The 72,089-nt window shown below is 37.5% G+C and overlaps 2 protein-coding genes and 1 pseudogene across 2 annotated transcripts; 1 reads left to right on the top strand and 2 right to left on the bottom strand.

Annotated features, from left to right (window-relative positions):
- Positions 1 to 17,567: 17,567 nt before the first annotated feature.
- Positions 17,568 to 25,487, top strand: LOC132300655 (uncharacterized). Its single transcript, XM_059797836.1, has 3 exons — positions 17,568 to 17,998; positions 23,910 to 24,313; positions 24,882 to 25,487. Exons 1-3 carry the CDS (start codon positions 17,714 to 17,716, stop codon positions 25,126 to 25,128), a joined length of 936 nt encoding a protein of 311 aa, XP_059653819.1. The 5' UTR covers positions 17,568 to 17,713; the 3' UTR covers positions 25,129 to 25,487.
- A 1,355-nt stretch (positions 25,488 to 26,842) lies between these two features.
- Positions 26,843 to 34,204, bottom strand: LOC132301672 (disease resistance protein RUN1-like). The gene is made up of 7 exons (XM_059798910.1): positions 33,514 to 34,204; positions 30,064 to 31,099; positions 29,622 to 29,924; positions 29,374 to 29,520; positions 28,031 to 29,194; positions 27,551 to 27,751; positions 26,843 to 27,072 (listed from the first exon to the last, which is right to left on the bottom strand). The coding sequence occupies exons 1-5, from the start codon at positions 34,017 to 34,019 to the stop codon at positions 28,160 to 28,162; spliced, it is 3,027 nt and encodes a 1,008-aa protein (XP_059654893.1). The 5' UTR covers positions 34,020 to 34,204; the 3' UTR covers positions 26,843 to 27,072; positions 27,551 to 27,751; positions 28,031 to 28,159.
- Positions 34,205 to 40,376: 6,172 nt separating this feature from the next.
- Positions 40,377 to 40,474, bottom strand: LOC132301835 (small nucleolar RNA R71; annotated as a pseudogene).
- Between the last annotated feature and the right edge of the window lie 31,615 nt (positions 40,475 to 72,089).

Raw genomic sequence — 72,089 nt, 5'->3', positions numbered from 1 at the left:
TTTCGGGGCCGCATGGGGTCCATCGGGAGATATTTTCAGATTTCTATAAAAGTGAGAAGAGATAGAAAATATCACATAATTCCCCTTTCCCTTAGCTCATGACTGCTGTTATATTTTTTTTCCCCTTTTAATCTTCTTCCTTCTTTCATCCTTTAAGTCTTCTTCCACTTTAATTCACCCTTCACCATTAAAGGATTTTATGCCGGCTTTGGCAAGGCCTACGTTTCCATCCAATTGGATCTCGATTTTGACCATTTTTTAGTTTCAGTCTTGAGCTTGGGTTTGGATTTGGGTGTTGTCGCAAGAGGACTTTTCGTTCTCCTCGTTGTCCCCGTCATAACCCCTAAGTTTCGTCGCTTTCGGAACGAATCCGTTTTGGTGTTATTTGAGATTTTCATCTCAAATTAAGGTAGGGGGTGTAGTATGTTTGTAACCTTTGGATTTCATTGTATTTTGAGGTTTACCATTTATTATATGCATGTTGTGTGAGTTGTAAATATATATATATATATATATGTATGTATGAGATTACATTTTAACTTAGGCTTGCATGTTGTTTAAAGTGTGTATATGGTTGTTGTCTTGTAGAGCTTTTAATTCAATTGGTAGAAAACTATATTGTGTTTATTTCGTTGAAATACCGTTGTTGCAATATTGTATTCTTCTTGCCATTTTTATTACTAAGGGTTTGTTTAGTATTTGTGTTATGATCTAACTAAATGTTTAAGGCTTACAGTATTTATATGATTTAATTCTTTGTGTTGATATCACAATACTTGTGTAAGCTTATCCATATTATGGACTTGTTGATATCATGTCATATATGGCCTTGTGGACTTAGGACATGGATTGTGTGATTTTTGCATCTTATGTGTGCATGGAAGTTGAACAATGTGCATTATATATTTATAATTATGTTATGGACATAATTGATTATTTTTTAAAATACTTGGGGCACTGTTCCATTGATATTACTAGAGTTTGGCTCTAATTTGGCTCTAGTGCGAGAGGTATAAGTTCTCCCCAATATATAGCGCACTTAGGTAGTTCCTTGCAGGTTAGTAGCCCAAAACAACTATTTGTCTTGGTTTTATTCCAGGATTTGATGTCCAATATATTCCTATTATGTGATTTCGCATTTAATTCCAGAGTTGACAATCATGTGTAATTGTAGCTTGTGGTTTGGTATTGGATGTTCTAATTTGCTTATACTTATTCACTTGTAGTGATTTTGGTATTGGATGTTCCAATTTGGTCATATTTATTCACTTGTAGTGATTTTGGTATTGGATGTTCCAATTTGCCTAAGCATACTTTTATATTATAGATTTAGTTTATAATGCTTCAATGTTAGTTCCAGGATGATCCCTTAGTTTCACCTATGAACTAGACGTTCGGAGGCATGTTCCATATGTTGTGATCTATGTTAGGCTTGCAAAGCCACTGAAACCTCAGGTTATCCGGATGATGCACTTTCCTGCGGAGCAATTTAAATTATTCACACCCATTGATTATACATTTTTCAAGTGTTAATGCTCTTCTTATGGACGGAAGCTTATTTTTACTCTTTGTGGATGTGGTGTCATGGACACACTTATTTTATTTGCATACAAGGTGTTTAGCATGCCCATTTTGTAATAGTTTTGTAAACATGTATGTATAATGTATATTTTGAATCAAATAATGTAATTGAAGCCAGTTGGCCATTTTAAATGTTTAATGTATGTTTCACATGTCTTTTGATTTGATAAGCATGTTGTGAGTATTTATCTACGCATTTTGGCACAATCATAACATTTTATCATGCATTATACTTAGGAACTTCAGTTTTGAAGTCCATTGCATTTCTGATTTGCAGTAGAATTTGCTTCAGTTTCTCGGGTCATTTCGGTCAACCGGTACTCCATTTCGGTCGATTGTTTTCTTTTGAATTCAATTGAACAATGTTTTCAGTAGCCAAGTCCATTTTTGGGTCACAACTGGACGACCGAAGCACCAGGCTTCATTTCGGCTGATTCTCCCTCTCATTTCGGACGACTGAAGTGATTAGGTTCATTTCGGACGATCAAAATGCCTTCTTGTTGTCAGATTTGTCTTGGTCAGTTGTCATTGCATCCTTTGACCTTCGTGTTGCTTCCATTTTTCGCTTTTGACCCTAAATAAGCTATTTTATGGCGTTCATGATCTAGTTTGACTTAGTTCATGTTCTTTCAACCGTCATCAATGTTGAAAGGTACTGTTTGACCTTTTTGACCTTAGTTTCTGCATTTGGTTCCATTTTGAATATCGTTCCCTCATTTGAGGATCTTCTTTCGTCCTAGGGGTGGTATTCGCCTTTAGTGACTTTCTCTAATTTTTTGCTTCAGAAATCATTGATTTCTTTTGAGTTTGTGACTTCTTTGAAGGACTTTGTTGTCTTAGAGGTAAGGTCTACCTCTAGAGACTCTTATCCTTTCTTGCTTTTGCATTTCAAGCTCAATATCGGGTCAGGTTACAGGTTACTCGCTGACGCACTGGGTTCTTTGAAATTCGGGCCATCACAAGTGGTATCAGAGCATCTGGGTTCGAAAACCATGGACGACAGTTTTGGGTTCATTTCATACTTCTTGTTGACATGCGTTGATATGTTCACATGTTTACGTGCTTATGTGTATTGATGCATCTCTTATATGACATGTATACTTATGTACATTAGTATTTAAAGCTTTTATGACATCACTTGATATAATTTAAGTGCTTATATGCTTTTTCATGTGGGGTTGGTCGGTGCATTCATTTGGTGGGTTGTATGTGGTCACGAGTGCTTGGAAGTGACTGATTATCCTTCCTATTCACTCATCGTGTCTTGGACTTAGACGGTTAATAGGACGTTCGAGAAGTAGGGGGCTTCTCATTTCGAGTTTCATGCATTGTTAGGTGCATTTTATAATAAAGCATGCTAGTTGATACTTACATGTGCTATGTGTGCTTACAATTTGTCTAGAATGACGTATGATGTATGCTAACTGTTGAACATGATTAAGTGCTAAGTGTTTATGCTGACTTTGTGTTAGGTTGAAAGTGTGTTAGTCACTACTTGTGCCGTTTGTTTTAATTTTTGAATACTTGCTACGTGATAGAGCATGTTTTATGTGGATTGTTTACTACTTGTGTAAGTATGCAACCTTGGTGTCATGTCATATGCTAAGTGTTCAGTGTTCTTATGTGTGCAAATGAATGTATTCTATGTGCTTAGCATAATTGTAGTGACATTATGAGATGTGGTTTCTTAAAGTGTTTTATCTTGAGATTTTTCTACGTGACATGTATGACCTTGGTGGCTCCATGTTTATTTCGTATCTTTTTTTGACCTTGTGCACTGTTCATGCTTAGTTGGGTGAGATTAATGCTAAGGCATTGTCTCTTGGAGTCTATAGTATCCTTAGACACGTTTTTGTCCTTTAGGATTTCTTCCTTGTATAGGGGGCACTCGTTTTGCAAGGTCTCCACGGTGGGAGCCTTCTTATCTGTTTTGACGGTTTAGGAGTTTGAGACTTTGGGTTTGTGGTTGATGTTAGTGAGGCTTATGTGAGCGTAGGGTTATAGTCCTTGTTTGGTGGGATAAAACGTAGCCATGGGGGCACCGTTTCATCTCATTTTCTTTTACTGCTTCACGACATGGTTGTGGTTATGTTAGAGGTGTTGGTATCATCTCTTAGGATCTTGTGGTGATCTTGATGCGGTGACATCATTTGGGGTTTCATTTCTAGCGTCATTGGATGGTGAGTCAGGATAGACTTGAATTCTTCCTCGGGAATTGAAAGATTTGTTTTTATGAGCCTCAATGGCGAGGTTCTTATGTCTTGTCATCTTGGGGTGATGGTTTAGGGACTTGATAGGTGTGCTGACCTAGGATTTTTCTTGAGTTTAATTTGGACAGCTCTTGTGAGCTATAGTTGGGATGTGTGTGGTTTTGTGTGATTAATTATATTGGTGCGATTAATTACTCCCCCTCATCATTGGGGATTTGGGGTTGTGTGTTAGGGTTTTGATAGAATCCTATAGAGTTCACATTGGACTCATTGGCATCTTGAGGTGCGTTCTTCTTGTGGATGTCTTGTGATGGTTAGTGTTGGAACTATCTATTACATTTGTTGTTTTATGCTACTCTATTGTTCAATGGTCATTTTGGGAGACGATTCATTTTCTTGCAGTAAGAGATTGGACTCATTTGCATTTTGGGATACGCTTTCTGTGAGATTGTCCTTTTGAGAGACATTCCATTTTACCTATGATTATGTGGCATTTCTTATGTAGTCACTCTTCCATGTTTATATATTATATCATTTTCGAGCATGCCTTAGAGACATGTTTAGGATATATGACTTTGTGTTGGTTTATGTGATGATAGAAATGATGCATTTCTCACATGTTATAGTTGTTTATCATGCTAGTATCATTAGTAATGTATGGCATGCTGTCGTTTGTTTGGATCCCTATGGGATATATGATCTATTTAACTATCTTATATGGACTGTATGATATACTTGTAGAGTACTATTGGGATCTTATGTTATGCTTCATGAGTATGTGCTACATGGGTGTCGAGTATATACATTGGTGCATTGTACTGCATTGTAGTTGCATACATGGTGTGCATTCATTTCACGATTTGTGACATGGTCACTATATTTGTGGTTATTTCATGATGAGGGACATAGTCCTATTTTGACATTTTTATGTTGACATTTTGTTTTGATGTTTTATTGATAGGTTTCATCATGACATGGGTTCATGGCATTATGGTATGAGTTGTTATATGCAAGCATATGACTCGAAAATAACTATGTTGCATTTGGTTGTTACCTACGAGCATGTGACTCGAAAATAACTATCTTATATGGGTTGTTACCTGCGAAAATGTGACTCAAAAATAACTATTTATTCATGGTGTTCATACCATTTTGTCATTCATGTATTGACGCATGGGGTTTTGTGACCTTAGTTGTCGGGATTGTGATGTGTGAGCCATGTGGTGGACTTGTGTTTTAAGGATTGATTGTTCATGACATGGGTTTGACCCAGCATTATGATTTTAGTGTGTTGCCTTTTCGTAGACCTGTTTCAGGATGATGTTTTGCACAACTTTGTGATTATTGATGGTTCCTTTAGAGAGTTTGGTTTTTGAGCCATTTTGAGAGATTTGTTGGCACTTTTGTTTACTGATTCGTTTAGGATTGTTCACATTGATGATAGGTGACTGTCTTGCGGTGACATCTCTCTTTGGTTCTCTTGTATAGAGATTTTGTTTTAAAGGATAAGTTCGAGGTGTGATACTTGATTTGGAGACTTGTGTATTAATGAGACTTTATGTGTAGGATTTTCGATGTAATGTCCCGTGGTAAGGATCATTGTGACTTGGGAGATATTGTTGTTTTTATGATTTCGTGGAGTACGATCCATTATTGCTTGAGGGCACAGCCTTGTCAGGCTTTGGATTCGTGTTTGAGATTTATTTGATAGTAGAGTTTTGAGGAGTCCTTGATTGATTAAAGTGATTTGATTTAGAGGTTCTATGATTTTTAAGTTATCGGTTTTCTTCGTATTGAGAATTTAAGGCCTAAGCGTGACGGTGCATGTGACATTGTTGTCAAAGTTTTGGGATTAGCTGAGTTGGTCCGGCCGGACATCTTTGGACCATACCCCAACTCTCGCAGAATGTCTGGTTACCACAATGCTTTTGGCAATGATTGTTTTGTGACATTGATGTCATTTGTATCGAGAGATTTTACGGGTAGATTTTGTGGGGACATGTTATGAATAAAGGCTATATACTGTCGTGCTACCGTATGAAATTGTGTATTGTGGGGGGATGCTAGTTGTTGGTAATGCTACCTTATTGACGAGTTTGTGTGGGCGGGCTCTAGACACTATCATGCTACCATACATTTGAATACTTTATGGGTGGGTCCTAGTCGCTATTCATTTTTCCATGTTGCATTTAGTTAGGTACCTTGATTTGATGTGGTGTTGTTTTGGAGTCCTTTTGGTAACTATCTTTGGATTGTTTGCTGATTCGTTTGGAAACGTGTTTCACGGTTCGGTGGTTTCATGATCTTTCATTTTATCTTATGATTTTGGAGTTGTCCTTTGAGACTTGGAGATGTGTTTTTTGATGTGACCTTGTGCTTGGTCCTGGTTTGGCTCTCTTTAGAATGTGCCCTGATTTCGAGGACGAAATCTCTTTAAGGAGGGTAGGTTGTAGAGACTAGTTTCTTTTCCTTCATTTTTGTGGATTTTCTTTTTCCGTTATTTTATTTTATTTTCTATATTCGAGTTTTTGTCCATTCGGGTTGAGTTGAGTGCTTGGGAATGGTTTCCAACACTTCTTCCATTTAGTATTTGCCTTATCCTCGTTTTATTCCACTTCTTGTATTTTGGAGGATTTTTGTGCAGCTAAGTTCTGAGAACTTTCTCAATTGTTAGGGCCTTTTGAGGATATCTTTTGAAGATATTTCATTTCAGGGGTTTCTGAGAAAGTATCTTTTCGAAGATATTTTTCTTTTGGATTATTTGTGCGAAGGTCTTTTAAGATATTTTGTGGTGGGGCTTTTGTACAATTAACGAAAGTTAATGTCAAGTGTCCTGTTTTGAGTTTGGATCCTCGTGCGGGATTTATTTTCGCATTTCGTCGAGCCGTGTTTTCCCTCGTTTTAGGGTTTTTGACGCCGTTTCTTTCGTTGTTCATCATTTTTCATATTGGTGCTTTTTCGTTTACGGTCTTATTCCGTTTGAGCGCGTTTTGACGATTTTCACTTTTCGGGTCCGCATGGGGTATGTTCGGGAGATATTTCTGAATTTCTATAAAAGGGCGAGGAGAGAAAAAATATAAGATATTTCCCCTCTCCCCTAGCTCATGACTGCTGCTATTTTTTTCCCCTTTTGATCTTCTTCCTTCTCTCATCCTTTAAGTCTTCTTCCACTTTGATTCACCCATCACCATTGAAGGCGTTTATGTCGGCCTTGGTAAGGCCTACATTTTCATCCGAATGGATCTCGATTTTGACCATTTTTTAGTTTCAATCTTGAGATCGGGTTTGAATTTGGGTGTTGCCACAAGAGGACTTTTCGTTCTCCTCGTTGTTCCCTTCATAAGTGTAATACCCCCAAATTTTGGAACACGGGTTGATCAAATCTGTGCACAAAAACCAAGGGATATCAAAACAATTAAAGTATTTAAACAAACACATAATACAAAAATGAATAATAAAGAATAAATAAACTATTGAAGAAAACTAATAAATAAATAATTGTATTACTACTTCTCCAAAATTACAACTCGGGAATCCCGTAATGCAAGGACCACTAAAAATAGTATCCAATAATCCTATAAATAAAATAAGTCTATCATCCTAGTTTAGAATAAACTGAAAGAATAGATAAGTCCTCCAACTGCGAATTCTCATTCTTGAGACTAGCTTGAACCTCTAATAACCTGAAAGATAAAAAAAAAAAAAGTGGGTCAAAACCACAAGCAAGTTCTCTCTACTAGGCCTCTGAAAACCGATAAGTAGATCATCTTTGATCAAAACCAAACCTAGTAAAGTTTTTATCTTTAATAAATAATGATACACATATATATAAATAATTATATATAAATAAAACAGTCACATCTATTACTAGATTCATTAATTCCAAAACCATTATCAATGATTAAATAATAATTATACCTAGACCAATCCACCATTTCTTTTAAAGAAAAGTTCTTTAACCTCAATCCCATCATAGACAGTTAATTAATCATTTAAACAATAAACTATATTTAAAGGAATATTCCATTTAATCAAATACCTAATAATAATTTTAATTATTTAAATCACACTGCCAATATATAGGCTTTGACAAGTCATCCATAGCTCCACCAATATTATTTTATTAATATTTATAAAATAATACACTAACTTGTAAGTATTAGATTATTCTAATTTAAGAAAATCTAATCTTAATCCGACCTATAAATACAATAACCATAGATGTAATTTAAACATCTAATACACATAGCCATTAACTTATACTTTGGCAAATCAACCATGCCATTATAAATATATTTATTAATATATTAGTAACTCAACCATGCCTCCTTAGGTATATATATTTATACTTTTAATTAGTAACTCATTCATACTTCCTATGTATGTGTTTGATTCATATAAATATTTAGGCCATATATTTAAGCCTTTGGCAACTCATCCATGCCTTCAACCATGTACTAACTTTAAACTTAACGATGAACTAAATCATACATAGACATCTTATGCATTTTATAAGCATAACATTACTTTAACAACCATCCTATCCAGATATACCAAATAAGAATAATTAATATTAATTATCTTAAATGATATATATATATATATATATATATATACATATACATACACATATATTATATAATATATAAATATGTATAATACCATCCATAATAATCTTTAATTATTTAAATCATATATATATATATGCACATCACTCCATACTTATCCTAAACAATTAAACCATATATACATATATATAAATAATTATATAGATATATATATATATATATATATATACTTCCTTCCATAACAATATATTAATTTAATTATATTTACGGAATGTAAATGCTACTAAATATTGTCAGAAATAGTTTCCCATAAATACTCAATCTCGGTAAATAATTTTCCAACACCGTCTCACTAAAATGTAAATATCTCCTAGTATGATAGGAATTTGATAATGAAATTAATATCATTGGAAAGAGGACGAAAAATTCTTTAATTTGAGCTCAAGAATGACCCAATTTGGATTTAAGATGACTGAGTTATGACCATTTAAATTTCGAGTAATAAAACAGGCAGAATAATAGGTTGAGCTCAATCGCTATTGTGAGCGCGACCACACCAAATCATTCTATGTTGACCAGAACAAGTTAATGGTCCAAATGCATGCACGCACCAGATCTTCATGCGCCGCGATGCATTGGATCATCCGCCCCTCATCATTTAATCCAACAGCCATTATTTGAGTGCACACCATGTTTTTCATGTGCCGGGCCACACCAGATTATTATTTTGTTTACCAGACCTACTACATGGTCTAGATCTAATGCCCACCTAATTTCCATGCATCTCTACTACACTGGATCAACTCATTTATACTAAAATAAATCAAGGGCCAGATCTGCGTATGTACCCTATTCCTATGCACATGCAAACACGAAATCTTTCTCTGATAAATCAGAATGGTCCTAATGTGGGCGCACTGAAAGCTTGTATGCCGTACCACACAGGATCACGTCCCTTAATGAAGGCGCCGATTTCTACAGAAACATTATATATATATATATATATATATATATATATATATAATTACCAAATAAACATACGAAATTAAATCTAATAAATTCCTAAAAATTATAGAAAAATACCAGAAAATTCCCAGAAATTCTATAAACCCTAAATAACCTTCTTGGGTCATAAATCAAGCATAACAGTTGATTTAAATATGTACAACCTATATATATATATATAATTAAAATCCAACAATTCTAAAAAAATAAAATAATAATAAGTTATGCTTTTAGTACTACGATTTAATCTTAATTTAAATAAATAAAATTAACTTAATACTTTTGATTAAATTTGTTCTAACCATGATTTATATTAATAAATTAAATTTAAAGCATTGATACTCAAGGTGAAATCCTTATGAATTCTAAGAGAAAAGTTAGAGAAGAATTCTCCTGAAGGTTTCAAAACAAAACCGATGATTCAAGCCTTGATTGCCTCTTCCAAATCCGACGTCCTCTTTTTCAGATCCGGCCTCCTCCTTGTTAGCCTTCTCTTCTTCTCTCTCTCTACCTTTTTTATTTTCTAACATAGAAAACTTTTAACCCTAAAGCCTTATGTGTATATTTATACACACATTAAAATCCAAATCCTATTCCTAGTAGGACTACCAAACAAAAGAAATAATAATTATTAAATAATATATATACACATATATTATATAATATATATTTGTATATTTCCTTCCATGTTAATCCTTAACTAATTAAATCATAAACATATATACATATGTCAATAAAAATATATATATATTTTTTTTCTTCCATAATAATTATTAATTAATTATATTTATATACATATAATTATACATATATATATATATATATATATATATATAATTATGCAAGGATAATTATTTAAATATCTTTATAACCATGGGCCCTTATTAATTAACCCAACAAGGCTTTCTTCCAAGCCCAAGACCACATCTTTTGGTCCGACTTTTCTTAAGCCCAACCTAATTAATTTAAATAAATAAAATAATTAATTAAATACTGAAATTAAAATAACTAATTACATGAAGCACATAAACAAACAATAATTTACAACTACGTCACACCATACCAATAAAATCAAAATACCAATAATTCAATCAATAATCAAGCACACAAACAATCAATCATCACACATAATCACGAAGTATAATTTAATTAAAATAAGATAATTAATTTAGCACTCAATAAAATAAAATAAATCATTTAAAAATAAAATAAAATAATTAATCCCAATTAATAAATCCTTTAAAAATATCGGGGTATTACAATAGGCCGAAGTTTCATCACTTTTGGAATGAATCCGTTTTGATGTCATTTGAGATTTTCATCTCAAATTGAGGTAGGGGGTGTAGTATGTTTGTAACATTTGGATTTCATTATATTTTGGGGTTTAGCATATATTATATGCATGTTGTGTGAGTTGTAAGTATATATATATGTATGAGATTACATTTTGACTTAGGCTTGCATATTGTTTAAAGCATGTATATGGTTGTTGTCTTGTGTAACTTGTCATTTAATTGGTAGAAGACTATATTGTGTTTATTTTGTTGAAATAGTATTGTTGCAATATTATATTCTTATTACCATTTTTGTTGCTAAGGGCTTGTTTAATATTTGTGTTGTTGTCTAACTAAATGTTTAAGGCTTATAATATTTGTATGATTTAATTCTTTGTGTTGATATCATAATGCTTATGTAAGCTTATCCATATTGTGGACTTGTTGATATCATGTCATATATGGCCTTGTGGACTTAGGACATGGATTGTGTGATTTTTGTATCTTATGTACGCATGGAAGTTAAACAATGTGCATTATATATTTACAATTATATTGTGGACATAATTGATTATTTTTGGAAATACTTGGGGCATTGTTACGATAATATGGCTAGAGTTTGGCTCTAGTGCGGGAGGTATGAGTTTTCCCCAATATAGGTAGTTCCCTGTAGGTTAGTAGCCCAAAACAGCTATTTGTCTTGGTTTTATTCCAAGATTTGATGTCCAAGATATTCGTATTATATGATTTCACATTTCATTCCAAAGTTGACAATCATGTGTAATTGTTGCTTGTGGTTTGGTATCGGATGTTCCAATTTGGTCATATTTATTCACTTGTAGTGATTTTGGTATTGGATGTTCCAATTTGGTCATATTTATTCACTTGTAGTGATTTTGATATTAGATGTTCCAATTTGCCTACGCATACTTTTATATTGTGGATTTGATTTATAATACTTTAATGTTAGTTCTAGGATGATCCCATAGTTTCACCTATGAACTAGACGTAAGGAGGCATGTTCCACATGTTGTGATCTATGTTAGGCTTGCAAAGTCACTGAAACCTCAGGTTATCCGCGTAAAATTACTCACACCCGTTGATTATACATTTTTTAGGTGCTGATGCTCTTGTTACGGACGGAAGCTTACTTTTGCTCTTTGTGGATGTAGTGTCATTGATAGACTTATTTTATTTGCATGCAAGGTGTTTAGGATGCCCATTTTGTAATAGTTTTGTAAATATGTATGTATAATGTACATTTTGAATCAAAAGTTGTAATTGAAGCCAATTGGCCATTTTAAATGTTTAATGTATGTTTTATATATCTTTTGATTTGATAAGCATGTTGTGAGTATTAATCTACGCGTTAATTTTCGCACTATCATGACATTTCATCTTGCATTGCACTTAGGAACTTTAGTTTTGAAGTCCATTGCATTTCTGGTTTGCAGCAAAATTTGCTGCAGCTTTTCTGGTCATTTCAATCGACTGATACTCCATTTCGGTCGACTGGTCTCTTTTGAATTCAATTGAAGAGTGTTTCCAGTAGCCAAGTCCATTTTTGGGTCACAACTAGACAACTGGTTTCCCATTCCAGACGACCGAAACACCAGGCTTTATTTCGGCTGATTCTCTTTCTTATTTCAGACGACTGAAGTGATTGGGTTCATTTTAGACGACCGAAATGCCTTCTTATTGTCAGCTTTGTCTTAGTCTATTGTCATTTCATCCTTCGACCTTCGTGTTGCTTCTATTTTTCGCTTTTGACCCTGTATGAGCCATTTTATGGCATTCATGATCTAGTTTGACTTAGTTCATGTTCTTTCGACCGTCATCGGTGCCAAAAGGTACTGTTTGACATTTTTAACCTTAACTTTCGTATTTGGTTCCATTTTGAATATCGTTCCCTCATTTGGGGATCTTCCTTCGTCCTAGAGGTGCTATTCATCTCTAGTGACTTTCTCTGTTGTTTTGCTTTAGAAATCATTGATTTTTTTTTGAGTTCGTGACTTCTTTGAAGGTCATTCTATTATCTTAGAGGTAAGGTCTACCTTTGAAGACTCTTATCCTTTCTTTCTTTTGCATTTCGGACTCGATATCAGGTCAGGTTACAGATTACTCGCTGATGCACCAGGTTGTTTGAAATTCGGGCTGTCACAGTAAACCTGGTGTACCTAGTAGAAAAGGAAACATCTAAAGTGTGAAAAATGTGGGGAGACAGCCCACAACACTAGAACTTGCAAGGAAACTGAGGCAATACCTAAGACAAAAGGTCAAGCTAGAGGTAAATGAGGTAGACCTCATCTGTCTGTTGTTTCTGGTCTACCTGGTGTACTGCCAGACAATATAGATATACAAAATAAAAGGGATGATGCAAGAGGAAGAGGAGTTGGAGGTGGTGCAAGAGGAATAGGGGCTAGAGGTGGTACAAGAGGAAGAAGAGTTGGAGGTGGTGCAAGAGGAAGATGGGCTGGAAATGGAAGGGTTATAACTGCTACTGAAAGGCAACTACAAGAGGTATAGTGTTTAAATTACTGTATGTTCTTATAGTTTATTATGATTTCACCATTGTACTAATATTTATCTTTTTATTACTTAGGTGATTACAATACCGTCAAGGTATGGGAATATGTTGAACAATTTATCTAGAGTCCTCATCAGTTGATCTGAATGTTTTGTGGAGTAACCAAGTATCATCATCATTAGGAAGGTATATATTTTAAAATTGATGTCCATAGAAGAAAGAATCATTATCTTAGTGTAATTCCAATATTGCTAATCTTTTCTTTTGGCAGACCTACTATAATGGACCCAAGACTTTAGGCACCATTGGGATTAGAGTATGCAGCAGATGGATTTTATGGAAAGAAACACCTTTTGTTTTTTTGCTGTGTTTTGGATTATATGATAGCATATAGCCGTTGGTAAGTTTTGGATTAGATGGCAACATACAGCTTTTGGTGTGTTTATGGTACATAAACTATGTTATAGAAAGAAACACTTTTTATTTTTTTGGTATGTTTTGGTCTGTGATGGTACAATGGTTTTGGTTTGTGATGGTACAATGGTTTATGTTTCTTATGCTATAATGGTTTATTAATTATGACAGGGTGATGCATTTGCTTTTGTGTGGCTTTTCTTATTTTTATGAACTTGGTGCAGTTGTGTTCTTTTATTACAATTGTGTTACTACTATGTTGGTGCAGTGAGGACTTTATGATGCTGCTAGGTTGGTGTAGTAAGGATTTTATGATGTTGGTAGGTTGGTGTAGTAAGGATTTTGTGATGTTACTAGGTTGGTGCAGTGATAAAACTATTATATGGTGGTGTTTTTCTCAGGTTGGTGCAACTCTGTTATTGTTTTTTAGTGATGTTACTGAGCACTTAGTGTTACTGCTTATTTAATGGCATGAGATGAAATATAAAGTGTGTGGTCATGTGATTTAGTTGACAATGTGCATATATATTTTGTCTGTGTGTGTTAAAGTATCATACTATTAGCAATGTCTTAGTACGTGATGAAAAAAAAAAAAACTTCCAATTATATTTATTACATTACATTCTATTAACAAATCACACAATTAACATCATAATACCACATGATATAAATCCTAACATGAAAACATTGAAATTTGTAATTACAGTGTTTCTAGTCATTCTACTTGCTAAAGGTTGTGCACCCACAAAGTTGATACTATCATTAATTGGTAAAGGTTCCACTTCCAAGTTCATATCCAAATTTTTCATCGCAACTTTTTCCCTCAAACATGATATTGTCCTCATAGCTACCTCTCTTTCCATTTCTGCTCCAATTAAGTTCTCTTTCATCTTCATTATGTTAGGGATCTATCCATCTCAAGAACCCACAACAACGCATCGAATAGCTTCCACATCCATAGAACCTTCGCCTTAAATTCGCAACAGTTGTTGCTCTTCTCAAAGGAGATTTTACTTCACAGTAGCAATACAAATCTTCATGCATTCTACCACGATATGGTACATTATTTGAGCTTTTTGTGGTCATGGATGGCTCTATATGCCTACAAACAATTTATACAACTTCATAAATTCATATTCACTATCTAACTTAAAAAATAATAAATTAAAGAGTAAACAAACACACACACACACACACACACACACACACTTATATATAGACATATATGTGCCAGTAAATATGCTACATTAGATAAGATAATTTTAAAAAACTTAAAAAAATAAAATTAATAGTAAGCATATATAGAGAGACATGTATTATCCAGTAAAATATACTACATTATATATGATAATATATATATATATATAAAGTACAAAAATACACACATGCACACACACACATACATATATAAAATACAGAAATACACACACACATTATATATGATTATATATATATATATATAGATCTTACCTTAAGTTCTTTAACTTTGTTTGAGTGTTTGTGTAACGACTCTAAAATGATACCAATTATAAAATAAAAAAAATTCAGTATGACCTCTGCTAAAAAGGGTCCTACAACAACCTGCTTAAATGCATAAAAATGTAATGATCTTTCTTGGACCTTCAAAACTTATCTAACATGTCCCAACACACAATGCAAATAATACATTTCAACATTCCTTTCATCCATTCATTATGCCTCAACATAGTTCATCTCATGGTGGAACAACCACATACCATTCAATCTAAATATCATAATTAGAGTCCCAAAAATATGGTTAAGATCAAAAGTCCATGCCTTACAACGTTTAAACAACTTATATTAAAGTTACAGCCATGAATATAATTACAATAACAAGAGTCCATAAATCTCAGTACATAATACAATATGCTAAGTTTAACAAAAAAAATAGTGAGACTTAGATACAAAAACAACAAAATGATCTTGTGGTGGAACATCATCCGCCACTTTATTTCTATGACCTGAAAATGTTAAATATAAGGGGTGAGCAAATTGCTAAGCAGGTGGTGCTTAAGACACACCTCTTGTAACCCTGTGAATCCAAACAATGAATAGAAATAAATTAAGGCAACGGGATCATGCTATGTCGAGGAAACAATACAATACAAGTTCAAGTCATAAGAAAACAAATTCATGCCATGACATGCAATGCCACGTATGTCGCTCCCCATTTCTTTTCTTTTCTTTTCTTTTTTTTTTTTTTTTTTTTAAATCCAATCCATCATTTTTCAAACCGTTAACATAACTCATTCCTCGTTGACTCCTCGGCGACATGAGAGAAGGATTGACTATTATCCCTGAACCTTAGTAACCCCGCGGTGTCATTTGGGGTTCAGATAGCTCAACCACGCTAGGGTGATTTCCCTAGTTCCCTCTAGGTTACATTAATGCTACAAACCCTCGGTACCTCCTTGGAGTCTGGGTTTTTCACAAAAATCCTTTGTCAAAACTTTTTCCAAAATCCCCTTTTTCATTTCCTTCCAAAACATCATTCCCATTTCCTCCCAATGAAGTGCATGGATGCTTCATGCCGCAATTTATCATTTCACAACTAATTCAACTTAATCCACTAGCAAGCTTTACAAGAATTCCTACAAAAATACAACATACTTTCATTTAATAATAATCTAGCATGGCAAACATATAAAACATGAATTCTAGTCCACATAAACATGCTTGAATCACCACACATCTATCTACACATAATTAAATTTTCCATATACAACATTTAAACAATTTTGCAAGAATTTATACAAAATAGGCATGCTAGAATACAATTTATACAAGAATAATTCACTAAAATCCAAGAAATTATGAATTAAACACCCTTCAAGGAGGAAGAAAACCCCCAAAATGGGTCCAAAATTCAAAATTCCTATGATGCACCAAATGATGAATTACTTACATCAATGAGTAAATCTTGTCGTGCTTTTCGTTTTGCCGCAAACAACACCTAAAAATTCCAACAATTAAGGAAGAAATCAAATGTTGAAGTTTTGAGATAAAAAAAAGAGAAAAGAAAAAGAAGAGAAAAGTAAGGGAGAAGGAGGCTTACGGGGGAGAGAGAGAGAGAATTTTGAGACCAAAAATGGTCTCTTGACCATTACAACAATGTAAGTGGTGGGTCTCACCACTTTAACAAAAAAACCTTTGACTTTTATTTTAATTATTTTACCACACATATTTATATGTACACAAACTATATAAAATCCACATAAAACACATTGAATAAAATGAATGGTATGCAAATGGACCCAACTAAAATCCCTGTATGTAACAATTCTGGTAGTGGGCCCCATAAGAGACCGTTCGGCCCAAAATACGAAAAAAATACAAAATTGATAAACCTTACATTTCGAGGAGTCCTAACTCAATGAAACACCCCAACCAACTTTCGGACACAACCGCCACACTTCGCGGTGTTCGGTACACAAAACGAGAAAGACGAAAAATGTTCTTGCAAAAACAAAAAATGAAAAATGGTGAAAAATGAAAATATTACAGTTTGGTGTAGAGGTGGAGCAAATTAGAGGATGGAAGAAGCAACAAATGAACAAATGGGTTCATTTATAGGCAAAAGGGCTACAATGGTCATATTGCAGGGCAATTTAGATATTAAAAGAAAAGGACAGGTCACGTGCTGCACTTGTGGGCCGGAAAGTTGTCGGTGTTGACTTTCAGGGGTAAATTTGCACGAATTGGATAGTTTTTATTTATTTAGGATGTTAAAGCAAATAAGCACACACCATACCTCGGTGTACCTTTACCGAGATTCAAACTCTCAACCTCTCCTTTGACCATTTGACCCTTTGGTACGATTTGAATAGTTGTAGTACTGATTTGTTCACTCTTGTAGTTCAAGGCTGTTTTTTTTTTTTTTTTGCCAATAAAGTAATTAGATAAAAAGTTTAAAATAGTATTTAGATACGAAGTGTGACAAATAAGAGTTCAGTACGTGTGTGGAATAGGTAAATGGGGAAGACTAAACTCAAATGGGAATTCGTCTCTTTATAAGACATTACAAAATGCTCGGTGATCAAAACAAAGAGTCACCTACCTTCTAAAAACAAACATGCTGATCTTTTTCTCTCTCTCTATATATAATTGAATTGAATGGATCCAATACAGCACAAGTATGTCGACGTGAATGGTCTGAAGCTCCACGTTGCCGAGATCGGAACTGGGCAATCGGTGGTGGTGTTCCTGCACGGATTCCCGGAGATATGGTACTCTTGGCGCTACCAGATGATTGCCGTAGCCAATGCCGGCTTCAGAGCCCTCGCACCCGATTGCAGAGGCTACGGACTATCCGATCCACCGCCCGAACCCGAGAAGGCATCGATGTCTGACGTCACCACCGACTTACTTGCCATTATTGACGCTTTAGGCATTCCCAAGGTACCAAGTCCCAACTCTTCCCCACTTCTCAAATTTGCAGTTTAAATATTAGCTGGTGTTTTATCATTTTAAATTGGGATGCGATAAATGCACTCAAATTTTATTGTGGAATGACCGTATCGTCCATGATTTTTTCTTTCCCAAATATAAATAAATAAATAAATAAATATATATATATATATATTATTTGGGGTCCAAAATTGTAACCAATATAAGGTAGTCAGATTTTGTTGTTTCTTTTTTGATTGTTTTTTTGTTTGTTTCTTTTTTGTTTTGTTTTTGTTTTTATTTTTATTTTTTGTATTATATGTATTTATAAAACCTTGTGTAGGATTTAGTTTTATTTATTGTGGTGCACTTTTTGTTGATTATAGAGAATTTAAGCTGAATTTATCAATTAGATGCTTTAAATTTCTCTAGAAGAAAAAATCAAGTACAAAGTTTTGTTTTTTAATAGGGATGAAATATTAAGGGGTGTTTCAGATTTCTTTAATTTTTGAATTTTTGGTTCTATGAGGCTCAACTTTTCATTTAAAATCTATTAAAAAATTGGGGAAGAAAAAATATTCATTCATCTACAATTTTGTACAAGAGACATGAATAAGTACAGAGTTTCCTAAATAGAAAAGGAAAGAAAATCTCCTAAAATCTGCAAGAGAATTCTAAAAAGATATAATATGGTACAATAATTATAAAAGAAAACAAAATTTCTTCGGTGGAAATTCTTTCTTAGGACTCGGAGAAGATTAAGACTCAATACTCCCCCGCAAGTTGGAGCACGAATAACAATCATACCCAACTTGCAAAGAATACTTTGAAAATGTTCACTTTCTAACTGCTTGGTAAAGATATCAGCAAGCTGCTTCGATGAATGTAAATAAGCTGTTTGAATCAACCCACGTTGAATTTTTTCATGAATGAAATGGCAATCCAATTCAATATGCTTTGTGCGCTCATGAAAGACGGGGTTGGCAGCAATATGAAGAGCGGCTTGATTGTCACAAAATAAGGTAGATGTCGGTGAAGTGACCCCAAAATCAGCCAAAAGAAAAGTTAGCCTGGAGCTCAGATGTTGCTTGAGCCATGGCATGATATTCAGCTTCAGCAGATGAACGTGAAACAAGATGTTGTTTTTTAGTCCTCCAAGAGATTGGACTTGAACCAAGAAAAATGCAATATCCACTTGTAGACTGGTGTGTAATTGGGCAACTAGCCTAATCAGAGTCCGCATAAGCTATAAGTTGAAGAGAACTCATAGAAGACAATAAGATACCCTTACCCAGACAACCTTCCAGATAATGTAAAAGACGTAGAGAAGCATCGTAGTGAGGTTTCCGTGGAGCTTGCATAAATTGACTGAGGATATTTACAGCAAAAAGAATATCTGTATTTGGGTGTGTAATTGTCAAATAAATAAGGCAGCCTGTAAGCCGGCGATAAATGATTGGATCAGGCAAGGGATTTCCGTCAACATCACTCAACTTAGATTTTGTTCCATAGGTGTGCGAGCAGACCGACAACCCAACATACCCATGTCAGTCAAAATGTCCAAGGTGTACTTCCTTTGACAAAGAAAAATACCACGTGAGGAACGAACAATTTCAATACCAAGAAAATATTTTGGAAACCCAAGATCTTTGATACGGAACTGAGCATTCAACATAGCCTTTAGAGCTTTAATTTCATCTGTATTATCACCACCAATCAAAATATCATCAACAGAGACTAAAACAAATGTAGAACCGCGATAATCATCATGTTTAAAAACTAAGGAATAATCAGCTCTAGACTGAGAGTAGTCGGCAAAGCACAAATATTGAGAAAATTTAGCGAACCAATTGCGGCTCGCTTTTTTGAGCCCATATAAAGACTTGTTCAATCGACAAACTCGATTCTCCCCCTGCCTGTGATAACTTGGAGGAATTTTCATATATACTTCTTCATTTAAGTCTCCATGAAGCAAAACATTATTAACATCAAGTTGATGTGGAGACCACCCTTTGATGGAAGCAATGGCCAAAAAATACCGGTCAATGATCATTTTTGCCACAGGGGCAAATGTTTCATTATAATCAATGGCTTCAGTTTGTGTAAATCCTTTGGCTATGAGGCGAGCTTTATATCTCTCTATAGTCAGATGATACTTGATTTTGTAGACCCATTTGCTACCAACGGGTTTTTTTTTGTGAGGAGGCAAAGTTGTAACCTTTCAAGTGTCATTTTCCTCCAACGCTTTAATTTCTGCCTCTTTAGCCTTTCACCATTTTGGGATCTTAACAGCTTGTGAGAAAGATGTTGGCTCAATACATGAATCAAGAGAATTAAGAAAAGCTGAATGTGAAGAAGACAAACGATTATATGAAAGAACTTGTGAAAGAGGATAAAGTGTACCTGACCCATGAGAAGTTGATTGTTGCGGGCAATCTACTGAGGTCACATTGTTACAAATATAATCCCGCAAGTAGAGTGGGGTTCGGCGATCACGAATTGGTCGTGAAAAATCCCACGGGACTCAAAACTCGAAGATGAGACTACAAAGGATGTGCTCTTAGTAATACCTCGTGGAGTTTTTCCATTTAAAACTGACGAAGGAATAGATGTCGATGCTTTCGCTCCTCAACACCATTTTGTTGTAGAGTTGCAACACAACTATGCTAGTGAACAATCCCACGGGACTCAAAAAAACTCTGTAATTCATGTGATAAAAATTCTGTCCCGTTATCGGTTCGAATAGACTTAACAGAAAATATATTTTTTAACTCTTCCAATAAGAACCCTATAAGATTATTGGTCTGGCCTCTTTTAACCCGAGAATGATATTGATTGGCAACCATAGCAATGGAGGGCTTTAAATGTGATTGAGTTTCAGATTTGTGCTTTATTAAAACAACCAAGTGCAACAACTAAAATCATCAACAATAGTCAAAAAATAATGTGCACCTGAAATACTAGGAATAGCAAAAGCACCCCAAATATCACAATGAACCAATTCAAAAGGAAATTTTGTTTTTGTATTACTTAACGGAAAGGAATTCTTGTATGTTTTGCCAAAGGACATACATCACAGAGGGATTTGTTGGAAGCAGTGACAGAAGAGTCTAAAGCAGAAATTGAAACTAAACAATCATTTGAAGCATGTCCCAATCGCCAATGCCAAACATCAAGGTGGGTTTCACTGTTGCATAAAGACTACTAGGTTGGGATAGATAATAAAGACCATTCCAGCAGTTACTCACTCCAATCGTTCTCCTCGATGACAGGTCCTGCAAAATGCAATGGTCTGGAAGAAAAATAATAGCACAATTAAGAGATTTTGTTATTTGAGAAACGGACATCAAATTGAACTTAAATGAGGGAACAAGGAAAACATTAGCTAAATGAAAGGAAGGATTAACTGAAACACTACCAGTTTGCGTAACTGGCGCATTAGAGCCATCAGGTAATTGTACCCAAGACAAAGATGTATTTTTAGTAAAGGACTGAAAAAAATGTGGCGAGGAACACATGATTTGTAGCCCCACTGCCAATAATCCAAGAATTATCAAAAAGAGATGTGAGGGCAATACCTGCTAAATTTGTAGAATGGTCATGTCTACCTTGTTGCAAAATTGCTAAAATTTGATTGTATTGCTCCTGCGAAATTGATGGTGATGCTAAAAATGGAGAACTGTTACTTTGAGGCGCTGGTGTGTTGTTGCTTTGAGGCGCTAGTGTGATAACAGGAGCTGAAGATATAAAGAGAGGTTGGGATTGGTCGGATGAAGCAGCAAACCCATGTGCCAAAGGACGAGATGTCCCAGCAGGACCATCGTTAGAACGTTGTGGGAACCCATGTAATTTGTAGCAAGTTGCAATCGTATGACCGTCACAACCACAGTGGTCACAATGTGATCGTGCCCTTGACCCCCCACGATTTTTACCACAAACAGTACCTCCGCCACTGCCACGATTGTAGGTTGAGGTAGTGGGACGTGTAGTCTGATTTGGTGCAGGAGATGTGGCTAGAGCTGAAGCATCATGGAGATTGAGAGTGTGTAATGGAAGAGAGCGTTGCTTTTCTTGAATAAATCTTATTCACAGGCGGTAATGGTTCCCGTAATAGGATTTGACTCCAAAATTGTGCATATGAGTCATGGAGTCCCTACAAAAATTGCATCGCATGATCTTGAAGACGATGATCATTTATGGCTTTGGCTGCACCACATGAGCAAGTAGGAAGCATCACATATGATGCTAGTTCATCCTAGAGAGCCTTCAATCGAGTATAATAAGCAGTCGCAGAAAGATTATTTTGTTTGCATTCAGAAATACCCCGCTTGATTTATAAAATCTTAGAACTATTAGGTTGAGAAAAACGCTCCTTCAAATCGCTCCAAATTTCTTGAGCAGACTCGGAATAAATAATACTCGCAGCAAGTTCCGGCACCATCGAGTGAAGTATCTAGGAGATTACCATATCGTTCACTCGAACCCATTGCTCATAGGTTGAAGAAGATGGGTCTGGCATAGGAATTGTACCATCAACAAATCCAAGCTTATTTTTTGTGCGCAAGGCCATATGCATCGCGCGGAACCATGTATTGTAGTTATCTCCATTAAGGAGAGGAGAGACAAGAACAACAGTTGGATTGTCTGAATGGTGTAAAACATAAGGGTTTTGAAAAGGGTCACTAACCTGGGAAGAAGACATGGCCATAACTTGAGAAGAAGCTTGTTGCTGCTCCTCAAAATTTGAAGGAATCGTTGCCATGAGGGCAAACGTAATTTTGAAAAGAAAAAACACCTAATGCTCTGATACCATATTAGAAAATTGGGGAAGAAAAAATATTCATTTATCTACAATTTTGTACAAGAGACGTGAATAAATATAGAGTTCCCTAAATAGAAAAGGAAAGAAAATCTCCTAAAATCTTCAAGAGATTCTGGAAAGATAAAATATGGTACAATAATTAGAAAAGGAAACAAAATTTCTCGGTGGAAATTCAATATAATAAGGCACAATAAAATCAATATCTATATTGTAATTGTAGATTATTTAGATTCATCTTTGAAGATTTAATCAGCAAACAGCTGTTTTGATTTGGTACATCAATACATGATGTTCCTTCTGGTGTGCTATATGTGCTTCTTTGTGTCGTAGTTCATGCAAATAGAATGTTTATGAATCCAAGTTTTGTGGATTTTATTCCAGCATCATTTCGATCACCGGCTTTATTATGAGTTAGGTAATATGGATAGATATTTCTATGTTTTCATTTTGTAAAAATACATGAAGTACCTGTGTCTAAGACATGAAAATTTGACATGGGTATTCTATACATAACTAACACATATGGTTGGACATACACATAACAAGCATATTTGATAATCTAAATTTTTATATAATTTTACGTGAAACTCCTTCATTTTGTTCCTTTTACTCTAAGTAAGTGAGAGATAATATTTTACTCAGAAAATAAGAATGTTAAAAAATATGAAAATTTAACTTAGTACTCGTGTCCATGGTTTGAAGATTTGATAAATTCATTGCTTAGACATCTTGACGGTTTTGGGATTTATCAACCTTCCAGTTGCAAACCTTAATAGATGGTTTGTGGTAGTTTGTAGTGCCTTCATATTTGGGATGACTCTTACATTATCAATGAAATATTTCTAAATCACTCATCCCTAAACAATACTATTAATTTGGTCATTAACTCATTTTTCTTTATAAGCTTATATAGCCTTGACAAAAAATAAGTTGCCATTCTGCTTTTGCATTGCTACGGAAACATTGTGAAGAAAGAAATGATCCTTGGTTGTTTTTTATATATGGATGGTCTGTTATAGATGTAGTAAGCCTCATCAAGCACTCTTTACCTTGACCAAAAACTCAAAGGTTCTTTTTAAGGTCAAGTAGCATTCTATGCAGGTTTTTCTTATTGGTAAAGATTTTGGATCCGTGCCAGCTTATCAATTCGCAGTTCTCCATCCAAAGAGGGTCTTGGGAGTTGTGACATTGGGTGTGCCATTCGTGCCCCCAAATCCCCGTACGTTACATAAAGGACTCCCTGAAGGCTACTACGGTTTGAGATTCAAGGAACCTGGAAGAGCTGAAGCAGATTTTGGTCGCCTTGATGTTAAAACGGTTGTGCGGAACATCTACATCCTCTTCTCCAAAGATGAAATACCAATAGCCAGGGAAAACCAGGAGATCATGGATTTGGTTGAACCATCAACTCCTCTGCCCCCTTGGTTCACAGAGGAAGATCTTGCAATCTATGGAGCTTTGTATGAGAAATCTGGATTCCGAACCGCACTGCAAGTTCCATATAGGTAATGGGTTTGGTCCATTTCTTGGTGCTCGTCCTTCTTTGTATGAGGAAACTGTTATCTTCCTCTACTTTTCTTTTTGTGTACAATGATAACTACTACCAATCCAAATCCCATAAGTTTGTGATGCATCATGTTATGAATATATATTTTTTGGTTAGGCAAGTACTCACACATTGTCCACGCCAGGCTCGAACTCCTCTCCTAACCTTTTTGAGGGAAGGGAGGTTATACCATTGGGCTAATGGCCCATTGGTATCATGTTATAGAGTTGCAACCATTATTTCACCCAATAGCAGGGTGCATCTTAGTAGTCCACTTTTAGTATATTCAGTGTAAACCACAGCAACCTGTGCTTGATGCCGGTATTTCAGTTGTCGGTTGCATCAGACCAATGATCACCCATACCTTCTGTCCGGCACAATTAGAAATGAAGTTTCGAAGGAAATTAATCTGGTTTTGTAACTTTGTACAGCTGACTTCTGACTATCTGCTTTCTAATAAATAAGTTTGTTAATAATATTGCTTTCATTTTTTTTTTTTTTTTTTTATTATTTTTCTTTTTTGTTAGATCATCAAGTAAACCATTTGAAGTCCCAGATCCGAAAATTGAAGCCCCAGCCCTGCTGATCATGGGTGAGAAAGATTATGTCTTCAAAATTCCAGGAATTGGGGACTACATAAGGAGTGGACAGGTGAAAGTTTATGTTCCCAATTTGGAGATAACGTACTTGCCTGAAGGAACCCATTTTGTTCAGGAGCAATTCCCTGACCAGGTGAATCAGCTAATCCTCACTTTCCTCCGTAACCATAGTTGATCAAGAACCTTTAAGAAAGATTTGTCATTTTTGAATATGGTCAAAAGGTTGGCTTGGATTGTGAAAAACTTCAAAAGCATAAAAAGTCATATTTACCTGGCAGTAACTATATATAAGTGATTAACTGTACTGTGCCACTATCAAGCAAAGACCGGCTTTGCGGTTCCTTTCTGGCTTGAAATTATGTTTCAAGAAAATAAATTGTGTTTTTGCAACCAAATTCAAGAGAAAACTTCCTATCATGATCACTAGAGGTTTATATGCTTTTTGCTGGGTGATAATGAGATGGAGTTCACTAAAATATTACTTTTTTAGATGCAAGAATCACTATTTATTTATTTATTGTCTGTTTAGAAGTCTGTTCATGGAAGCCCTTTTAGTTCCTATATTTGTTTTCCTGTGAATTTGGCTTTGGTTGCTTGTTTCTCTAATGTGCAACTCTGTATATGTTAAACCAAATGTGACCCGAATCCTTTTTTCGGCGGTAATGCCTTGCCTGCGTAATCCATTTTTGGCCAAACAAAAAGCCCTAAAGAATGGTCCTCTTTGTTAGTGCTTCTTAAAAAACTCATACACCCTCCATTGTCCCGTAAGACTTGAATCCTCGATCATCTACTTTGGATGGTGAGAAAGTACCACTAGCCAATAGCCCTTGATAGTGGTTCATAACATGACAACAGAAGTATTATTGCACTTTCAAATAGGTAAGTCAGCTTATGATAAATACGCATAAACCAAGTTTGCTTTCTGAATAAATGTCTTCATTGAGGAGTGTTGTGCCATGAGAGATGTCTAGAAGGCTTTCATTATGCAATTACATTATGCATCCATCGCCGACAACTGTTGTTGATGTCTGAAAAGCCAGCAATTCTTCACGCGCGCGCGCGCTTCTCGGGTTTAAGCAGCAAGCCAAAAGCCATTTATAGCCTTTGTGAATGGTCATGCTGAAAATTCTCCCCTTTATTCCCAAGTCCCAAAATGCTTCCACCCTCTTTGATTACAGCCAATAGCCTACTGTAATACCATTTATATATGCATGACTAAAATTTTGGCTAATAGCCTCAAAGTTTTATGTTGGAAACTTAAGTATGATCAAGCATACTTTGGGTTAAAATTGGAATGGGTCCGGGTTTGAGGTGGGTGTATGTTGAAATCCATTCGACAGTAGATCAACGTAATATATTTACTTGCTCAAAACTGTTCTGGTGAATGAGAAATGGATCGAAAGTGAGACATTTGATCACGGTTTAAAGAGGAAAAATGGGTTGTCCCACGTATGAAGATTGAGAAAAACTTGGTGCGCAAATTTACATGCCAAGAATGGCATTTGGGTTTGGGTTCTTGGAGAATTAAAGTTTTTTCTCCATATACACCTGATCCAAGTGAGTGAGAGAGAGAGAGAGAGAGAGAGAGAGAGAGAGAGAGGGAGAAAGCCTAGCCCTTGAGAAATTGGAAGCTACTTAGATATCCTGATCAAGCAAACCTCACTTTTTAGACGTGTCGAATTCTTCCGAATGATTCAAATATAATACAACTGTGTTAGGCGGCATGGAACTGAAGTTTTGGAATTGGGCCTTGGAATTGGAAAAAATTTTGATTCAATTTTCTGAATTATTTTTTTCTAATTCCAATTCCAATTCCATGTTTGGCAGAGATACTGCACAATCTGTATGCTGGAATTGTTGGAACACAAGTAACCTAGATTGTACAACAGTGATATTAAGAAGGTATGCATGTTTAAGACAGGATTTAACCAAAACCAAGCTGAATTGAAATGGAACATTCCCAAATCTATCAATAGTTGGTTGAATTGAAATGGAACATTCCCAAAACTATCAATAGTTAGGTAACATGCCCCAAAGCTCATAAGTCACCAACCAAGCAGTAAATGAATGTCTCCTCATGACAACCTTGGAGTAGGAATTAACCTTCTCTAGTTGCAACCTGAAAAATAAAACAAGAACAAATTATAAACTAAACAATTTAAATATTCATTTTATTATAGAACATAATTCACACTATAATTACAAAACTAGAAGGCTAAGCAATGCTTGCTCCAACGGCATCTCCAATAGTTTTGAAACGTGCCGAAGGTATAGGCAATGATTCTTGCCTCGCTATTGGGACAGTAATACTTTATTATTTGAATTTTTGCTCAAAAACATTCCTCGAGCTACAATGACATCAGGCTTTCCAGGGCTTAACATAAGAACTTCCCTCATACACTATACAAATCAAATATATATAAAATATTAGAACAAAATTTGATAAAATAATGAAGATGAGAATTTTTTCTCTTTTTTTTTTTTATTATTATTTTTTTACCTTGACAAGAAATCCACACACTCATTTTATTCCTGTGGGACTTAAAACCCTCAACCTTAATATATTAAAACGGTGAGGAAATACAACTAAATCACACCTCTTGATGGTTTCTGTTTGTGTATATGTGTGTTGTAGTTCATGATTGATTCCGATAACGGCACAAACAGCAATGTCTTTGGGGTTCCTGCAATAATTTGAATCCACCCTTGAAGCATAGAGTAGTGTCCTCACCACTCTCACATTTATGGCTGAACCAACTCGGAATCTCACTTTCTGGAAGAATGATTTTACCAATTTCCTGCGACATAAAAAGCATAATAATGTTTTTTCTTGCAGCCTCCTCTACGGAAAAAGGCCATTAGATTAGAAGGGCTCCTGGTTAGGGGGAAAAAAAGGATGAGGAAAATGATAAATAGTAAGCCAGTCGGATACATCCGACTTTTTATGTGAGTGGGATGATGTCATTCTCCACTCACATAAATGTAGTCAAACTTACGTACTTTGTATCAGAACTCAAAAAAATTTGAGGGACTAGAGAGAGAGAGAGAGAGAGAGGGATATGCAGACGCACACATACCTGAAGTATATTTTCTGAAGAGTATATCTTTAGTTTGTTGTTCCCATGATTCTCAACCAATTTGCAGCTCTCTGTGAAAATCCATTGTCCATCATATGAACTGACTTCATCTTCATTTCTTGGAATGGACTACTGTTCTAATGATATGCAACCTTCTGCATTAACTGTACGTATAGACGACGGAAGTGACTCCAATGTTTGGAGTCTTAAGCAACCATTCAAATCAAGCTGTTCAAGCTTTGTAAGTTGAGTGAAGTTTGGTGGTAAGCTAGCAAAGTTGTTCCCGCTTAGATTTAAAATGCTCAACGACAAAGGAAGATTGAGAAGGGATTCTTCATCTAAATTGCAGTTATTCCAATGTAATCTTTCAAGGTTAGTCAACTGTGCAATGGATGATGGTAATTTTCTTATACCGCTACCTCCCAGTCTAAGATCCCATAAGCTCTCCATTTCGCCAATGTTGCTCGGTAAACTTCCAAGAGCTTTGCAGTCTGTCACATCTAAAAATTTTAGCTGTGTCAGATCTTTGAGCGATGGAGGTAAATATTTTATTGCAGTTCCATCCAAGTGAAGTGTCTCTAAGCTACCCTTCATTTCACCAATATCGTTCGGCAAACTCGTAAACATTTTGCATTGGGTCAGACTTAAATTCTTAAGCCCTTTCAGGTTCTTGACTAGCGATGGAGGTAAATCTTTTATACCACTTCCTTCCAACCACAAACCCTCTAAGCTCTTCATTTCACCGATATCGTTTGGCAAACTTTCCAACATTTTACAGTCCATTAGATATAAATCCTTGAGCCCTTTTAGATGCTTAATTGATGGAGGTAAATCTTTTATTGCAGTTCCATCCAAACGAAGCTGCTCTAAACATTCCATATTTTCCTGGATCTCTGGAAACTTATCAAGTTTTGAGCACCCATCAAGTAAAAAGGATTTGAGAGATTTCAGATAAATGTTTCCGGTGAGGCTCGTCAGATTTTCACATACACTAATGTACAAATAAACTAGCCTCTCGTGAAACTCAATGGATGGGTGAATCTCAACCAAACTTTTACAACCTCCAAAAGACAAACTCTCCAGACATGGCAACCCAGACAAATTAGGGGTTCTCTTCAAATTTTCACACTCATCGAGTTCGATGACTTTTAACCGATCCAGAAACTGCAAAACGAACAATTAAATAATGAAAAAGCTCAAAATAATTTCCAACAAAGGGAAATGTATGTAAAGTAACAGCCTCACCATGAGGTCCAAGAACTTTTAATCTCATTAAAAATGTGTGTGTATGAGAGAGAGATAGAGAACATAAAAGCCTAGGACAGAAACATATTGCACATTACCTTCATGTCGTCAAATTCAACCTCGACCAAACTTGTACATCCTACTAGATACAATTCCTCCATAAATGGGAACCCTGAAAAATTAGGATTTTTTTCGGGCAGATTTTCGCAGAAACTGAGATCAAGGACTTTTAACATATGTAGTAACTGTTAAAAAACAAAAATAAAAATAAAATAAGTAAGCTTCAATTGACTGGAGTAAATTATTAACAAAAAGAAACATATTATGTGTCGAATAATAATCTTACTTTTGTATTTGTCCAAATTCCTTTGATCAAGCTATGACGCAAATGTAGTCGGACAAGTTTTTTTGGATGAAAATTGGATGGCAAATAGTCTCCAGGGTAGCCATTCCAATCAAGATACCTTAACTCATTAGAAAGATTTGTAGGACAACCAAGAAGCTGCATCCCACTGACTTTGAGTATTCTTAGGTTTCTCATCTTTGTGAAGGCATCAGCGCTTACATGAAACTCCCCCAGGAAGAAGGCAATACCTTCTGAAGACAATTCTCTCTCATTCAGCATAATGGCTTCGATTTTTTTGGTAACCTATCAACCAAAAAAAAAATAAGTGTACCCCCACAAAACGAAAACCCCTGAAACAAACTAAAATATATTTAAGGCATACCGTATTTTCAGTTAATACTTTATGGATGTCCTCATAAGACCACAATCTGCTTCGCCTTCAAGGATCTTCGGATTCTAAACGAACAATTTGTTGACCCATTTCTTGTATCAAATCATGCATCGAGAGCTTATTATCTTCTGATATAGTAACAAGGGACTTCTCAGTGAGAACTTTTATTCCAATGACCGGGTAAAATCCACAGCTCTCAAAAAAATCTATTGCAAGTTTTCTATCACATCCTTTGAAGAAACAAGCAATATCAAGGAATATAGCCTTCTCTTTTGTATCAAGACCATCATAACTTATCCTAAGAACATCTTGAATTTCTTTGTGAGGGTCAGTTTTTAACTTATCCAATTCACTTTGCCACTCTGGTATGCTTCTTTCACATAAAAAAGATCCCAAAACTTGAAGAGCCAATGGAAGGCCTTTGGCATAATCCTTTATGCGACACGAAAGTTCACAATACTCTTCTACTGGATTATTCTGCTTGAATGCATGCCAACTGAAAAGTTCAAGTGCTTCATTCTCATCTAATAGCTCAACCTTGTATGTTTTTACATTGTACTTCATCAATAACCGTTCATCTCTAGTTGTTATGATGATCCTACTTCCTGATCCAAACCAATCATGTCCTATTCCAGCTAAACTCTTTACTTGTTTCTCATGACAAACATCATCAAGAATTATAAGAACCTTTTTATGTTGAAGTCTATCCTTTATCTCGTTGATTCCGATGTCAGAGTTGGATATCCTTAAATTATTATCCATTAGGGTCTCTCGGAGAAGTTTTTGTTGTAGTTTAGCTAGACCACCAAGTTTTGTTGACTCTTCTCTCACATTTTCAAGGAAACAACTTCTTTCAAATTTATGAGATATTCGGTTGAAAACGGCTTTGGCAAGAGTTGTCTTGCCTATTCCTCCAATTCCACAAATCCCCACAAAGAATTTATCCTTTAAACCATCATTTAACAACATGATTAGCTTGTTTGCCCGTGAATCAATACCCACTTCATACTCAGCAACTCTGAATATCATTTTTTGCAATTTTTCTGAAATCTCTAGAACAATTCGTTGGATAAACTTATCCTCGTACCTATTAAACACAAAGCACATTAAAATCTAAATCACAAAACACATTAAAATATAGTGCAGTAGACAGTACAAGAAAGAGAAATATATAAAGGTGTAAACAAGGTGTAGTGAATAGTTTTAATCATCGTAACTTGTATGTTATAAAAAATAACAATGAAACAACCATTTACTAATTACTTGCCCAAAAAAAAACCACCAGTTACTATTACTAGAGATAGAATAACAATTCAAAATGCTTTATACTCCACGGAGAGAAGAACTTTCACTATATATAAATTAAGAAGAGAAATATACAAGCAAATGATTAAATGATGGGTAGCGTGGAGCCTAATAAATATTGTACACCAAGGCCCAACTCTAACTTTCCCCCGACCTGAATATTTTGGCCGTATTTTGGTATATTATGTACTTTTTTTCCCGGTAAGTATTATGTACTTGTTATGTTGCCTTAGTTCGACAATATTTTTTTATGCTGAACTCTTATATCTTGTGCCAATATATATATATATATATTATCCTCCTAGTGAACCCTTTGACGCAACCCATTAAAATATAGTGCAGTAAACCGTACAAGAAAGAGAAATATATAAAGGTATAAAAAAGGTGTAGTGAATAGTTTTAATCATTATAACTTGTTTAATCGTCATAACGATGAAACAACCATTTACTAATTACTTGCCCCAAAAAAAACTACAATTTACTAATACTAGAGATAGAATAGCAGTTCCAAAATGCTGACATCCGTTTCATACTTTTAAAAATAAATAATAGTGAGTAAACATACTATTTGAAATATTAACTTCCCCCGACTAACTTTGATACTTGTTGAACATTAAATCCTTCTTCATTCAAGAACAAGCACTGGAAGCATACCATAATCACACATCAATCACACATATCTACGGAGGTATAATCATCCACGAATCAAGCACAACACACAATATTTAACCAGGTTCACCCAATCCTCTAGGCTACCTCCACAGAGAGAACTTTCACTGTATATGAATTAAGAAGAGAATATACAATCAGATACCTAACTGATAGATAGCGTGGAGCCTAATAAATAATGAACACCAAGGCCCAACTACAACTTGCCCCCGACCCAAATATTTTGGGGGTATTTTGATATATTATGTACTTGTTATGTTGCCCTAGTGTGAGGGTATTTTTTCATTCTGAATTCTTTGTATCTTGTGTCATTTTATTTTTATTTTTATCATCATAATGAAATCCTTACAACCCTTGACGCAACCCTAGTTCTTACGTGAACCAAGTAAAAATCTGCGGTGTTCTTGTATGTATGTGTGTTTGAGCTGTTTTTCCTTTAATTAATTAATTAATTAATTTTTTTGTGCTTAATTTCGCAACACTAACGTCAGTTACTCCTCATTTTTTGAGGTTACATCTATATACACATAAATTATATATACTCTTTCCTCTCCTCACAACACTCATCCTTTCTACCCATTTTCTTACCTTCTCCAACCAACTCCACCTCTATTTTTTGAGTCTCCAACCCATTTCTTGACCGGCACATATCATGCAAGTGTGACCGATTGAACTCAACAGCGTGCTACAACAAAACCAATTCGGACTAGTGGGACTTCTTCAACATTTATCAATCTTCAAGAATTTTAGTGACAAACCCATGCTATCCTTTATATAAAACCTTACTCCTCTGCTCAAATATTAGGTGTAATTGCCATATATAATAATGTAAGGAATTTGATTGTACTAGGTAGTTAAAATTGACAAACTTGTGCTACTACTATGAGTGTAATATAATAGTATATTCTCTACCTTCTAAAGTGAGAGGTCTCAACTCGTGCTACAACTATGAGTGTAATATGATAGTATATTCTCTACCTTCTAAAGTGGGAGGTGAGGGTTCAAACCACAAGACATATGAATGTTGAGTTTCTTGCTTATGCATAATAATAATATATATATATATATATATTTTGATAAATTTGTTAATGTGTTTATGGCGAAAGTAATGCTACACACAAGAATTGGTTTTTTGTGGGGTCTGCAATGAATATTGTCCAACAAGGACTCTTAGAGTGTTTTTTTATTTTTATTTTTTATTATTTTTTTATTGGAATGGTAAAGCATAGACACCTTTTTGGTCTTGCTCGGACTCGAACCTCTCCGTGTGGCTTCCTCTTTGAGGATTCATTCATTAGTAACTCTTGATAATGGATTAGAATAGAGTCTATTTTGTGGCAATGAATATTGTCAAACAAAATCTTAGTCAATAATTCTTAAGAGCAGAATCTCTCTCCTCTTAGGAGTTTTTCTCACATGGTTATCAAAAATCGATCAAGTTTCTATCAATTTTTTTACCACAAACCAACAAAAAAATAGCAATTAGTAACTCATATATAGAAGCAGTATATATATATAAATATATACCCATTTGCAGCATCTTCTAAATCCAACCCGCTTATACTTGCTGCTTCCTTCAAAGCAGCCCTCCATCTCTGCACCTTCTCCATCTCCTCCTTATGAACTTCTTCATGCTCTCTAAATGCTTCTGCGAAACTCCTCTTCTGTTTCCGAACTTCTGATGCTTTGACGTCGTAGAAGATTGGCAAAACTATCTGTCCCTTAGTCCTCCTGCACTCAAGGATCTCCACCAGTTCATCTAAGCACCAGGACGAAGAAGCATAGTTTCTGGAGAAGACAATCACAGCAATTCTGGATTCATTGATATTTTTCATGAGATCCCAATAAATTGTTTTCCCTCTCTCAAGCCTTTCATCATCTTTGAAGGTCCTAATTCCCCTCTGATTCAGAGCCGTGTAAATATGGCCGATGAAGTTTTTGCGAGTATCTTCACCTCTAAAACTCAAGAACACGTCATATTCACATCGAAGTGGTGAAAAAGAAGAAGAAGAAGAAGAAGAAGAAGAAGCCATGAAAGTTTGCTCATCTGTGAGCCAAATTACTTATAGCTAGAGACATGGAGAGCAATAAAGACTAGACACACCAAAACACACATATATATGAAACTACCTTCTGCTTGATATCAAAGCAATTTCAACTCTGCTTTAAAGGATGGGCATCCAGACTGACTTTTCACTAACCTTCAAACTCAATGGAAGGAATCTAGTGTGAGAAGTTATTCCATGGTCCTGAACCATTGGACACGTAAATAATTATATCAAAAATGTATAAATTTAATTCAGTTTTTTTTTTTACTAGTCCAATGATGATTGGCCAGGACAAATTTTGTCCTGAACTATCTAAAAATTTCTCATCTAAGTGATTACCTAAGTCACATAAAGTGAGAGCAAGGGTCATAGCGAATTCGAGATTCGAAGCGCGAAAGCAACAATATTAAGTCATAAGTAGTAAAAACAGAAGCAAGAAGGCACGTGGAGCTTGACAGCAGGAGTACACTTGAAGCGTTAGAGCAGCACCCATTGAGAATAATTACGTGACTAATGTGGTAACTGCTCAAATTATTAAGTTGAAACTGTGACAGTTGTAAGCTACTATGTGAGTATATATACGTATGAGATAACAAAATGTAATAAAATTCCTCAGTTTCTTGTTATTGGCTGCTTTTTTCCGACCACTTATGGCTCTTGTCTCTGTCACATTGACTATAGGTGATGGGCAAGAAATTTCCTAGGTCCTGCGTTTCAGAAATGTGTGGAGATGGATGGTTTTACAAAGGAAGTACAGGGCCACCACTTTTAAAGTTTTCATTCTTACACTCCTTTCATTCACATGAATAATTACAGGGTACGAACTACGAAAGAAACCCAGTCATTACTACTTGAAACCTTCCCTTGCTTGTCCTTTTTGTGAGATATAAATTAATTGAAAATTTTCAGTGTTAAAACGTGTCCGATCAATTTATAATTTTATATTTTGTTCTTGAGCCTCAACGTCAAAAGCGAAATGACAAGGCTGGACAAAGTGCGAGCTTATTTCAATTCGAAAAGAACATCGTATTAGTCAAAGCATGTGACTTCGGTTGGAAGAGAACGTTATAGAGTATTTGTCAAGGAATGAGGTAAGGACATTTCGTAGTTCATTTTTGGTGGAAAGACTTCGAAAAAAATGAGTTTTTAAACTTGTTTTCCAAGTATATTTAGGTCTCTCTAACATCACTATATACTCTTTTTTACTTCAAAAGTTTTACCATTCATACAATTAAGAGAGCCTTTAAAAGTTATTTTACTTCAGAAAATTCAAATCGGAGTTTATTTTTATTTGAGAGCACACTTGTGATGTCTCAGATTTTTTCAAAATTTTCGATATTTTTCTGATTTTTAATTTTCTTTTTTTTGGCACCTCAATTTGTGTGCAGTGCATCGGTTGGCACACCGTCTGATTTCCGAGAGATGTTTCGGTCATTTCTTTGAGTTTAGAACACTTAGAAATGTTCTCCGATTCATTTTGGTCATTTTTTGAGTTTTGGACTGGGGGCTTCCCGTGTGGGTCCGGGGTGCTCTAAGTGCACGGGAATAGCGAGGGCTAAGTGAAAGGCCGTTAGAGGACATTATTGTTATTTTTTTGGTGGGATATTGCCTTAGTGTAGTTTGATGAAAGTTGCTTGGAGGAAGGGAGTAATTAGTTATGAAAATTTGGGTTAAATGACGTAATTAGCAAGAAGTTGTGTGGGACTATATATATATGAAATGTTTGGCCTCTATTCATCATCTTCCTCCTCAAATTTTCTCTCTCTATATCTATTTATATATCACCCTCCATCCATGTATAAGTTTAGGAAAGCTTCATTTTGAGGGCTTTAGATTGTGATTTTGAGTGTGCACAAGAAGGCAAAGTTGTTCCTCTCCTTATCCTCTACACAACCATGATGAGAAATTAGAGATTTAACAACTTTGAAATTGTCGAAATTCCTAGGAGTTGGATTTGGAGTGAGGCCTAATTAGAGAAGTTGTAGAGTATTTCTTAATCTACAACATGAGGTGATTTTGGAGGCCATTGGAGCACTTTAGGATTTCAACCTAGGCTTGAGTTTGAGCTTTTGGGGTAGCTTTAAGAGGAAATGTTGTTCCTCTTCACTCCTTTTCATCTTGATGGCATAAGCTTTCAAATTGGAGGAGTTTCAAGGCTTGGAGCAAGTTAGGGTTTGGCATCCTTGAGGAAGGGGTTGTTTTACTTGTGTAATCCTAGGTTGTGGTAATCAATTTATTGTTTTCCCCTTAAAAAGCATAATTATTAAGGTGCAATTTGAGGAAATTGTGTTATAGGGTTCTCAAGCAAGCGCTTTGCAGTCTGTCACATCTAAAACTTTTAGTTGTGTTAGATCTTCAAGTGATGGAGGTAAATCTTTTATTGCGGTTCCATCCAAGTGAAGTGCCTCTAAGCTACCCTTCATTTCACCAATATTGTTCGGCAAACTTGTAAACATTTTGCATTATGTCAGCCTTAAATTCTTTAGCCCTTTCACGTTCCTGAATACCAATGGAGGTAAATCTTTTATACCACTTCCTTCCAACCACAAACCCTCTAAGCTCTTCATTTCACCGATATCGTTTGACAAACTTTCCAGCATTTTACAGTCCATTAGATATAAATCCTTAAGCCCTTTTAGATGCTTAATTAATGGAGGTAATTCTTTTATTGTAGTTCCATCCAAACGAAGTTGCTCTAAACATTCCCTATCTTCCTGGATCTCTGGAAACTTATCAAGTTTTGATCACCCATCAAGTAAAATGGAGTTGATAGATTTCACATAAATGTTTGTGGTGAGACTCATTAGATTTTCACATACACTAATGTGCAAATCAACTAGCCGGCCTCTTGTGATACTCAATGGATGGGTGAACCTCAACCAAACTTTTACAACATCTAAAAGACAAACTCTCCAAACATGGCAACCCAGACAAATTAGGGGTTCTTTTCAAATTTTCACACTCATCGAGTTCGATGATTCTTAACCTATCCAGAAACTGCAAAAAATGAACAACTAAATAATGAAAGAAATTAGCTTCAATCATGTCAAAATAATTTCCAACAAAGGGAAATGTATGTTTAATTGTATAATAATAGCCTCACCATGAGGTCCAAGAACTTTAAATCTCATTAAAAATGTGTGTGTGTATGAGAGAGACAGAGAACATAATAGCCAAAGATAGAAGTATATTGCACTCAAGATAATAACATTACCTTCATGTCGTCAAATTCAACTGATGAGCGCTGAAAAGTGCGCATTTAAACCCCTTAAGCTTAGGTATTCTAAGACATTTATCTATCTTACTTTCCCATTTTAGACTAATTTCGTGTTATTGCCCTTTTTAGGTGCTTATCCCCAAAATAAGCTAATTCAGCCAAATAAGAGCTTAAAAGAAGCTAACTCAAGCTGGATAGAAAAAAGGAGCAAAGTGGAAGCAGATTGAAGCAAAGTATGGAAATCAACATGTTCGATCGATCTCAAGAATACCTTGATCGATCGAAAGTTCATCGATCTAGACTCTTCAAGATGGATCCAAGCCCTATTGTCCTTATCCAAAGATCCCACAAAGTTCGATCGATCCAACAATTCTCAGATCGATCAAAAAGATTCCATCTTATCCTGTTGTACCACCCTACCTACCACTTTTGTCTCTTTCCCCAAAATATCTCAGATCTGTCTTTATCCAAAAAGGCGCCGCCATGGGAGGATCGATCCAACTAAAGTTTGATAGATCTCAGCCATGTTCGATCGATCACAGCACAGGTTCAATCAATCAAACCCTCTCAAATCCAAAAAAAATATATTTCCAGCTCATTAAAAGTTGTCTCATTGTGCAATCATTGGAGGAGCCCTTGTGTACTAGCCTAGACCATTGGGTGTGACATTTGAGCTACCTATATAAGGAATATGAGCCACTTTTACACATAGTCTTGGATAATCTTGATATGCATGGAGAGTAGAGAGAAACAATTCTTAGAGAGGAAGAAAAGAGAAGAGGAGGCTAGAGACACATTCTTGGGAGGTTTTTCATCTACCTCAAGAAGAAGAGCACTTCTACCATGAAGATAGCCCTTGAGGGTTGGAGGACACCATTCATGGGTGGCTAGACATCATCTTGGGGCTAGAGTTAGCCTTAAGCATGCTTTCTTTACCTTGATTTATGTATTTTTGAGGGGATTTGTGTTGTAATACATGTTTTGACATATTTATATACATAGATCTTGTTTATTCAATGATTTATGTGGTTTAATTCTTCCAATTGATCATTTTATTCTATCCATATGTCTATGTATGCTAGAATATATGTTCATGTGTTTATCTTTATCTCTTGTGTTATTGATGCATGTCTATGTGTGTTGATGCAATAGATCTAGAGATTGTCAAGTCATAATACTTAATAGAATGCTCTTGTGGTTTATTTGATGGTTCATACTTATTTCTTGATGGATTGTGCCCCTTCCTTAGTTTAATTAGATTAATTTCCATGTCATTAGCTTAGATGTAGTGTAGCCACCTTAGTTGTTAAATGGGAGGACAATCCATGTTTGTTGTTTGATGTTCTATACTTATGAATGCAAGTAGTATATTTCTCTAATTATGTGATATGTTTGGATTGTGAGCTTAAAGAAGGATTAATGACTTAGTTTGATGTATTGTGCTATTCATTGTGTTGTGTAGACAATATATACTTAATTGGTCATCCATGCTTGTTTAAACAACCACACACACTCACTATTGTTGCAATATATGTTTTCCCCCTCATTAAATGTGAATTGAGTGTATAGAAAGGTGATGCTTAGTGGTGATCTCTAAGTCTCAAGACCTCTCTCTCTTGTTTTCTCTATCCTTCAATTACTTGTTTTACATTGAGCTTGCTTAATCTTAATTGTAGTTTAATCAACCAAATAATCTACCTTTGATCACTTGACCTACTAACCTTAAACATTGTTTCCATTACTAGTAGCACTCTAATCCCTTGGGACGATCCCTATTCACTCTTGCTACGTTAGTAGTAGTGGTAGTAGTGATTTTTATAAATTTAAACTTGACCCAAAAAGGCTTTTCTTGAACCTACATTCACTACATTAGTTTGGCGTATAGGAATAGGCCTCGACACCGTCAAATTTTGGCGCCGTTGCTGGGGATTGAATTTGTAACGCTGTGTTTTGGAAACAATTAAGGATTAATACTCTTTTGATCGTGTCTTTACTTTATTTTTATTTTTGGTTACTTATTGTGTTTATTCTTATTTGGCTAGGTGAATTGAGCAAGGAAGTTGAGCAAAGGAGAATTCAAAGCAAGGAGCTAAGCAAAGCACAAAAAAGACTAAGAATCTAAAAAATACAAAGCATAGCAAAGCTTGGAAGTTGAAAATGAATTGAAGTTGCTTAAGGACCCTTTGTGAGATCTTTCTAACTCAAGCTCTAATTAAATTGTCGACCCGCGTAGAGGCTTGTTTTTCATTTCTTAGATAAATCGTGAGCCCGTGTGGAGGCAATTTACTTTTCTTTTCATGTTGTTTAAGCATGGGAGCATGGGATCATTGTATGTGGAGATTTGTTGATTGAATTGTTGCAGGGCCGAAGTGATTGTTACTTGCTTGTTATTTGCTTTGCTAGTGTATGCGTGGTCGTAGGTCATTAAATACTACTCTTGTCCCTCCTAATTTGCATCTTGAATTGGTTGTTCGTAATCCTAAGGGGAGAGGTAGTTCTCATCATTCCATTTCACCAATAAAGGATTTGAACGACGACCATGTGGAGGACCTTGGTTACATAGACCAACAAGGCAACCTCCACCCTAATGTGCATCATGAAAATGTTCAAGTACCATTAGGTATGCCTAGACCATTCATTCACCCACAACAACAACGCCAAGTTCCATTGGGAATGCCTCGGCCAATATTTGCTCCACAACCCCCCATAGTTCAAGCTAATCAAGGTATTCGTGTAGCACCACCAATTGTGAATCCTCTTATTGCATTAAGAGACCATTATGTGCCGAATGAATACAATGTGCCCACTTGCATTCAATTACCTCCATTTAGAGCACATTACTATGAAATTAAACCACAAACTATTCAAATGCTTCCAAACTATCATAAACTTCCTAGTGAAGAACCTTATAAGCATTTGGATAAATTTCTTGAAGTATGTTCCACCGTGAAATACACAGACATGCCGGAGGAAGTTTTAAGACTTAAACTTTTTCCTTTCACCTTTAAAGACAAGGCGAAATATTGGTTCAACAATCTTAGGCCTTTTTCGATAACTTCTTGGACGGAAATGCAACATGAGTTCTTGAAAAAGTACTATCCGGTTTCTAAGACCAATGCCATAAGAACTTCAATAGAGAATTTTCTCAAGGGGTTGGGGAAATGTTTCATGAGGCATGGGAAAGATTTAATGATTTGCTTAGAAAGTGCCCTCATCATGACATACCAAAGTGGCAACTAGTCCAATATTTCTTTGAAAGTTCACCGGATAATCACAAAGGTATGGTTGATGCATCCATGGGTGGTTATTATCTTGATAAGCATAAAAATGATGTGTGGCAATTGTATGAAAATATGAGTGAAAATTCCATGCATAGGTCCTTATCTTCTAAAAATGGTAGAAACGTAAGTGAAAGGAAGAATGTCGGCTTATATCAAGTTGACAACTCTAATGACATAGCCGCTGAGATAAAATCCTTGTCTCAAAGGTTTGATCAATTTTTGATCAACCAAAATTTGGCGAATCAAGTATCTTTCTCCCCTACTCATATTCATCATCGTGCATCTAATGAATCTTGCATAACTTGTTCAAGTGTCTTGCATTCTACTTCCAATTGTCCCCATGGACATGTGCAAAGTAATCCCCATGAGCAAGTCAATTCTACATTTATTAATCAAGGGAATAATCCCTATGGCACTTATTATAATTCAAGTTGGAGGAACCATCCAAATTTTTCTTGGAAAAACCAAGGGGAAGGCTCAAACCCTCCCCAAAGTGGTTTTCAAGGGAAGTATGTTCCGCCACCAATGCAAGGCCAAGGTTCCCAAGGTTTTAAATTATCATCATTTTAATTACATGGCAATCAATTTTCTAATTCTCATTTCCCTAATCAACCATCATATTCTCAAGGAAATTCTAGGAGTCCCGCCTTTGAAGAGAAAGTTTTGACCGCTCTAGGCATTCTAGAGGCGAACACTTAATTGCTTCATTCTCATTCTCAATCCATTGCTAAGCTAAAAACCTAAGTAGGGCAAATAGCTAGTACCTTAAATGCTAGAAAGAAGGGGAAGATGCCTTTGAATGCCCCACTAAAGCAATAATGTGTTGTGGAGACTCATTCCTCATCAGAAGGGCACACAATTGAGCATGTCAATGCGGTGACAACCTTGAGAAGTGGGAAGATTGTGGACAACAAAGTAAGTGTGTCCAATGAAGAGAGTGAACCAGTGAAACTAAAAGTTAACACCCGTCCCGTTTCTTATCATATTACTCCTTCATTGCATATGCATGATCATTCAAATGAGAAAGTGTTAGAAAGTAATTTGAAAAGTGAGTCCAAAATTGATTTGAAAGATGAATTGAACAAAGCTTTGAAAAAGGATTTTAAAAATTCTTGTGTTGATGATGTTTCAAAGAAAAGTTTTGAAAAAGTTTTTGAGCCAAGAGCTCTATTTCCGGATGCCTTGAAAGGATTTATATCTTGATAAACAAAAGACCAAGACCAATGAAATTATAGAAATGTTTAGGCAAGTGAAGATTAATCTCCCACTTTTGGATGCAATTAAGCAAATTCCGGCTTATGCCAAGTTCTTAAAAGATCTTTGCACCTAAAAGAGGAAGAACAAGAGCCAAGCACCTAGGAAAGTGGTCTTGACCGAGCAAGTGAGCTCAATCTTGCAACATAACACCCTTCCAAAGTTTAAGGACCCCGGTTCGCCTATTACTTCTTGCATCATTGGTGACCATGTCATTAATCGGGCTTTTTCAGACTTAGGAGCAAGTGTTAATCTTCTTCAAATTAGGCTTAGGAGACTTGAAACCGATGTCGGTGGTTTTACAACTTGCCGACCGATCCATCAAGAAGCCTAGGGGTATCATTGAGGATGTCTTGATTAAAATTAATAAATTTTTCTTCCCGGTCGATTTCGTTGTCATTGACACGGAACCAGTTCCAAATCCCAAGAGCCAAATTCCCGTTATCCTTGGACGTCCTTTCTTGGCAATCGCAAATGCCAACATCAATTCTAGGACGGGGGTAATGAAAATCTCATTTGGGCATATGAAAGTGAAGTTGAATATCTTCAATCTGACCCCAAATTCATTTGACAAGCATGAAGAAGTAAATGTTGTAGAAAAATGTCTAGACAATGAATGTGAAAGAATGGAGACTTTGCTTGAAACCAAAACTTCAAAAAGTTCATTTTCAACCTTGAAACTAAAGAATGATGTTTCAAAATCTTACTTTGAGAGGGCATAGAAGCCCAAAGCTCACATTGACAAAGGACCAACAAATTCCTTTGTACCTAATCCAACAAGTTCTTTAGGGAACCGTTTGTTGGGTGGAATTCAAAGTACTTATTAACCCATTAAGGAGGGAATGCATTACAAGATGTTTGATCCAGTCTAAAAGAGCCCAACGTATTGCTAGAGACGTTAACGACTAGTAAAGGATTCATATGGATTCCTCCCTCATTTCTATTTTATCTTTCATTTCTTGCGTTGTCTAGATATGTTTTGGAATTCATACACATGGCTAGGAATTTTGATTGAGTATGCATGCACTTTCATTCTGAAAATAGGCATTTTGTCCCTGTTCGATCGATCTCAAATGAGGTTCGATCGATTGAACACCCATCCTTGCATCTAATCATTGCTCTATTCCATCAATCTGAAATTTCTTGCATAAATCAGCCCTCTGTGTATCATTCGAGAATTCCTTTGGATCGATCTGAAAGTTCCTAGATCGATCCAACTTTTTCTTGGATCGATCTTCACTCCACACTTAGAAAATTTTTGAGATCCATAAAAAAAAAAGGCTTCTCTATGCATCGTTCTAATTTCTCTACAAGTTTTCACCTTTTTGATCAATCAAACCATCTTCTCGATTGATCTCACCTTGATCGATTTGCTACCCTTTATTGACCTTGACTTTGACTTTGACTGCAAGTTTAATTTTATTTTATTTTTATTTTTGTTTTTAGTGTTTATTTTATTTTATTTTATTTTCAAAAACTCCAAAAAGATTTTCATTCTATTTTTCATTTTTATTTTCAATTACTTATTTTATTTTTATTTTAAAATTTTCAAAAATCCCAAAAATAATTTTCTTTTGTTTTATTTCCAAAAATTCAAAAATAATAGTTTTAATTGTAATTTTAATTTTTAATTTCCAAAAATTTAAAATATTTCAAAAAAAAAAAAAAAAACTTGTCAAGGTGAGATCGATCTTGACATTTTTCAGATCGATCTATGTTCGATCGATCGAAAATTTTCCCTGATCGATCGAACTGGTCAGGAAATGTTTTTAAAAACTAAACCCTAGGGTCATTAGATTGATTCACAGATCGATCTAAAGACCTTCTTAGCCCTCGCCGCTGCAAACCATTTCTCTCCCATCTCCGGCGAACCCTCCGGCGATCATCCCGAGCCTCGAATCTCTATCCCCCATCTCAGATCTCATCCATCTCGCGATTTCCACTTCTCTCTCTCTCGGATTTGGTAAGTCTCGAGTTTTTCCTCTTGATTTTGAGTTCAATCTACATAATTGTGATGTTTACATGCTAGATCTAGGGTTGCCATGTTTGATTCCTTCCATTTTTGAAGTTTTGAAGCTTGTGTATATATATGTATATATATATATGTATAGTTTTGTATATATTTCATTTTTGAATCAATTTTTGAGGGTCACAGGCCAAACAAGTGACCCACATTGTGTTGTTGATGTGTGAGAGGGCCCCACAAGCTTGCTTGGGTGCCCCCGTGCCTTCCACGTCATAGATCTGTGACTCTTCGAATTGACCTTAGCAGCTCGATCGATCGAAGTTTTCTCAGATCGATCATTCAAATATCGATTGAACTTATCTCAGATTGATCTCACAGAGATCGATCTCACATTTTTGTGATCGATTGAACTTCACAGATTTGCATCCCATACTTCACACACTCTTTTGTGATTCCATGTTATCTCATACATGCCCAATGCCTGTGTTTTCCACATTGGATGCATTCCATACTTATATTGTTTAGCATGCTTCACTTACTGTCACTGTTTATTTAGCCCCATCATCACTTGCGTAGATTCATGTCTTGAGTTGTTTATCTTATTTGACAGACATGTTTCTATATACTGTGCTTCAATTCTTAATGCCAATACTAACTTATATTGTAAGTGTTTTTCTTTCTGTTTTGCAGGCCATGGCTAGGGTCAAGACTGTTGCCCGTGGACATTATCATTGCTGAGTCAGGCCCAGATTAGAGCGGCCAGGTGAGCCCTCTCATGTTCGGGAGCAGCCCGAGCATCAGGCAGGACCATCTCAGGTCCCAGATCTTGAGCAGCCTGAGCAGTTGGAGGATTATACAGAGGCCGGTCCAGCTCAGTCCTCGTCAGCCAATTCTAGACTATAGTCTTCTACTTCTGCATCTTCATCATCTCATGATGAGGCTGAGTATACACCATCACCTTCTTCATCTCCGCCTCATGCACAGCCAGACCAAGCCTTAGACAGACCTCTGCTTAGATACTCACGCCTTATAATGGCGCATGAGTCAGTTTTCGACATCTCTTTCTTCTCTCGGTATATCCTGACCTGGGCAGCCTACTAGGATATTGACCGTAGGGGCATTTCAGCCATTCTAGCCCCTGTTACATACCCAGTTTACCCAAGGCTTGTTCGGATGTTCTTCCAGAACCTCCGATCTGCCCTGAGTAATCTGGAGAAGCTGCGTACTACCGTGGATGGCCATCCTATCCATATCACAGTACCAGATCCTGCCGCTGACCGCATGCCTGCCCTCCTGAGCTTGAGCTCGATTATCCCATCTTGGAGAGTAGGCCTTCTTATGCATTTATAGTTGAGGCACTTACAAGCCACTACAGTGAGGGCGACACATTTGCTACTCGGACCTATCTGCCTGATGACCTGTGGTTCTTTGATTTGGTCCTCTACCGAAACGTGTTCATGGCCGGCCACAAGATCCAAAGGAGCGGTGATTATTTGACTACCCTGTATGCTTTCTACACAGGGTGCTAGCTTTCTATTCCAGCCTTATACTGGACCGTGATGACGAAGCTCTATGCAGACTACATCAGTAAGGCCAAGCCCAAGCGGGCTAAGTATCTTCCATTTGGCCATCTTATTACTCAGATCCTCTGAGATCAGCGCTATCCATTTTGTCCTGATGAGAGCTCAGAGACAAGAGCTTGCCATTTTGGCAAGAAGGACTGGAATAAGAGTTACAATGCTCTTATCAAGAGTCTTTTGGAGGACGCAGTGATAGTAGCAGAGGAGGCTGAGGAGGAGGAGATAGCAGCAGCAGCAGCGAACGACCCAGCAGTCGATCCAGCTGCCATACATATGGATATTGACTTGGAGCAAGACCCTCCAGCAAAGGAGATCCCACATCACTTTCCAGCTGGGTCACCATTACATTTCCCGGAGCAGGCTCAGGACGCACATCATTTTCCTGATCCAGTCATACCTGAGGCTCCAACACTGACACTCGACTTTGGAGAGCGTATCCAGGCCTTGGAGGACACAGTTGTCTCTCTTCGGTCAGATGTGGCATCTCTCCGCTCCGATATCTTAGCTGCGCTGCCGGGCATATCCAGAGATATCAAGGGATCACGCCCCACTCGCCCTACTTCATCTGCCTGATCTCTATTCCTATCTTTTATCATGTTATATATCTGTGCTACATTCCTGCTATTTTGATACTATTATATTACTTTTACGGCCAGTCTGTTGGCCCAGACATTGTAATGTACATTATTTTTATTTTTCTATACATGCTATAGTTTGGATGTCATATCATTGTATTGATATATCTGTATTTGATTGACTCCATCAAGTGCATCCCAGTGACTTCAGTGAGAGAGAGAGCTACCCAAATTTTTAGGACCACCCTTTTTACTTTCTTTTTACTTCAATTCATGTCCCATTTACACTTGCATGTCCACTGTACGCTGTTATTATTCCCCTTTGTTATCTAATGAGCTTTTATCCAGTGCCATCTTTTCAGGACCACAGTTAATCCCAAGTTTGGGGGGGTTAAACAACCCACTTTGGATACTTGTGTCCCAGCCATTCTTTGCTATAGCTATACTGGTATACTTTTTCCTTTGTTCTCTTTGCACATTGAGGACATTGTGCCATTTAAGTTTAGGGGTAATGGTGTTAATTGCAGTATTTGCTTTCAATTCAAATTTTAATCATGACTTATGTATTTGAGGGACTGTCTATGATTGGTCCAAAACTAGCGATGACTTTGGTTTTTTGAGGACTATATTGCTTAAAATTTAAAAATTGCTTGACTTGAGAGTTCAATAATCCTTGTATGCCTTGTGGCTGTCATTTAGGAGTAAATTTTTTTAAAGATTGATATCATGCTTGCACTTGTGGTCCACATCATCCTGATTTTGTGATTGTTTTGAGATTCACTCTAGGATTCAACAAGCTGATCGGTTGAGAATTCAATCTATAATAAATTAACCTTCGCAATAGCATGAATCATTGTAAAATAGGGCTATTGGTCGGGTAAGTCGAACCACTGGGACTGCGCTAATCTATGGCAACCTAAGTGTCTAGAGTCTTTTTAGAATGATAGGGGTGTTCATAGAGGATTTGTTGGTTGTCACTTAAGCTATGAAATTAAGGTGCATAAAATAAAAGTTTGCAAGAGTTTAAGGGAGATGAAATACAAGTAAAGAGGACTAGGGAAGTGAATCCGCCTCCATTCCTATACACATGCTAGATTAGAGCTAAATTGGGGGAAAACAATATATATATATATATGGTCATAATACATAGCACACTTGGTTGCTATAATATCCTCAAGAAGTTCATTAAATCTCAGGCAAGCATGATCCATCAAAGGTGAACATGTTTAGACTACCTAACTAAGGTGTAGCTTAACCACATTTACTTGAATGAAAGATTATCAAGCCCTAGATAAAATGATGAAGCACATGAAGGTAAGAATCAAGCATAGACCATCAAAGGGGAACCCTAAGCAATGATCTATCAAAGTACTTATCAACATGCCATTGAACCATTTCATAACCTTATCTCTATTCTCACCATGAAAACTTAAGCAATATGATTAATATAAGACATCATCTAAAATAAGATAATCAACTTAAAGAAATCATCCATACAAATATCAACATTCATTACAAGAAATAAAGTGCTCTTGGTTATGAAAAGACCATAAAATATACATTGTAATCCCTAAAATATAGCTTAAATTAGAACATGCTTACAAGGGAGGGGCCTCATCACCTCCCTAGATGGAGGTTTAGTTACCCATGGGAGCCTTAGAAGAAGGAAGAAGCTTGGTCTCCATCCCCATTTTTGAGCTCCTTTGTTGTAGCTTCAAGAACTCTATCTTTTCCTCCTCTTTCTCTCTCCAGAAATCTTGCAAAGATGAGATATATTTTTCATATGTGGTTCCCCTCACCGCTTGTAGACATTCCCCTACCAAAACCCTCACCAAACAAGGCTCAACTCCCCACCAAAAGACATCTCCAACCAACCCATAAAGATGGAAATCAGAAATGAGGGAATCAAGGTGCAAGTGGGCTAAAGTGATGGATCCCAGAGAGCATTTTGCTCAAAGTTCGAGCGCTCTAAATAAGCACTCCAAGCGCTTGAAGTTTGGGCAGAATGCTCCTTTCTCTTGACCTGCTTTGCACTACTTTGGTAAAATTGCCATAACTTTCTGTTCCGAACTCCAAATGATAAACCGTTTAAAAATTTGGAAAGCTAATTCAAAGCTCTAAATATGCCATGTTTTAATGGAAGTCCAGTTCTCGAGTTTGATAGGTCAAAAATGGTGAGCAAAGTCAGACTCCACTGCTGCCAAAACTTTAGCCTTGAGCACATTGTTATTCAAAGATTGAACAAAACATCATTTTTGCTCTTTTTTGGCCAATGAACCTGAAAATATATAAAAACATGCAAATGAAGATAATCTATATAGAATACTCAAATAATGGACTTAGCTAATGCAGCTAAGGGCGCTTAAATATGCAATATTCGGCGCTTATCACACCCCCAAACTTACATTTTGCTAGTCCCTTAGCAAAACTAAAATGAAAAACTCAATGAAATGACAACAATGGGAATGCTACCACAAAAATATCACCCATGGCAAAATGAAATATACACATAGCTCAAATACAACTCGAAACAAACAAAGGACTGGAGACGGGGTCATTAAATAGACTACCATGCATATATGAAGCATTGATACAAAAATTGGCTAAACACATTTCAATATACATGCATCAACATCCTAGTCCATATAAATAACTCAATTGTCATCTCTTAAATGGAAATCAACTCTAGCTTCAGTGAAAGTGGATCGGATTCACAACATGCGGCTTTTACTTTCTTTTTCCAATTTCAAGACACAAGTCTTCAAATCATTGAATTCCCTTTTAAATGAAGTCCCTAAGGCATGAATTTATTTACAAAACAACTTTGTTGCTTGTTGACAATTTATTATAACTCAAAAATGATACATAAAATGGTTGTGCAATGTTGAAATCCTTTAAGCTTTCTAACCAACCCATGTAACAAGCGTTAGGCCAACAACTCCCCAACTAGATGGCTTTAGGGTGCTGAGTGTAGAGACACTCCTAGGGCTCAATAGCTCAAATTGGCAAGGCTACGAACTCCAACGAACCATATTTATTACAATATATATATATTTTTTGAATGACAGTGCAATGTCTAAGTTTTTTAAGCTTTCTAACCAACCCATATAGCAAGCGTTAGGCCAACAACTCCCAAACCAGATGGCTTTAGGGTGTTGAGTGTAGAGACACTCCTAGGACTTAATAACTCGAGTTGGAAAGGCTACAAACTCAAACTGGTCATTATTTTTTTTTTTTCTTTTTTTCTTTTTTTCTTTCTTTATCATGCCAAAGGTATCCATCTATTAGGTTCATCAATTCAGATTAACTAGGATAAGATCAAGGTTAATCAAGTTACATGCCTCACAGTTAAGTTTCCAATGTGCATGTGTGCATTGTGAAGCATAAAAGAGTGTAAAATCCAGCGAGATTCTAATTGAGACATTTATACAGACTAATTTGAATCCACATGATCATTTTAAATTCACTTTTTTTTTTTATTTAAAAAAATTCACTATTGCTTCTATATACAAGGTATTAAACATATGCTTCATCTCCGACAAGTTTTAAATTATACTATCATTGCTTAGCAAAAATATGGAACCAACAATGCAAACTTGCACCCCCAATCTTGAAGTACACATTGTCCTCAATGTGTGAGACAAAGATGTATAAATAAAGGGCATAGGGGATAAAAGGAACAAAAATACCAGGTGAACTAACGAAGGCAAGGGTTTCCATCTATGTGAATGCGCAAATGTGTCCCCCAAACTTGAAATGTGCCACTTGAAATGGGACACGAAGAAAAGGCAGAAACAACTGCAAAAATAATAATAAACAGTAAAACATGGAAGGAAAAAAAAATGCTAAACAGAAGATAACAGAAAAGCTAGAGAATTTGCATTCAAAATGACATGATTACAAAAGGAACGGAAAGTCAATCATGTCTAACCAGAGCAACTCGTGCATAGCACAGTCCTAAAGTTTAAAAGTAAAACACAAACAGAAAGGAAAAATATACATATGCGAAACAAAACGATAAAGTCCAACACTGGCAACTACCTACGGGGCCGGGGGAAAACGGGTGAAGATGGCATTAAGGAGAGATTGAGTCTCACACCGTTCCTCCTGTGCTACGCGACGGTCCTCCACCACAACATGGCGGTCGTCTGCAGTAAGACGACGGTCTTCTTCGGCACGGAAGTAGTCCTCACGCACAGTCCGAGCGTAGTCTGCCAAAGAAATCTCAAAATGATCCATCCGCTCATGTATATGGGCAAGACTAGCCCGGATGAATGCCTGGTCTGGCGAAAGATCAACAGGAGGCTTGTCCCATTCAGCGTCCTCCGCCATGGGGTCATCCTTAGAAAAATGAGGAGATGGAGAGTGGGGCAATGAAGGAGCAACGAGCTGAGGGTGCCGAGAATGGCTTAGAACATTGGTCCACCGGCGGAGAGTAAAAGTTTGAATCTTTTTGCCTCTCGGTTCATGAGGAGGAACAATGAAACCTTTGTGCTTCAAGAGCTTGATAACGAAGAATGGCAATGGCAAAGGCCAATTTTTAAGACGCTGCTGTGATGCATTGATACACTCGTCCCAAAACCGCATAAATGTGTCCCAAATGAGCTCCAGGACAGAGAACCATTTGCCTTGGTCCATGGCATACAAGGCTTGCAACATCAGGCCTCGACGCTCGGTGCTGTGCGCCAAGGGGTAAACATTATACTTGAGAACGGAGTTAAGGAACCAAACTCGCTCCAGAAGAGTGGATTTGAGTGTCATCTACATTGCAAATGGCAGTGATAACCTGCTCCACAGTTAAAGTATCCGGCTCCTCATATAAAGGGAGATTCTCATGATTGCTAATGTCATCGGGGCACTTCAAAGGACAGCCGAAGACTGCCACCATGTCAGCAAGAGTGAAGGAAAAAGGGATGCCATCAATGGATGTGGTGAGAGAGACCGGCAGCTCTTCAGGGCAATTAAGATTCTGGTAGAAGAGTCGCACCACATGGGGGTAGGTGACCTTTGCAACGGGTTGGTAAATGTGCTGAAGGCGCCAGTTGACTAATTTCGCGGCAGCCCATGAAGTGGTGGGAAGAGTGTCAAAGACACCCGTGAGTAGGAAGAGAAGCTCATAATTGAGCTTTTTGTTGAGCCAAGGGGCTCGGGGCTGCTCATAAGGAATGACGGGGACATCCTCAGAGGGTCTAGGATGACGAGAAGGGCTGGCACGAGACATTTGGAGAGGCGGACGTGGTTGGGGAATTTCAGCGAGCACCTGGCATGCACCAAGAAAGAGAGATTGTGAGAATGAGAGGAATTGATGAAGAAACCCAAAAATTTTCAGACACAATACTCTCTATGGTAGAGCATAGCAACAATCACAACCAAACTCCAAGGATTTGATGCCCATACTGCTCAAAATTAACACAAATGGAACAAAAAGATTGAAGAGAAAGAGGGAAGAGATATACCTTGAAAGAGGAATGAAGAGAAGCACGGATGGACTGAAGGGTATTTATAGGGATGGATGTGCAGGAAGGAGATGAGTGAAATGGGTAGAGGAATTATGGAAGGGAGGGGCAAAGGTAGGAGGACATGGGTAGTTGGTGCATGAATGAGAGTAGTGGGATGGGTTAGGAGGTAATGGAGGTAGAGAGGAAGTTGGAAGGGTTGAGGTCGTGGGGTGATGGAAGGAGTGTGGGGGTGGGAGGGAAGTAATGGAAGAGAGGAAGTTGGAAATGGAGGGAGGAGGTCGTGGGTTGAGAGAATGGAAAGATACGGGAGAGAGAGAGTTCAGATTAAAAATGAGGGAGGGGGGTTCGAGCGCTCGAAGTTAGGCCTTCGAGCGCTCGAACTTTGGGCAGTGAGTTTCGAGCGCTCGAAAGTGACACTTCGAGCGCTCGAAGTTTGGATAGTGAGTTTTTATGGTTTTTCGAGCACTCGAAGTGTGTCTTCAAGCACTCGAACTTGAGGCAGTAAGCTCTTGAACGAAAAATGGAAGCTTCGAGTGCTCGAAGCTTGGACTTCGAGTGCTCGAAATTGGACCAGTGAGCACAAGCCTGGGTGAAATGACTGAAATTGCCAATTTTTCAATATCTCTTCAATGCATGGATGGAATTTGGGGAAAATTTTCAAACTTTGCAACATCACTCCAATACATGGATGGAATTTGGGGAAAATTTTCAAACTTTGCAACATCACTCCAATACATGGATGGAATTTGGGGAACCATGATCCAACAATGCATTAAAAATGAGAGGTTACACACATGTGTAACATTCCAAAGATCTGATGAAATTGCTGGAAAGAGATGGAAACATCCGGGAATGAAAACAAGGGTTGAGAAAGTCTAAGAAAACCAGTCTGAATTGCGGGAACACAATTTAAGAAGGTTCCAGATAAGGTTAAAGTTTTGGCTTTTCTTAACCATTTCCTAGAAAATTTCAAGGCTCGGGCAATTGGAAAAGTAGAGAAGCCTGGAAATAGAAAGAATTGCTTCCCTTGCTTTGCTAAATTTAAAGTCGATAGCTAGACGAAGCTAGAGCAGGCATCAATCCTCGTAAATTGGGTCCGTCAAGAGGACTTTCTCAATTTTTCGGGTTGGGACTATGCTGTCAATGCAAGGCTTAAGCCATTGGCCATTAACTTTGAAGAGCGATCCTTTTGCAAGATCTTGGAGTTCGATTGCTCCATGAGGGAAGACAGTTGTGACGATGTATAGACCATCCCATCTTGACTGGAGTTTATTGGGAAAGAGTTTCAGGTGGGAATTGAAAAGCCAAACCTTTTGTCCCGGGGCGAAAGACTTGCTAACAATGTGCTTGTCATGAAAAGCTTTAGTCTTTGCCTTATAGATTTTGGCACTTTCATATGCATCATTTCGGATTTCCTCAAGTTCGTTTAGTTGCAAAGCATGATTAAAGCCTGCCTGTTTGAGATCAAAATTTAGCCTTTTTATGGCCCAAAAAGCACGGTGCTCTAATTCTACCGGAAGATGACACGTTTTGCCAAAGACCAATCGATATGGCGACATGCCAATGGGTGTCTTATAAGCCGTCCGGTAAGCCCAAAGTGCACCGTCTAGTCTTAGTGACTAATCTTTGCGGTCCGATCGAACCATTTTTTCCAAAATGTGCTTTATCTGCCAGTTAGAAATCTCTACTTGACCACTCGTTTGAGGATGGTAAGGTGTAGCAACCTTATGAATGACAGAATACTTAGAAAGGACGGATTTAAGATAACGATTTTTGAAATGTGATCCGCCATCACTGATGATTGCTTGGGGCGTACCAAAACAACTAAAGATGTTAGATTGAATGAACTCGATCACGACTTTATGATCACTGGTTCTGGTGGTCGCGGCTTCCACCCATTTGGAAACGTAGTCCACCGCTACAAAGATGTACTCATAGCCATAAGAAGGTGGAAATGGTCCCATGAAGTCGATTCCCCACACATCAAAAATTTCAATTATTAAGATGGAAGTGAGGAGCATCATGTCTCTTTGGGACATGGATCCAAGCCTTTGGCATCTTTCACATGATTTACAGAAATTGTATGCATCTCGAAATAAGGAAGGCCAATAGAATTCGCTTTGAAGAACTTTGTGAGCGGTCTTTTTGGCACTGAAATGGCCTCCACAAGCAAGAGTATGAGAGAAATAAGGATGCTTGTGGTCTCAGTTTCGGGAATACATCGCCGGATGATTTGGTCCGGGCAGTATTTGAATAGTTTCGGATCTTCCCAAAAGAAATGCTTGACTTGGGAGAAGAACCGGTCCTTCTCTTGTTTGGACCAATGAGTTAGAATTTTACCTACCGCAAGGTAGTTAACAATATCCGCTAACCATGGAAGATTTGCATGGGAAATCTGGAAGAGTTGCTCATCTAGAAAGGAATCATGGACAGCGGTAAAATCGAAAGATTTTTCAATGAGTAAGCGAGAAAGATGATCGGCGACAACATTGTCTGCCCCTTTTTTGTCCCTGATTTCAATGTCAAACTCTTGAAGTAAGAGTATCCATCAAATCAAGCGGGGTTTAGTCTCTTTCTTTGATAACAAGTGTCGAAGGGCGGCATGATCCGAGAAAACTATGACCTTGGAACCTAGAAGATAGGAGCGGAATTTGTCTAAGGCATAAACTACAGCTAGCAACTCTTTTTCAGTAGTTGTGTAATTTAATTGAGCATTAGAAAGAGTTCGACTAGCGTAATAAATGACGTATGGAAGCTTGTCCACACGTTGGCCCAAAACCGCGCCTAATGCATAATCGGATGCATCACACATGATCTCAAACGGAAGAGACCAATTAGGCGGTTTCATTATTGGGGCAGATGAGAGGAGAGTGCGAAGTTTAATGAAAGCTTCCATACAAGCTTCATCAAAATCGAATGGAACATCCTTGGCTAAGAGATTACACAAGGTTCGTGAGATTTTGCTAAAGTCTTTGATGAAGCGACGATAGAATCCGGCATGGCCAAGAAAAGAACGGATTTGATGGATGGAATTCGGAGGAGGAAGATTAAAGATTAACTCAACTTTGGCCTTGTCTACCTCGATTTCCCGTTTAGAAATGACATGTCCTAGAACAATGCCTTCTTGGACCATGAAATGGCTTTTCTCCCAGCTTGGAATTAGATTTGTCTCCTTGCATCTTTGGAGCACAAAAGATAAATTTTGAGACACGAATTAAAGGAGGAGCCAAAGACAGAAAAATCATCTGATGTGAATGTTCCAAAGGGACATGCGTCGATATGCAAAAGTTCTAAAGGGACATGTGAATGTTGTTTTCTCTTGATCTTGGGGGGCGATTGCCACTTGGTTATAGCCGGAATAACCGTCAAGAAAACAATAGTAGCTTTGGCCGGCTAGCCTTTCTAGGATTTGATCAATAAATGGTAGTGGAAAATGATCTTTCCTAGTTGATGAATTGAGCTTCCGGTAATCAATACACACACGCCACCCGGTGGTGGTTCGTTGTGGCACAAGCTCACCCGCTGAATTTTCAACAACGGTGAGACCGAATTTCTTCGGAACAACTTGTGTGGGGCTTACCCACTTGCTATCAGAGATGGGGTAGATGATTCCCGCATCTAGCAATTTTATCACTTCCTTCATTACCACTTCCTTCATGTTAGGATTTAACCGGCGCTGAACCTCTCTAGTAGGCTTTGCGTCCTCCTCCATATGAATGTGGTGCATACAAATGGAGGGGTCAATTCCCTTCAAGTCAGCCACTGCCCAACCAATAGCTTCTTTGTGCTCTTGTAGCACCGCTAAAAGGTTAGTTTCTTGGTCCTTTAGAAGGTCCGATGCAATGATGACCGGGAGAGTTTGATTTGAACCAAGGAATACATACTTGAGATGGGCCGGGAGTGGCTTAAGCTCAAGTAGTTGTGGAGATTTCAGAGACGGAACTGGAGGAGTAGTGGAAAGCTGAGGAAACGGCTCTCTTGAAATTTTCCAAGGGGTAATATCCATGATAGCGTCGACATCAAGCAGAGAATTAACTTCTTGGATGGATTGATCAATATCAAAGTTTGAGAAGTCGAAATGAGACATGCAAGTTTCAAGGGGGTCCTTGCTTAGAATGAAGGGGATAGATTCTTCGACCACTTCATCAATGACATCAACAAGGAAACAATCATCCTCATTGGAAGGATGTTGAGTTGCATGAAAGATATGGAGTTTGACTTGCATGTTTCCAAAAGTAATGTCCATCACCCCGGTTCGGCAATTAATTGATGCATTAGCCGTAGCTAAGAATGGCCTACCAAGGATCACAGGAATATGTTTTTTTAGATCGTGGACCGGTTCCGTGTCAAGAACCACAAAGTCTACCGGGAAGTAGAATTTGTCCACTTGGATGATAACATCCTCAAGAATGCCTCGTGGATGCTTGACCGATCTATCGGCAAGTTGCAAAACCACGGAAGTCGGCTTTAAATCTCCCAGGCCAAGCTGTAAGTAAACTGAGTATGGAATTAAATTCACACTAACTCCTAAGTCAAGAAGGGCCCTCTCGATTTTGTTGTCACCAATGACACAAGAGATTGTGGGGGCACCCGGATCCTTATACTTTAGAGGAGTGCTGTGCTGAATGATAGCACTAACATTTTCAGTTAACCTCACTTTCTTTGGCAAATGACTTTTAGAAGTGCCCTTTTGAGTGCACAAGTCTTTGAGAAATTTTGCATAGGGAGGGATTTGCTTGATAGCATCCAAGAGGGGTAAGTTGATCTTCACTTGCTTGAAAACTTCCCACATGTCTTGAATTTTACAATTCTTGTTCCTGATCGGTTGATCAACTATACATCAACCTTCGCAATAGCACGAATCATTGTAAAATAGGGCTATTGGTCGGGTAAATCGAACCACTGGGACTGCGCTAGTCTTACGGCAACCTTAGTGTCTAGAATCTTTCTAGAATGATGAAGGGTTTATAAAGGTTTTGTTGTTTGTCACTTAAGCTAAGAATATTGAAATTGCATAAATTAGAAACTTGCAAGAATTAAAAAGAAATGAAATACAAGTAGAGAAAAACTAGGGAAATGAATCCGCTCCAACCCTATACAAATTCTAGATTGAGATTAAATTGGGAAAATCAACGTAAATGATGGTCATGACACATAACAACCCTTGGTTGCTATACTATCCTCAAGAGGTTCATTAAATCAAAAACAAGAATAATCCATCAAAGATTCACATGCTTGAACTACCTAAACTAGGGTGTAGTCTTCAACATGCTCCCTAAGCCAAAGATTATCAAGCCCTTAATTAAATGATGAGAGCACACAAAGTTAAGAATCAAGTATAAACCATCAAAGGGCATCCTAAGCAATGATTTATCAAAGTTCTCAAACTCCATGCCATTAAAACCATTCTATGATCTAACTTCCATTGTCACTATGGAAATGCAAGCAATATGATTAGGAAGAGAAACCATCTAAGACAAGATGAATAGCTCAAAATAATCATGTATAGACATTAGAATTCATTACAACACATATGATGCTCTAGATCATAAAATCACCAACAATAATACATTGAAATCCCAAAAGTAAAATCTACACTAGAACATGCTTACAAGGGAGGAGCTTCATCACCTCCCTAGAGAAGATTTTGTTACCCATAGGAGCAATGGAAGAAGGAAGAAGCTTGAAGACCTCCTCCATTTTCGTGCTCCCTTCTTCAAGCTTGAAGAACTCCATCTCCTTGCTCTCTTCTCTCTCCTCTAATCTTCTAGAATATAGGATAATGATATGTGTGGCCTTCCTTGCCTTATCTCCTTCAACAAAGCTCTCTCTCTCCTCCAAAAAACATCCCCAACCACCTCATAAAGAAGTAAGTAGAAAATGAGGAAACCAATGCACAAGTGGCTGCCAAAATGAGAATTCCCGAAGGCAATTCTGGCCCAAATTCGAGCACTCTAAGCAAGGCCTCGAGCGCTCGAATTTAGTGTAAAAATGCCCATGCTTCACTTGCTCCGCCCAGACCTACTTTGGTTAAACAGCCATAACTTTGCGCTCCGAACTCTGAATGACGAACCGTTTAAAGATTTGGAGAGCTGATTCAGAGCTTTAAAAACTTCATGTTTTGATGAAGACCCAAATCTCAAGTCTGGTTGGTCGAAAATGGGGAGAAAGGCAGTACTTCAGTGCTGCCAGGCAGTTCTGCGCACCTCTGGTAACAAGGCCATAACTCTCTGGTCCGAGCTCCGAATGATGAACTTCTTGAAGATTTGGAAAGCTGATTCAGAGTTCTAAATATGCCATTTTATAATGGAAGTCCAGTTCTCGAGTTTGCAAGGTCAAAATGGTGAGCAAAGTCCTGACTCCACTGCTGCCAGAAATTCAGAATTGTGCCTTTTGATGGCCAAAACTCCACAAAGCCTTGATTTTGCTCCTTTTTTGGCAAATGGACCTGAAAATGCATAAAAACATAGAAATGAAGATAATCTACATAAATTAACATACAACGGACTTTACTAATGCAATTTAGGGCGCTTGAATATATAATATTCGGCGCTTATCACACCCCCAAACTTACATTTTGCTAGTCCCTTAGCAAAACTACAATGAAAAATTTAATGAAAAGACAACCATGGGCTTGCTACTGCAAAAATATCATCCATGGTAAAATAAGATATATACATTGCTCAAAAAATAACTTGAAATAGAAAAAGAGCTGGAGATGGGGTCATTGGGAAGACTACCTTGCATATATGAAGCGTTGATACAAAAATTGGCTAAATACATTTCCACATACATGCATCAACATCAAAGTCTATATAAATAACTCAATTATCATCTCTTGAATGGAAATCAACTCTAGCTTCAGTGAAAGTGAATTAGATTCTCAACATGCGGCTTTTACTTTCTTTTCCAATTCCAAAGCGCAAGTTTTCAAATCATTGAATTCCCCTTTAAATGAGGTCCCTAAGGCATGATTTTATTTACAAGACAACTTTTGTTGCTTGTTGACAATTTATTGTAACTCAAGCGAAACATAGAATGGTTGTGCAATGCTGAAGTCCCTTAAGCTTTCTAACCAACCCTTGTAGCAAGCGTTAGGCCAACAACTCCCAAACCAGATGGCTTTAGGGTGTTAAGTGTAGAGACACTCCAAAGGGCTTAATAGCTCAAGTTGGAAAGGCTACGAACTCCAACGAACCATGTTTATTACCAGTTTATTTTTTTTTGAATGACCGTGCAATGTTTAAGTCCTTTAAGCTTTCTAACCAACCCTTGTAGCAAGCGTTAGGTCAACAACTCCCAAACCAGATAGCTTTAGGGTGTTAAGTGTAGAGACACTCCTAGGGCTTAATAGCTCGAGTTGGAAAGGCTACGAACGTCAACTGGTCATTATTTTCTTTCCTTTTCAGTTTTTTTTTTTTTTTTTTTAGATTCATGCCAAAAGTATTCATCCATTAGGTTCATCAAATCAGATTAACTAGGGCAAGGTCAAGGTCAATCAAGTTGCATTCCTCACAGTTAAGTTTCCAATGTGCATCTGTGCATTGTGAAGCTTAAAAGAGTGTCAAATCCAGCGAGAATTTAATTGAGACATTTATACAGACTAATTTGAATCTACATGATCATTTCAACTCAAATTTTCTTTATTTTCAAAAATATCAACTGCTTCTATTCACAAAGTTTTAAACATATGCTTTCATCTCCAACAGGTTTCAAATTCCATTATCATTGCTTAGCAAAAATGTAAAACCAAAAATACATAAATGCACCCCCAAACTTGAATGTCACATTGTCCTCAATGTGAGAAGACAAGTAAATCAAAATAAGCGCAAAGAGGGTAAAAGAACAATAATACCAAGTGGAGTGACGACGACGTAGATGTTCAGCCATGTGAGTGCGCAACGGCGTCCCCCAAACTTGGACATGAAGACCTATCAAGACAGAACTAATGTACACAGGTGAAAGCATAGGTCTCTTAAGAAAAAAAAATCAAAACAGAAATGAAAACACTAAGACGAATGTGATTGCAAGGTAAAAATCCATACAAAATACAAATTGGCACACATGAGTCATAAGTGTAAAATGGAAAACAAAACAATGCCAAAAGCGGTGCATTTAGAGAGATAAAGTTGGCTTAGGCAATTCGTCAAACACGTGGTGTGCAAGACAAAAAGGAAGAGGGCCAAAGGTTGATTAGAGATGAGAAAATCCAAAAATTTGGCCCTGCAAATGCAATACACAACTCCCAAACAATCACAAATCCTTCACACAAGCAATCCCATCCTCCATTGATCAAAAATTGAAAGAAAAAGAGGGTAGACACTTACCCAACAATGGAGAACACAAGGCCCATTATTTGTGGTTAATGGAAGATGTGGATGAGAGGTTGATGATGGTGCTTGGGTTAGAGGAGAGTGGGGAAAAAGGTGGAGGAGGTGAAGGTGGGTTTGCATGGGGTGGTGAGGTTGAGGGGAGCTTTGTGCATGAAAATGTAGGTTGTGGGGTGGCTTGGGGTTGGCATGGAGTGGGTTGTTAGAGAGTTGGGGTGGTGGATGGAGATGCCGAGAGGGTGGGTTTGATGGGTTGAGGTTTGCCGAGAGAGATGAAGAAGGTTGGGGGGTTGATGGTGGTGAGTTATGGGTTGCATGCATGGTGGGATGAGATGAGGGTGGTGAAGTGAGGTTGATGGTGGTTGAATGGTGTGAGGCCGAGAGGGATGGTGGTTCACATTTAGAGCACTCCAAATGGGAGCTAGAGTGCTCTAAATGAAGGCAGTAGCTTGGGATGAGATTGGTTCACATTTAGAGCACTCTAAAATGGAATTAGAGTGCTCTAAATACAAGTAGCAGCCTCGGAATGATGGTGGAGAAGTTTGGAGCAATCCAAATGGAAGCTAGAGCACTCCAAACTTGGGCAGTGAGCATGCAAAATTGGTGTGGTAATTTGGAGCAATCTGAATGGGATTTGGAGGGCACGAAATTGGCTCAGTAGGCTAGGGGGTGAGCTCGGCTGTGAGGACTGAAGCAATGAGTGAAAGGGAAAACATGCAAGACAGTGAGCACCATAGAAGTTGAATTTGTTGCAATGGAATATGGAATGTGAGCAACATGGAAATGGAAGTTGTTCAAAATGGAGTCCATGCATGGAAATTCAGTGGCTTGGAGATGAAAGAATGCATGCAATGAATGCATGCAATGAAAGAATGCATGCAATGAATTTTAATGTAGGGAAAATTTTTGAAGCCTTGCAAGAGAATTCCAATCCAATGCATGGATGGAAAATTTTTGAAACTTAGCACTTTATCTCTAAAGCATGGAAAAAATTTTAAAATTTGCAAATTCAGTCCATTCCACTGCATGGATGGAAAATTTTTGGAAAAATTGTCGAATTGCTCAACATTTCTAATGCCTAGATGAAAAATTTTCAAACTTTGCATTTCATCTCTAATGCATGGAAAATTTTGGGGAACCATGATCCAACAATGCGTTGAAAATGAGAGGTTGTGCACATGAGTTGCATGCCAAAGATCCTATGAACTTGCTCGAAAGCGATGGAAATTTCCGGGAATGAAAATTAGAGCTGAGAAGGTCTAAGAGGCCAGTCTAAAATTGCGGAACGCAACTGAAGATCATTTCAGAAAAATCAAATTTTTGGCTTTTCTAAACCATTTCCCAGAAAATTTCAAGGCACGAGCAATTTGAGAAGGTAGGGAAGCTTGGAACATCGAAAGAATTTCTTCCCTTACTTTGCTAAATTTAATGTCGATAGCTAGACGAACCAGGATCAGGATCCATTGGAGAGATGGATCCTTAACGCTTCGTATGCAACTTGCCTCCTTCATATGGTCTCAAACTTAGATCAATGAATGGTGAGGGATATTGATCCTTCCGAAGAGAAACAAGTTTGGCCTTAGAGGATTTGAGCATCGCTTTTAATCTCACTTCTTTTATTTTCAGATTTAAGCAAAGGTGTTGCTTGTTCGAGATTATGGAGGCTCGTTGAATGTCATTGTTTTGACTAACAATGGTAGGATCATGACCTTCCATATTTGCAATCTCCAAGTCATATACCTCATTGTACTCAAATGGTTTGTTCACAGGTTGAGTATCATGGACAATGATTCTAGATTGGGCTGGAATGATTGGAAGAATTTTCAGCAACTTGTCAACATTCTCCTTACCTTTGTCCGGTGGTTCACCCTCAAAATGTTGAGGTAACTCCGGTGAAGAAATGGAAGGAGATGGACAATCCCACGATAGAGATGGATTTGGTGCTTCCCATAAAGGAGAGGAAAATGGTGATGGAATATCAAGCAAGGAGTTGACTTCCCGAATGGATTTGTCCACACCAAAATCCTCAAAATCAAAAGGGACCAAGCAAGCATGTAGGGGATCCTCCGTTGAAGGAGGTGGGATTGGATTTTGAATGTGTTCATCAGCCATAGTGATTTCAAAACACTCATTGTCATCTGAAGGAAGTTGCACAGCATTGAAGATATTGAGCTTAACATTCATATTCCCAAAAGAGATATCCATCAATCCGGATCTACAGTTAATGGAAGCATTAGCTGTAGCTAGAAAAGGACGTCCGAGAATTATGGGAATGTGTTTTCTTGGATCATGGACTGGTTCCGTATCAAGAACCACGAAGTCTACCGGGAAGTAGAATTTGTCCACTTTTATGATCACATCTTCAATAATTCCCCGTGGTTGCTTAATAGATCGATCAGCAAATTGCAACACTATCGGAGTTGGCTTTAGATCTCCCAAACCAAGTTGTAGGTAAACCGAATATGGAATCAAATTCACACTAGCTCCTAAGTCAAGGAGGGCCCTCTCGATTTTGTTGTCACCAATGACACAAGAGATTGTGGGGGCACCCGGATCCTTATACTTCGGAGGAGTGCTGTGCTGAATGATCGCACTAACATTTTCGGTTAACCTCACTTTCTTTGGTAAATGACTTCTGGAAGTGCGCTTTTGAGTGCACAAATCCTTAAGGAATTTTGCATAGGGAGGAATTTGCTTGATAGCATCCAAGAGAGGAAGATTGATCTTTACTTGCCTAAAGACCTCCCACATGTCTTGAATTTTGCAATTCTTATTCCCAAAATGTGTCGACTCTTGAAGACGTTGAGGGAACGGAGCTTTTGGCTCATAAGTAGTTTCCACATTTGGGGTGACATGCGTGGGACTTCCGTGAATGGTATTTGGACAAGAAGAACTTGGATTTGGACTTGAAGAGCTTGAATTTGGATTTTTCAATGGAGGGTTTTTCTCACTTGTGTCTCCATCAACCTTGTTGTCAACCACTCTACCACTCCGAAGGGTGGTGATAGCTTGAACTTGTTCATGAGTCGGCCCACTCGGAGGAGGGGTTTCATCAATCACATGCATTCCTCTAGGATTTTCAAATGGTTGAGCGGGAAGCTTACCCTTGTCTTTTTGAAGAAGTTGGTTCACTTGGTTAGCTATTTGTCCCATTTGATTTTCGAGCCTAGCTATGGATTGAGTATGGGAGTGAACCATTTGGAGAGTAGGTTGCAAGGATGTCAAGAGATGCTTGTTGGAATCTATGATTTGCTTGTTTAATGATTCCATCATTTGCACATTTAATGATTCCATCATTTGCTTGTTTGCAGCCACTATCTCATCAATTGGATTCACAGGAGGTTGAGTGGAGACATTTGGATTGTATGGAGGTTGGTAGCTTGAAGAGGCTTGGAAAGGCCTACCTTGATATTGAGAAGAGGGCTGATTTTGAGGCCCTTGATTTTGAAGTTGGGAATTTTGTGGGGCTTGTTGCCTCCACGAAAAATTCGGATGGTCTCGCCAACCCGGATTGTAGGTGTTGGAATATGGATTGTTCCCGGGTCGTGAGAACATGGCATTAGCTTGCTCTTGGTTGGGATTGGGAAATTGCTCCGGTGTGGGGCAATCTTCCGAGAGATGAAATGGACTATTACATGAGGCACAAACCGAACTTGCCGAATTTTGAGACAATGAAGGAGGAAGATGTGGTGCCATCAATTGGTAGAATTTATGAGCGATGGCATCCACTTGAGATGATTCCTCCCTTATTGACTTTGGTTGACAAGGGTTGGTGTTGTTTGGAGTGGTTGCGGTCGGAGCCCTACGAGAATTGTGTTGAAGTGAATTTTCACTCAAATTCTCAAGTAAGGTCCAAGCCTCATCCGCATTCTTGGACATGAACATCCCACCACAAGAAGAATCAACCATGAATCTATGGGTTTCGGTCAAGCCAGCATAGAAAGCTTGCACTAATTGCCATTTTGGGATCAAATGATGAGGACACTTCCGAAGAAGATCTTGTAACCTTTCCCAAGTCTCGTGGAGTTGTTCTCCATCAACTTGAGAAAAGCTTAGAATGGAACGCCTCATTTGGTTGGTTTTACTCACCGGATAATACTTCTTAAGAAATTCTTGTTGCAATTGAGCCCAAGAAGTAATAGAGTTGGGAGTGAGGGAGTTCAACCAATATTTTGCCCTATCCTTTAGGGAGAATGGGAAGAGATGGAGATGAAGTGCATTGTCCGGAAAACCTCTCAACCGGATGGTTGAACAGATTTCAAGGAACTCATCAAGATGCTTATATGGATCTTCATTATCAAAGCCATGAAATGATGGAAGCATTTGAATGGTACTAGACTTGATCTCATATTGAGCTGCATCGATGTTTGGCATCACTATGCAAGATGGAGAAGCATAGGTGGTAGGGATGAAATGATCTCTAAGAGTCATTGGCTCGATATTAGGAATTTCAGCCCTTTCATTCCCCGGATTTCCTACGTTATCCCCCATTATATTGAATTCAGGTCCAAGGTCCCTTATAAGAGTGGGTTCCCTAAGGTTCCGTCTAAGAGTTCTTTCAAGAGAGTTAATATCAATGGGAGAATCGATTGTGGGTAAGGAAAGTGACCTACGACCGAACATCAACAACAAAGCATATACTCAACAAAGCAATTCATCAACCACAACTCCACATACGATGTTCCCTTTCTCCTCAATTATCAAGACAGAAAATGTAAATGGCCACGACAAGGACCGATGCTTGAATACAAAATATAAACAAGTTAAGAGCCTCGACAAGGGCTTCACAACTAAATTAAACACATACACAATATTCACAATGCGAAACTAGAAGTCAAGAGACTTACCTGGGGTCCTCTAGACTTACAATTTGCTAGCAATCCCACGGCGAGCTTCAAGTCCCTAGAATCTTACAACACAAAGATGATCAAAACATACAAGGAATATTCACAAGACACAATATGCACAATCAGACTAAATTTAACCCTAAACTTTGGTTGCTAAACCGTTTGCAGTCCCCGGCAACGGCGCCAAAAATTGATCGGTTGATCAACTATACATCAACCTTCGCAATAGCACGAATCATTGTAAAATAGGGCTATTGGTCGGGTAAATCGAACCACTGGGACTGCACTAGTCTTACGGCAACCTTAGTGTCTAGAATCTTTCTAGAATGATGAAGGGTTTATAAAGGTTTTGTTGTTTGTCACTTAAGCTAAGAATATTGAAATTGTATAAATTAGAAACTTGCAAGAATTAAAAAGAAATGAAATACAAGTAGAGAAAAACTAGGGAAATGAATCCGCTCCAACCCTATACAAATTCTAGATTGAGATTAAATTGGGAAAATCAACGTAAATGATGGTCATGACACATAACAACCCTTGGTTGCTATACTATCCTCAAGAGGTTCATTAAATCAAAAACAAGAATAATCCATCAAAGATTCACATGCTTGAACTACCTAAACTAGGGTGTAGTCTTCAACATGCTCCCTAAGCCAAAGATTATCAAGCCCTTAATTAAATGATGAGAGCACACAAAGTTAAGAATCAAGTATAAACCATCAAAGGGCATCCTAAGCAATGATTTATCAAAGTTCTCAAACTCCATGCCATTAAAACCATTCTATGATCTAACTTCCATTGTCACTATGGAAATGCAAGCAATATGATTAGGAAGAGAAACCATCTAAGACAAGATGAATAGCTCAAAATAATCATGTATAGACATTAGAATTCATTACAACACATATGATGCTCTAGATCATAAAATCACCAACAATAATACATTGAAATCCCAAAAGTAAAATCTACACTAGAACATGCTTACAAGGGAGGAGCTTCATCACCTCCCTAGAGAAGATTTAGTTACCCATAGGAGCAATGGAAGAAGGAAGAAGCTTGAAGACCTCCTCCATTTTCGTGCTCCCTTCTTCAAGCTTGAAGAACTCCATCTCCTTGCTCTCTTCTCTCTCCTCTAATCTTCTAGAATATAGGATAATGATATGTGTGGCCTTCCTTGCCTTATCTCCTTCAACAAAGCTCTCTCTCTCCTCCAAAAAACATCCCCAACCACCTCATAAAGAAGTAAGTAGAAAATGAGGAAACCAATGCACAAGTGGCTGCCAAAATGAGAATTCCCGAAGGCAATTCTGGCCCAAATTCGAGCACTCTAAGCAAGGCCTCGAGCGCTCGAATTTAGTGTAAAAATGCCCATGCTTCACTTGCTCCGCCCAGACCTACTTTGGTTAAACAGCCATAACTTTGCGCTCCAAACTCTGAATGATGAACCGTTTAAAGATTTGGAGAGCTGATTCAGAGCTTTAAAAACTTCATGTTTTGATGAAGACCCAAATCTCAAGTCTGGTTGGTCGAAAATGGGGAGAAAGGCAGTACTTCAGTGCTGCCAGGCAGTTCTGCGCACCTCTGGTAACAAGGCCATAACTCTCTGGTCCGAGCTCCGAATGATGAACTTCTTGAAGATTTGGAAAGCTGATTCAGAGTTCTAAATATGCCATTTTATAATGGAAGTCCAGTTCTCGAGTTTGCAAGGTCAAAATGGTGAGCAAAGTCCTGACTCCACTGCTGCCAGAAATTCAGAATTGTGCCTTTTGATGGCCAAAACTCCACAAAGCCTTGATTTTGCTCCTTTTTTGGCAAATGGACCTGAAAATGCATAAAAACATAGAAATGAAGATAATCTACATAAATTAACATACAACGGACTTTACTAATGCAATTTAGGGCGCTTGAATATATAATATTCGGCGCTTATCAGTTCCCAATATGTGTTGACTCTTGAAAACATTGAGGAAACGGAGCTTTTGGCTCATAAGTAGTTTCCACATTTGGGTTAACATGTGTGGGATTTTCGTGAATGGTATTTGGACGAGAAGAGCTTGGAATTTGATTGGAAGAGCTTGAATTTGGATTTTTCAAAGGAGGTTCTTTTTCATTTTTTGTCTCCATCAACCTTGTTGTCAACCACTCTACCACTCCTTAGGGTGGTGATTGCTTGAACATGCTCATGACTTGGCCCACTCGATGGAGGGGTTTCATCAATCGCATGCATCCCTCTAGGATTTTGAAATGGTTGAGCGGGAAGCTTACCTTTGTCCTTTTGAAGCAATTGGTTCACAGAGTTAGCTATTTGGCCCACTTGATTTTCGACTTTAGCTATGGATTGAGTATGAGAGTGAACCATTTGAAGAGTAGGCTGCATAGATGTCAAAAGTTGCTTGTTGGAATCCATGATTTGCTTGTTTAATGACTCCATCATTTGCTTGTTTGCAGCCACAATTTCATCAGTTGGGTACACCGGAGGTTGATTAGAGACATTTGGATTATACGGAGGATGGTAGCTTGAAGAGGCTGGAAATTGCCTATTTTGAAATTGAGGAGAGGGCTGATTTTGATGCCCTTGATTTTGGAATTGGGAATTTTGTAGGGCTTGTTGCCGCCACGAAAAATTTGGGTGATCTCGCCATCCCGGATTGTAGGTATTGGAATAGGGATTATTCTCGGATCTTGAGAACATGGCATTAGCTTGCTCTTGATTTGGATTGGAAAATTACTCCAGTGTGGGGCAATCTTCCGTGAGATGGAATGGACTAGTACATGATGAGCATACTGAACTTGCAGAATTTTGAGATAATGAAGGAGAGAGATGTGGTGCCATCAATTGATAGAATTTATGAGCTATGGCATCCACTTGGGATGATTCCTCCCTTATTGATTTTGGTTGACAAGGGTTGGTGTTCTTTGTATTGGTTGAGGTCGGAGCCCTACGAGAATTATGTTGAAGTGAATTTTCGCTTAAATTCTCTAGTAGGGTCCAAGCCTCATCCGCATTCTTGGACATGAACATCCCACCACAAGAAGAGTCAACCATGAATCTATGAGGTTCGGTCAAGTCAGCATAGAAAGCTTGCACTAATTGCCATTTTGGAATCAAATGATGTGGACATTTTCTAAGAAGGTCTTGTAGCCTTTCCCAAGTCTCGTAGAGTTGTTCTCCATCCATTTGAGAAAAGCTAAGAATGGAATGCCTCATTTGGTTGGTTTTACTCACCGGATAATACTTCTTAAGGAATTATTGCTATAATTGAGCCCAAGAAGTGATGGAATTTAGAGTGAGTGAGTTTAACCAATACTTTGCCCTATCTTTTAAAGAAAATGGGAAAAACTGCAGATGGAGTGCATTCTCAGGAAAACCTCTCAACCGGATGGTCGAACAGATTTCAAGGAATTCATCAAGATGCTTATACAGATCTTCATTATCAAGGCCATGAAAAGATGGAAGCATTTGAATGGTACTTGATTTGATCTCATATTGAGCCGCATCGATGTTTAGCATCACTATGCATGAAAGTGAATCATATGTAGTAGGGATGAAATGGTCCTTGAAAGTCATTGGCTCTACATTTGGAATTTCGGCCCTATCATTATTAATTCCCTCATTTCTGACATCTCCTACATTTTCAGCCATTGTGTTAAATTCAGTTTCAAGTTCTCTTATGCTAGAAGATTCCCTAAGGTTTCGTCTAAGAGTTCTTTCAAGTGAATTTATGTCAACTGGCGAGTCAAGAGTTGGTAGGGAGAGCGATCTACGGCCAAACATCAACAATATATAATGCTATCAATGCTACTATTCATCATTCACAACTCCACATACGATGTTCCCATTCTCCTTAATTATCAAGACATAATTTAAATGGCCACGACAAGGACCGATGCTTGTACACGAAATTTAAACAAGATAAAAGCCTCAACCAGGGCTTTAAAACTAAATTATCACTAAGTTTAACACATGCACAATATATTACAATGACGAAACTAGAAGGTCAAGAGACTTACCTGGGGTCCTCTAGAATTACAAATTAGCTAGCTTTCTCTCGGCGAGCTTCGAGTCCCTAGAATCTCACTTACAACACATGGTGGTCAAACTAAAAAAAAGAAATATTCACAATTCATGATATTAACAATCACACTAAAAGTAACCCTAAAACTTCGGTTGCTAAACCGTCTGCAGTCCCCGGCAACAGCACCAAAAATTGATCGGTTGAGAATTCGATCTATAATAAATCAACATTCGCAATAGCGCAAATCATTGTAAAATAGGGCTATTGGTCGGGTAAGTCGAACCACTGGGACTGTACTAATCTATGGCAACCTAAGTGTCTAGAGTCTTTTTAGAATGATAGGGGTGTTCATAGAAGATTTGTTGGTTGTCACTTAAACTATGAAATTAAGGTGCATAAAATAAAAGTTTGCAAGAGTTTAAGGGAGATGAAATACAAGTAAAGAGGACTAGGGAAGTGAATCCGCCTCCATCCCTATACACATACTAGATTAGAGCTAAATTGGGGGAAAACAATATATATATGGTCATGATACATAGCACACTTGGTTGCTATAATATCCTCAAGAAGTTCATTAAATCTCAAGCAAGCATGATCCATCAAAGGTGAACATGTTTAGACTACCCAACTAAGGTGTAGCTTAACCACATTTACTTGAATGAAAGATTATCAAGCCCTAGATAAAATGATGAAGCACATGAAGGTAAGAATCAAGCATAAGCCATCAAAGGGGAACCCTAAGCAATGATCTATCAAAGTACTTATCAACATGCCATTGAACCATTTCATAACCTTGTCTCCATTCTCACCATGAAAAGTTAAGCAATATGATTAATATAATACATCATCTAAAACAAGATAATCAACTTAAAGAAATCATCCATACAAATATCAACATTCATTACAAGAAATGAAGTGCTCTTAGTTATGAAAAGACCATAAAATATACATTGTAATCCCCAAAATATAGCCTAAATTAGAACATGCTTACAAGGGAGGGGCCTCATCACCTCCCTAAATGGAGGTTTAGTTATCCATGGGAACCTTAGAAGAAGGAAGAAGCTTAGTCTCCATCCCCATTTTCGAGCTCCTTTGTTGTAGCTTCAAGAACTCTATCTTCTCCTCCTCTTTCTCTCTCCAGAAATCTTGCAAAGATGAGATATATTTTTCATATGTGGTTCCCCTCACCTCTTGTAGACATTCCCCTACCAAAACCCTTACCAAACAAGGCTCAACTCCCCACCAAAAGACATCTCCAACCAACCCATAAAGATGGAAATTAGAAATGAGGGAATCAAGGTGCAAGTGGGCTAAAGTGATGGATCCCGGAGAGCATTCTGCTCAAAGTTCGAGCGCTCTAAATAAGCACTTCGAGCGCTCGAAGTTTGGGCAGAATGCTCCTTTCTCTTGACCTGTTTTGCAGTACTTTGGTAAAACAGCCATAACTTTCTGGTCCAAACTCCAAATGACGAACCATTTGAAGATTTGGAAAGCTAATTCAAAGCTTTAAATACGCCATGTTTTAATGGTAGTCCAGTTCTTGAGTTTGATAGGTCAAAAATGGCAAGCAAAGTCAAATTCCACTGTTGCCAAAACTTTAGCCTTGAGCACATTGTTATTCAAAGATTGAACAAAACATCATTTTTGCTCCTTTTTGGCCAATGAACCTGAAAATATATAAAAACATGCAAATGAAGATAATCTATATAGAATAATCAAATAATGGACTTAACTAATGCAGCTAAAGGCGCTTGAATATGCAATATTCGGCACTTATCACTAGCACAGGTGCACACTAGCATTCATTTGTGGGGTACATGCTTTGTTGATTATTGAATTGGTTATATCCCAATTGGGCTAGTAGTGCATTGAAAGCTTTTATTTTGATAAAAGTGGATAACAAACCCTTTTCATTAAGTAGCCAGGATTCTAGCTTCATCAAGCACTGAATTTCTCGCGCCGAAAGGTGGAGGGCCCAAACTCTAGGTTAATAATTGAACTTGAAAAAAAAAAAAAAAAGAAGAAGAAGTTGCAAAAGCAATAAAAAAGTGAGGACTTCTCCTAAAAGGTGTGAAGTAGGAAATGATTAGATGGAGGTTGTTTTGATTTGTAGCCTAGTTGATTTGAGCTTGTAATTCCTTAGGGGTGTTTAAACATCTAGTGCCCTAAAGCCGTCTGGTTTGATTAAAAAAAAAAAATATATATCGAGTGAAAAGAATAAGCACACCTAGATCAATAAAGCTTTAATAAAAGGTCCACTCTTTGTCTTAATGATTGGTACTAGATTTGTGTGCTAGTTTGAGGGTAAGGATGTAATCATTTTTTTAGTTGGCTTAGATAACAACATACTTGATGCCGGTCCACTCAAAAGGATTCTAGTGTTGTTTTGATTTGCATGATCATTTTTTTGATGTATGGAGGACCATACTTGCTTGTTTGATGTTGAGATTTTGGGAGATTGCTTGGAAATGGTTGAAAAATTGCATACTTGAGGTAGTTTTCTCCCAATGCTTGTTTGCAATATTGGTGTCTCTTTTGTGAGAATGAGCTTAATGTTTGTGGGTATCATTTCTAAAAACCCCCATGAGACTTCACTCGTCCACCAGGGGTAACCTAGGGGTTTAAAAGGCTTGTTGCATACGCAAAATGCAATCGTGTTCCCTACGAAAGTGGCGTTATCCATTTATTGTTTTCTAATTCATAGCTAGTTAGTTGTTCATTTCATTTCTTTACTTTGTAGTTCATTGCAAGGGACTAGCAATATTTAAGTTTGGGGGTGTGATGAGCGCTGAAAAGTGCGCATTTAAACCCCTTAAACTTAGGTATTCTAAGACCTTTATCTATCCTACTTTCCCGTTTTAGACTAATTTCGTGTTATTGCCCTTTTTAGGTGTTTATCCCCAAAATAAGCTAATTCAGCCAAATAAGAGCTTAAAAGAAGCTAACTCAAGCTGGATGGAAGAAAGGAGCAAAGTGGAAGCAGATTAAAGCAAAATGTGGAAATCAGCATGTTCGATCGATCTCAAGAATACCTCGATCAATTGAAAGTTCATCGATCTAGACTCTCTAAGATGGATCCAAGGCCTGTTGTCCTTATCCAAAGATCCCACAAAGTTCGATCGATCCATCAATTCTCAGATCGATCGAAAAGATTCCATCTTATCCTGTTATATCACCCTACCTACCACTTTTGTCTCTTTCCCCAAAATATCTCAAATCTGTCTTTATCCAAAAAGGCGCCGCCATGGGAGGATCGATCTAACCAAAGTTTGATAGATCTCAGCCATGTTCGGTCAATCACAGCACAGGTTCGATCGATCGAACCCTCTCAAATCCGAAAAAAATATATTTCCAGCTCATTAAAAGTTATCTCATCGTGCAATCATTGGAGGAGCCCTTGTGTACGAGCCTAGACCATTGGGTGTGACATTTGAGCTACCTATATAAGGAATATGAGCCACTTTTACACATAGTCTTGGATAATCTTGATATGCTTGGAGAGTAGAGATATACAATTTTTAGATAGGAAG

This window comes from Cornus florida, unplaced genomic scaffold (genome assembly GCF_030987335.1).
Source record: "Cornus florida cultivar Cherokee Brave unplaced genomic scaffold, ASM3098733v1 CherokeeBrave_3.0.0_Hap2_Chr03, whole genome shotgun sequence".
In the NCBI taxonomy this organism is placed as follows: domain Eukaryota; kingdom Viridiplantae; phylum Streptophyta; class Magnoliopsida; order Cornales; family Cornaceae; genus Cornus; species Cornus florida.
This window is presented reverse-complemented; position numbering and strand designations above follow the sequence as displayed.

What these genes read in the sequence shown, in the direction of transcription:
- LOC132300655 (XM_059797836.1), top strand. Translation starts at nt 17,714, where the DNA reads ATGGATCCAATACAGCACAAGTATGTCGACGTGAATGGTCTGAAGCTC. An exon ending in ACGCTTTAGGCATTCCCAAG is followed by an intron (nt 17,999 to 23,909) that starts GTACCAAGTCCC and finishes CATTCTATGCAG; the next exon opens with GTTTTTCTTATTGGTAAAGA. An exon ending in GCACTGCAAGTTCCATATAG is followed by an intron (nt 24,314 to 24,881) that starts GTAATGGGTTTG and finishes CTTTTTTGTTAG; the next exon opens with ATCATCAAGTAAACCATTTG.
- LOC132301672 (XM_059798910.1), bottom strand. Translation starts at nt 34,019, where the DNA reads ATGGCTTCTTCTTCTTCTTCTTCTTCTTCTTCTTTTTCACCACTTCGA. An exon ending in GTTTAGAATCCGAAGATCCT is followed by an intron (nt 29,925 to 30,063) that starts TGAAGGCGAAGC and finishes TTTGGTTGATAG; the next exon opens with GTTACCAAAAAAATCGAAGC. An exon ending in GAATTTGGACAAATACAAAA is followed by an intron (nt 29,521 to 29,621) that starts GTAAGATTATTA and finishes GTTTTTTAACAG; the next exon opens with TTACTACATATGTTAAAAGT.